Here is a 60,948-nt window from a genome sequence, read left to right as displayed (position 1 = left end):
AATCAGTTCAATAACAAAGAAACAAGATTTACGCAAGATAGGCTTGGGCCTACATTTAGATGTTCTTACCTCACCCAATTCAAGTGTCTCAGAAAGTCAGTTTGATACTGAGACAAAATTATATTAGTCTACCCATGTTAGTATATTCCTAAGGGCTACTAAATGCAGGTCAACAGAACAGAAACCAAAAGGGGAAAGAAAGGAGAAAACCGAGAACCCGGGCGAGAACTGAGCGCTGGAAAATGCGGCAGTATGCTCCCACCACCTGCTGGAACCAAAACGAACTGTAGCTACTTCACTTCATTCAATGACAGTTCTCCCTTGGAGCACATTTTATCAACTGACTTTAAACCTTATAACTTACAATTGTATCACTTCGGCTATAGGTTTAATTAGGCTATATATAAAATATTTTTAGGCCTATATGTTGCATGTTGTAAGTTATAAGGTCTATTCACATGGCATAGAAAAATAGACAAGCTGGTTCGCCGGTAGGCTATGTGAGGTATTTTACAGGTATGCGACTACGACTACGCGCATAAGTCAGGTCACCTGACAGCCGGCTGCCAACTCCTTGGTCACGTGTCATCGTTCAAGTTTCAGGAAACTTTTTTTTCTCCTTCTGAAAACCAAAATGCCCACATCCCGCCTCTGCTTCCCTCCGATTGGGTACAGCTGAGGACTGCAGCACCCTGATTGGCTATACTGAGGACATGTTTACTCGCGTCAGAATTAAACAACACCCCCTTCTTTAAACTCGTTTATGCGTAATTGATATCGTCCCAGAAGAAAAAAAGGATAACATTTCTGTATTTTGTTGCAGCGAAATGAAGGCTACGACGGAGTCAGCTATCAAGGTGAGTTTGGTTGATACGGCAGCCGAGCAGCGCGACTAGTAGGCTTGTTTTTTTGGTCAAGTTACAACTTCATAAACTTGCTGCCAAGGTGTCCACTGTCAGTCATGTTATTTATTTATACAGTAGGCCTATGCCAAATCAATTGTGTCATTTTCAAATGTCTTCTCTGCTAACCAAGAAGCCAAAGTAGCCTAGGCTATTTATCGAGGCATAGGCTATAATGTGTAGCTGTGTTTAAGCTGTCATGTAAGTGTGTTTACGTTTAACCGTTTAAGTCTGTGTGCCATTGGTGCTGCTGTAGTTTACTCAAGCACTCACAGTCACATAGACAGGCGCTCGTTTGGTTGTAGGCCTACTCTCTGTGCTATATGCTAATTAATCCTTATAAGAGACACATACATTTTTAATGGAAAGGTCTACTGACTCTTCTAGGGTAATGGCAGATGGTCTTTAAAGCACATTTAATTAGACTTTTCTCAATCCTACTAACATGTAACTTTGGAATGAGTGCAACACCTTTGCATTATACATCTTGCCAAATATGACTGTAACTAATATTTATTTTAATTATCAATTAACCTGCTGTATGTTTTATTAATTTATTGATAAATAATTGTGTCCAAAAGATGGCAGGTACTAAGTAGGGGAGAGTGGCCTAAGTTGTGCCACTTTTTACTCAAAGTGATTTTAAAGTGAGGCCTTGACAGTTATGTCTCCAACTCAAATATGTACATATATTTCAGGATGTTGTGCATCCCTGGCAGTAAAAACTTTGGATCTGGAATAAACTGTTTAAGAAATAGGGGAGAACGGGGTAATTTGTCACACGGGTTGGTTGTCACAATCTTTATATCTCGGAACCAGAAGGCGCTGTCTGTGAAATTTTGGTATGTAAATATCCAGAATTGGGATCAGAGGTCACCTACATAGTCTTCCTTGGAGTTAGACTGCTGAATTTGAGGTGAGACTACTGTTTGTGTTTTTCATGTCAAATTGAAAATATTTAGCTCCTCAGTATTTTTCTTCTAGGCTTTTACACAATGGGTTTATAACAAAACACTTGTTACCCATACAAAGTGTGAAGGGTAAACTATAGTTTAGATTGTGGTTAGCAAGCTAATTAGTTGTCAGATGGTTGTTGGCCTTGATGCTAGCAAGAAATTCAAGTTGGGGTTGGTTGTCACATTTTTTGGGGGGTTGGTTGTCACATGTTATCTCAAGGCTGCAGCCAGAAAAGAACCCAATAACGAAATAAATTGTCAAGCTGTATCCTCACTGACACCCCAGAGAAGGAAAGAATAGAGCAGGAAAAGGCAGCCAGCATGCAAAAGAAAAAAGGGCAACAAAATCAAAACAACCCAGTGCATCCCAAACTAGACCAGCTGCCAAGGCTACAGTAAGTTATGTAGGCCTATTTGTCAACTTGACAATGCAATTAAACTTTCAAATTTAGTTCTACTTTCTTGCCTTCTTTTTAAGATTATTCCCATTAAGATAACATTGTGACAAACAACCCCATAGTGTTTGACAACCGACCCCTTGATGGGGTTGGTTGTCACAATGTGTAAGGGTGTCTTTGATGATTAATTTCTTCTTTATTACAATAAGATAGAAAAAGTGAGGGATGCACATTTCAAGCCAACACCTTAAGCTTCAATTTAATGTAGGAATGACTATTGAAAGATGTTTAGGTGATGAGCAATTCTCACTAGAGTAAAAAGTGTGCCTACTTACCCCGTTCTCCCCTATAGCTTTTGGAAAAAAAGTTGTCTTGTGGCACAACTTGCCCCCGGTGTGGTGTAAGTTGTGCCACAAGAGAGAATACCATGGGGTAAATTGTGCCATTGATATATATCTCATAAACTGTAATGCAAGACAAATCCATAAGACAATTACTTATTTAAGGTTTATTTAAAGTAAATATTTTACAAAGATTGAAGGACAATTTTCTTAAACAAGGCCTAGCAGATCTAATGGTTTTACCTGCAAAGCTCACAATGACAAAGTCACCATCATCATCTTTCTGGCCATCTGAACTCTCATCAGTGGTGTCGTTAAGTGGAATGGAGATGTCAGTCTCTTCTGAGCTACTGTAGACAGTCACTTTCTTTTGGTGACCAGCGTATACAGCCATGCCAATGGCACAACTCTCAGAAATTTACTTTGCACTAGCTGCTCCGCCCTTGTAGAACCAACTGCCACCTGGCATGTGCGATTCCCTCTCAAAACCCATCTGTACACCCTGGTTTTTTCTCCCCATTAACCATTTTACCTCTGCACTACTATCTTTGTTTATATATGGATGTCTGGGCTTTATGTCTTTTATTTTTGTTATTGTTATTTTACCTTAATTTTTTACCTACTGAATGCACTATGTTCAGCACTTTGGACAGTGCAAACTGTTATAAATGTGCTTTTATAAATACATTTTACTTACTTACTTACTTATAACTCACCCCAGGCCCTCTGGCACACATCTCCCCAACCCCAGAATTTTGGATAATAAGCATGATGCAGCAGTTTAGGGCTGACATCGTGCTAACTAAAGTGTAGCATACTAAAGCACTAAAACATGTGTCAAATGTTTTCAAACGTGTCTATAATTTTTCAGACACAATAATCAAAAAACCTTGATCATGGAAATTTTACTTTGAAAGGCAAAAAACTGTTTTTTTTTTTGCTTAAAGAGGACCTATGATGCTTTTTGACTTTTATGACCTATAAACGTTGTTATGATGATTCATAGTCATGCTTAACCATACTAAATTATCAAATAATGACTTACATGCATTTCGACGTATTCCCTGCTGACCGTCTGGGGTGTCTGTGCAGAGCACTAAACACTATTCTAGCCAGTCGAGAAGTCACGTGTTCAGAGCGGTTCAGAGCGGTCTAACCCTTCCGTAACTTCGTGACGTCGCATGTAACTTCGTGACGTCACCACGCGGATGTTTCCATGTATGGTAATGCTGTCACTTCCCTGTTCGCGTCTGCCTCGCGCCCTTATAGGTTCATGCTCGCGCTTCCCGCCACTGAAAGAGTTCCGGAAGGAAGGTAACCAATCACAACGGAGTGGGGTTTGCAGGAGGGGGGGAGGGGAGCGGAGATCCCCGAAGCACAGGCGGAGTGAGCGGAGATTGCCGAAGCACACACACTCAAGTGTTGACAGGACGTGCTGGATCGCCAAAATAAGAGAAAGAGCTTCCCGAAAATCTACATAGTTTTTTGTGATGTGATTCGTGTCAGGTTGCTCTATAGCAGTGTAAAACAAGAAATTAAGACCAGAAAAGTAGTATGATAGGATCTCTTTAAATGTGCTTATATCTTATTCCATGTTTCTCCCTTCTTTACAGGATGAGTCAAATGGATTGCTCTTCTTAAATATGTGGTCACATTTCCAATTTCTTCTATGGTTTTCTAGAAACAAGGGGTGGCACAACTTCCCCACCGGCACAACTTACTCTCCCCTGAACAAAAATCCCATCACAACTTTGTGAACTTGCAAGGAACATCTCTTGAGGTTGCTTGTTTTGGTTACAACCATAGATAGTATAAAAGGTTACAACAACCTGAAGGATTAGTCAATTGAGGGGAAATAATCTGCAACTACATTTCTAATCGATTAAACGTGAGTCACTTTCCAGACATTCCTTGGTTCCAGCTTGATGATATACTGTTATTTGGCATTACACAGACTATCTTTGAGTTTTAGACTGTTGTTGAAAAAACTAGAAATGGCAATATAGCCTATGTCACCTTGAGCTCTACATCATTTTATCAAAATTGTTTTTTGACCAAATCCCAACATCTAGCTATTCAGATTAATTGTTTATCAGAAATAGTTGGGAAATAATTCTTGTGGAGTCACAGATTGTTCAACCAATTTTTTCAGCACCTCTGTAAACACTGATTTAGTAAAGTTATGGGGGTATTCACCTTACTGAACTACAAACAACAACTTAGTTCAGCCTTTTGAAAATGGCGACAAATCCATCCAGGCATGAATGTGTGACTTAAGGCTCTTACTGTATATGCTCCAATTTAGTGCGTAAATAGAGATGTACGTTTTCAACGTTGTACAGTCCCCTCCAATAGTATTGGAACGGTGAGGCCAATTCCTTTATTTTTGCTTTAGACTGGAAACATTTGGGTTTGACACCAAAAGATGAATATGAGACAATAGATCAACATTTCAGCTTTCATTTCCAGGTATTAACATCTGGATCCGATACACAACTTAGAAGATAGCATTTTTTGTAAAGGAACACCACATTTTTTGGCAAGCAGAAGTATTGGAACAGATAGACTTTAAATAAATTAAAGTGAATAAAACGTAATATTTTGTTGCAAATCCTTTGCTTGCAATAACCGCATCAAGCCTGTGACCCATTGACATCACCAAACTTTTGCATTCTTCTTTTGTGATGCTTTTCCAGGCTTTCAACGCAGCCTCATTCAGTTGCTGTTTGTGTTAGGGGGTTACTCTCTTAAGCCTCCTCTTTGGCAGGTAACATGCATGCTCTATAGGGTTTAAATCTGGAGATTGACTTGGCCAGTCTATAACCTTCCACTTCTTGCCCCTGATTAACAGCTTTGTTGTGTTTTGGCTCATTATCTTGCTGCACGATGGAGGATCTTCCAATCAGTTTGGTTTCATCTTTCCTTAAATTGGCAGACAAAATGTTCCTGTAGACTTAGAGTTCATTTTGCTGTTGCCATCATGTGTTATATCATCAATGAAGATTAATGAGCCCGTCACAGAAGAAGCCATGCAAGCCCAAGCCATGACATTGCCTCCACCGTGTTTCACAGATGAGCTTGTATGTTTGGGATCATGAGCAGATTCTTTCTTTCTCTAAACTTTAGCCTTTCCATCACTTTGGTAAAGGTGCATCTTGACAACAACACAGGAACATTTTGTCTGCCAAAGATGCAACCAAACTGATTGGGAGATCCTTCATCATGCAGCAAGATAATGACCCTTAAAAACTGCAAAAACAACAAAGGAGTTCATCAGGGGCAAGAAGTGGAAGGTTTTAGACTGGCCAAGTCAATCTCCAGACTTAAACCCTATAGAGCATGCATGTTACCTGCTAAAAAGGAGACCGAAGGGAGTAACCCCCCAAAACAAACAGCAACTGAATGAGGCTGCGGTGAAAGCTTGGAAAAGCATCACAAAAGAAGAATGCAAAAGTTTGGTGATGTCAATGGGTCACAGGCTTGATGCGGTTATTGCAAGCAAAGGATGTGCGACAAAATATTACGGTTTATTCACTTTAATTTATTTAAAGTCTATCTGTTCCAATACTTTTGCTTGCCTAAAAATTTGGCGTTCCTTTTCAAAAAATGCTATCTTCTAAGTTGTGTATCGGATCCAGATGTTAATACCTGGAAATGAAAGCTGAAATGTTGAGCTATTGTCTCATATTCATCGTTTGGTGTCAAACCCAAATGTTTCCAGTCTACAGCAAAAATAAAGGAATTGGCCTCACCGTTCCAATACTATTGGAGGGGACTGTATGTCCGTTTGGATCGCATACAAGAATGTACGTATGTGGAAACGAGGTGTTAGTATGATGATCTAAACTGTTTGTCTACACTTGTCTGGTAGCCTGAACACTAAGTTACTGATCTTTATTAAATTACATTTCTTTCGTATAAAGCCTGACCAAACCACCCATTAGAATTGATTTCATCCTTACTGAGGAGATGCGATGTGTCTTTTGCCGTTAAACAGACCAAGTCAGTGACTGATTATATTAGCAGAAACCACATGACTTTGGTCAACCAATTAATTACAAGCTTATGGTACATGTCTGCCCTTGGATATTGCACAAAATAGTAGCCTCTTCTATTGCTATTAAACTTTGCCCCAGTGAAAAAATATTTACTATTAAATATTATTATTATTTTATTTTATTTCTTCCTTTTCTTTCCCAGGATGGACTCTAACCACCCCTCCCCTCCCCTGACATCCGATCAACTTCACAGGATGCTGCCTGTGTCAAGAATAAATGGATCCTTAAGTTGTAAAGGATGGGTGGTGCTGGTGTCATCAGAAATGAAAGAAAGCTTGATAAACTAGTTATATAAGTTGGTGAGGTAGTCTAGTCAAAAGAGCATATTCGTTTCTGCTAGAGAATTGGCCTAAATAGTTGTAAAATAAATGAACTATTGCTATTGAGTTGAGGAGGAAACTTTGGAAGATACAAAATAACTGTCTGATGGAGTGCAGTGAGAGAGTGCTGTGTGGGACGGGGGAGTTGGAGCTGGACCCCGACATTGTGAGTGAAGAGGCCGGAAAACTGTATTCAGAACTACAGGTAAAGCAGCTTCTCAAGTTATTTTTACCGTTCTATACCGTTATTGTTTTAAGTAGAGTGGTTTAGTAGACTGTACCTGGTTTTCTCACTGTACTGCTTTGCCTTATCACAGACAGTTATCGAGACCCATGGCGAAGGTGTGGTGGAGTCGCTGGTACCCATATTTGTGTGGGTCCTGGAGGGGCTGGCCAGCTCCAAAGCCCAGTTAAGAGACAGAGAGGAGGAGGCGGAGAGGGAGAAAGCTGAGAGAGAAGAGCTGCTGGAGAGATACAAAGCGGAGAGGGCCCTCAGGAAAGAAAGTCAAGAGGTGAGGGGCGATAGAGTTTTGAAAATAGTTGTTGATGTAGTTTGGTATACCATGATTTAGGTTCTTTTTAAAAGCTGTTAAAGAAGGTGCTGATCTGGGCTGTTAACACAAATTGTTTTCTTCAGAGGTATCTGGAGCTGGATGACCAAATTGAACAAGAGAGGAGAGCCTTGAAGGGTAGAGAAAAGGAGAGAGAACGACGAGAGAGAGAGCTAGAGAAGAAAGCGAGAGAGCAAGCCGATCAGAGTGAGTATTTGAATACTGTATATTAACTGTGACCAATATAGCCCTTATTAGCCATGATTTATTTCATAATTTTTATTTTTCTCGTTTCCTACATCTTTCTTGTATAAGTCACGACAACATACATCAGTGATTCTTGAGAAGTGGGACAAAACAGGGTGCAATGTTGAAAAAATACAAACCCTATGTTTACGCAAATTAAATTACATGTATGTATCAAACATATACTAAGCTATGCTTTGACACAAACTCCCAGCTTTTGTCCTTTTTATCAAAATGGGCTTTTTACCTTGCCATTCCTTATTTTGTGTCAACACCGTCAGACACCAAAAACACAAATTAATTTTCCCTCAATTTATGCTAGACCCATGAGATGTACTTAGTGATCACAAATATTCACAAAGACTGACAGAGGCCACAAAACATATTTTCGAAATGTATATGAATATAAATTTTTTATATCAATTTTCCTCTGTTCTTTAGTCAAACTGTGTAATAGAATTTTTACTTTAAAATTAACAAAAATCATGATATGTTTGAAATTTCAAAACACATTCTCATGTTAGGTGACTGGTTAGATTTTCACATATAACCAACCATTCCTCAACAACTATGAAATATCATTATGCAATATTATCAAAATAATATAAATCTGACGGAGTTGACACATATCTGACGGAGTTGACAAGTATATCTGATTGGACATATCTGACGGTGGTGACAAAAACCCAGATACCCAGATTGCTCTAAGAGACTCACACCAAATCGCATAATTTTATATATCATCCTGTACTTTTTTAAGAATCATCCATGACAAGAGAAGATTGTGAGAGTTTCCATAAATAGGGGAGAACGGGGTAATTTGTCACACGGGTTGGTTGTCACAATCGTTATATCTCGGAACCAGAAGGCGCTGTCTGTGAAATTTTGGTAAGTAAATATCCAGAATTGGGATCAGAGGTCACCTACATAGTCTTCCTTGGAGTTAGACTGCTGAATTTGAGGTGAGACTACTGTTTGTGTTTTTCATGTCAAATTGAAAATATTTAGCTCCTCAGTATTTTTCTTCTAGGCTTTTATACAATGGGTTTATAACAAAACACTTGTTACCCATACAAAGTGTGAAGGGTAAACTATAGTTTAGATTGTGGTTAGCAAGCTAATTAGTTGTCAGATGGTTGTTGGCCTTGATGCTAGCAAGAAATTCAAGTTGGGGTTGGTCGTCACATTTTTTGGGGGGTTGGTTGTCACATGTTATCTCAAGGCTGCAGCCAGAAAAGGAACCCAATAACAAAATAAATTGTCAAGCTGTATCCTCACTGACACCCCAGAGAAGGAAAGAATAGAGCAGGAAAAGGCAGCTAGCATGCAAAAGAAAAAAGGACAACAAAATCAAAACAACCCAGTGCATCCCAAGCTAGACCAGCTGCCAAGGCTACAGTAAGTTATGTAGGCCTATTTGTCAACTTGACAATGCAATTAAACTTTCAAATTTAGTTCTACTTTCTTGCCTTCTTTTTAAGATTATTCCCATTAAGATAACATTGTGACAAACAACCCCATAGTGTTTGACAACCGACCCCTTGATGGGGTTGGTTGTCACAATGTGTAAGGGTGTATTTGATGATTAATTTCTTCTTTATTACAATAAGATAGAAAAAGTGAGGGGTACACATTTCAAGCCAACACCTTTAGCTTCAATTTAATGTAGGAATGACTATTGAAAGATGTTTAGGTGATGAGCAATTCTCACTAGAGTAAAAAGTGTGCCTACTTACCCCGTTCTCCCCTACAGTATTAGAAAAACTAAACTCTATTTCTATATTTAATATAAAAATAGTAACCACCCAAATATGATGCATTCACATTGAATGTCAACTCCGTCATTGGCCTGTCACCACCGTCAGACAGGAAATCTGACGGAGTTGACATCTGACGGTGTTGACATATTTAACGTTTCTTAAACAAAACAAATGGAAGTTTATCCAGTAGCCATTTGGTTTTTCTGTTGATATTAGGTGCTAGTATGCTACTGCTTCAGGAAAATAAAATTATCGAAACATTTCAAATAACTTGTAATAAATTGCAAGTCGGTGTTGACATATCATGGTCGTGACGCAGGACTTTCACGATTTGGAATGCAAAATATTCTAAAACTACAACATTTATCAGAGCCTGTCTGACTCTATTGTACTCTGCAGAGGTAGAATGTGACAAGATGTCCTACATAGTGACAGCTGCCCCTTATTTTACTGGTTTACAGGTTTTACTGCATATGAATGATTGAACCCTTCTCTGTGGACACACTGTTTTGGACGTTGTAAGAAGATAACAAGTGTCATATATTTGACATAATAATGATCCAATTAAATTTAAGGCGATAATTGTGCTCCAGACATTCTATTCTTAATCCTTAATAACATCTACAATTTTAAATATTTTTACTTTTAAACATAACAGCAGTTAATATTGGAAGACGGTCTTTTGTCCCGCTTCTCAAGAATCACTGACATACAGATACATTGTTTTACTTTTAAACCCAAAGCTACATGTAATGTTTTCTTACAGTGGGGGCCTTGGATGAGCAGAAGGCAAATCTGAGCAGAGAACTGAGCACACTGAGGAATACTCACAACAAGGTCAAATACTGCTGTTACTCTTGAAAACGTGTATGCTATGGTATCGTAACAGTCACTTCGTAAAGATCCTGTCATATAATATGTAGCTGTTTGTTTTGTCATTATTCTACTTCTTACTCATCACTCATATTCTCTCCTTTTTAGTTGGCTCAAACACAACGTGAACTTTTGGAAAAGATAAAGGATTATGAAAGAGCCTCTCCTTTAAGGTTGTTTTAACTCACCACTCTTATATCTTTTATATTATTTCTTATACTGTTGATAGTGTCTCAAACAGGGAAGCTCTTTCATAACAGCAGCTTTATTGTGTCACAGTGTTTGTGCCATAGCCGACAACATAAACGAGAAATCCTACCGTAAGCCTGTCTCAATATGAGCCCCATCCTAACGTGCCACCAAACACTTCTGAACTTAACAATAACAATTTCCTATGTATAACAAAGCAGTAGTTTAGCTATACCTCAGTTGACCTTATTACGAGGTTACTAAGTACAGTGCTATTTGTACTTGGAAAAGGGCAGTTATAGACCGTTTCTCAAATGCAAGTTAAGTTTAGTTTTTTCTTTACAATTGGCAGCAAAAAAGCACATTGTACATGGCATATTTGTGTAATATGAGACATGGAAAGAGTTTACTAGAAAGCTATGATTTCACTTTTGAGATATTTTCTGAAAAAATGTTTTGTACAGGTGTTTTTTACTTTGTTGACTTTTATTTGACACTGCAATGTTGTGTTCAGGAATCACATGCGTCCCAAGAATGCTGAATTTCCATCCAATCAAGTCTTGTCAGAATCCAATCATAATGAAAAGGTAAACAGAAACATACTTGAAACATCTATATTTTTGACAATTTCAAAACAATGTTTAAGCAATTAGGTAGCTGTTATATTCTGCTCTTCTTCTTTTCTTTCTTATTTTTGCAGACGTTTCAAAGGCCACATTCAAAATCTGGCCCCCCCTGTTTGGAAGATCTAGTAGCCAAAAAAGAGAAGGCGGTTGACATCGCAGTGAAGCCCAACACAGATCAGTTTATCAGCGACATCATAAGCTCCACTCCTGAGCTGAGGCAATTTCACAGCCGTTTGGATGCAAGGTAATTGGGAGATTTTCGTGAAAAGTATGTGTAAACGTTATAAGCTCATCCACTTGTTCACTTGTAGTGCCCATCCGAGATTTACATTTCTCATTCTTTCATTTGCATCACCATCCTCATCCTCATCATAATTTGTATCATCAGCACCCCAGTAGACAAACCTAACACGAAAGAGCCACCGAGCGATGACTTGGGGACCAGCTTGGAGGATGAGATTGATTCGGTGGAGAAGAAGGAGGGAGAAAAGGAACACAAAGTAGAAGAGAAGCAGGGAGGAGAGAGGCAGGAAAAAGAGGAAGAGGAGGAGGAGGAGGAAGATGATAGTTTGGAGTGGGAGATGCGCAACACTGACTCTGTGTTCTCTGAACTGTCAGAACTGAGTCGGGATTATGTGGAGAGTGTAGACCGAGGGGCCAGTGTCAGAGGTAAACTCACACACACATAGACTACCTTTCTCACAAACATGGTTGATGTACATTCTCTTCATCTAACCAGAGATTTAATTACGGTTCCGAATTCCAGCTTCCCAATAATAAGATAGTTTTTTTTATTTAATTATCCTTAATCGGATAGTTTTGCATTAATCTGACAGCATACAAAAAACTAAATATCCCAAGTACAATGTCTGTTGTGTTATATTTTCAGCATAATAAGTGTTCACAGACATTAGAGGTGGCAGAACTTTGGTTTCTAAAAATAATCTGGCGATGTAGAAACTATTTATACCCTGCTAACATGAAGTGCAAGTACAGCAGGGGAAATGTCTGTTGATGTAGGTTTTTATAAGGCTTTACTTTCCTTTTTGCCATTTGGCTACATTCAATGTTGTCATGCTTTGTTGGATGTGAATGAAGAGTAAATAGTAATACCAGTTGGACCAGAGCTGGCCCCGGACTTTTGGAAGCCCTAAGCAGAATTTGGTTTGGGGGCCCCTCCCCTTTATAGCATGTTGCCAATTCACATGGTACTGAACCAATTGTTTATTTATTTATATATATATATATATATATATATATATATATATATATATATATATAGAGTATACTAGTGATGCACAGATCCACGATTTTTCAGAACAATCCCATTCCGATATCTGGGTTTTAGATATGGGCCCATACAGATACTATGATACTGCGTTAGACCTATAATACTCCTTTCTGTGTTCTCTGTTTGTTTTTAATACTTTCTTTCTGTTCAGGCAGTGCAGACCAGTTTGAGGAGATTCTTTCTAAGTATGAGGAACTGAAAGTCACACAGTAAGTCCTATATTTAATTTCTCTGAACCTGTTATGACTTCTCTAGTGTAATTATTTGAGCGTACAGGGGAATATTCCAAATACTTCAGTTCCTGCTCCTGTGCAAACAAATCAACAAGTGGAGAAAACATTTTATGCACCAATTTGTTCACACCTATTTATTCTATTTACCAAAGTCATTGGGAATTTCTTCATCATTTCTTAAATGATTACTCGTTTGCCGTTTCGTTTAGCATGTCGGTAGAAGCTGCCCGTAAAGCTGTGATATCTCGGGTAGTAGAGCTGACCGATGACCGTTCAGCTCTGGAATTGGAGGTGTCCACTCTTAAGGAAACAGTCTCACGATTAGATGGACGGGCCAAGGAGAAGGAAGAGGAAACTAAGAGGTGTGGAAAATTGTTTTTTTTTAATATTTTCCTATTTTAATATTGTTTGCTAATTCTTTGACTATCTGGAAAATGTATGCATTTGTTTTGATTATGATAACACTGTATGTACTACTAATTTTACAATAACTATTTGCTTTAAATCCCCTTTTTTCTTTTTTAGACTAAGGAAAGAACTGGAAGTGTGCCAATCTGAGGACCCGGATGTAAGGAAACCATTTTTATTTTCAAACTTTTATCTACTGTATTACAGAGATGTTTTTTTGTAGAGTAAAGCTACACAGGCAAAGCCATTTTAAATCCCAGTTGCTGCTCATGAGTGTAGGAAACATAAAATAAATGGCATACAACTCTCCATATAGGCCTCTCTGCCCACATCCATGCGCAACTTCTCTCGTTCTGAAATGGCTCGTGTGGTCATGGAGAAGAACCAATACAAGCAGCGTCTGTTTGAGCTTCAGGAGGCGGTCAGACGCAGTCAGAGACTCAGGTAACTTTTATACTCAACCAACGTACTTGTATATATGGTTTTTAACCATTTCAAATTGATCTCTGTACCCATAGAGAATTTTTATTCTCAATCTTTCTTTTTCTTTTAAACTCCAACGTCATTTAATGTTTTTTCTTTTTTTTCCTAGAGCAACAAAAGAGGAGAGGTTAACAGAGGACAGAAGGTCAAGTGTTTGGAGAAAGTGAGTGTTCGTCTTCTCTGTCAACTCATCTTTGACAGTATAATGCATAATTGTCCTCTTTCCTGTTCCTTTTGCCTGTTACTGTGGGCCGAATATGTTATATAAAACTTACAGTGTTGTATTTTCTGTTGATACAGCGCCCATGATAGAAAAACAAGTTAAAACATCAATAACAAAACCAGTGGGAATGCTGCTTTGGAGCACCTGTTTTATAAAAGAATCACCAAAGTAAAACTTCCATTTCAGTGTCCATTTGTTTAGAAGTTCTTGAGGGGCTGAATCGTGCACAAGTAGGATCCTCAGGGAGTTCCATGAAGTTAAACAGACTTAAGATTACAGTGAGGCAACCTGAGCATTGTGAGTGTTTGAATAAGTAAACAATGTCAGCTGAGCGATGCATGCCTGAGAGCGAAGCATCTTTGCTGCTTTTGAATTCACGCTGTCACTAGATCTTCTTGGCAATACTGTACACAACATTTTTAATACACGTTTATTTTATTTTATTTTTTAAAGGTTCAACCGTTTGCTTGGCCTGTCCAAGGAACCCTTAATTCCACCTCCAACGTCTGCATTTGCCCTGCCAACTTCTCCATCACTCGCTCGCTCTGCTATGGGGTCTCCACAACTACCGGCTGTCAGTCACACTCACGCTGAGTAAGCTTATTTTTCTGGCCATGTCAAACTTGCGTGTGTCTAATCACCTCATTATTTGCAACAAAACATTTTTTAAATCATTAAAGGCTCAGTCAAGCTGATTAACTCCAGGAGCATTTTCTGTAGATCTGCATCTATTGCTGATCTCTCCCCTCGTGGCAGGAGGAGAGAACTATACAGAGAAATTCGCTCACACATTTGGGTATCACTTGGAAAACGGCAGCTCCACGGCTGGAGCACCCCACTGGCAAACACACAGGTACGAGACATGCACACATACAGTAGGTACACAGAAATGCATCAATGGAAGAGACAATGTAGAGTGCATAATTTAAAAAAATGGGCTTAAAGCTCTTCTGCCTGTTATATAGTATATATGATGATATATGATCCCACTACATTGGATGGATAAGATGTGTACATTTCCACAATCCTAACAATATCCTGGTAATTTCCTGTCATTATTGTAGGAATCCCATGAACCTGTCCCAGAGCCCAAAGATGTGCCTGTTCTAATGCAGCTCAGACTGTTGGATCAAAGAGACTCCACAGCTAAGGTAACTCTTACCACTGCAATACTTTTGAACACAAGAACCCAGCAGCCTTAACAGCATACCTCTGGTGAATGTCAAATAACTAAAATTTTCTATCTTCAGCTCAACTTTGCAGTTGCAGTCACAGCAGAGCTCTCGGGAGAGGCCACAGTAAGTCAGTCATTATCCTGGTCAGATAGCAGCTGTAGTCGTAGTATGGTATTCTAATCACCATGTACGGTGACTAACACTGCTCAGGGACAAGTTGTTTCAGGACACTCATCTTCTCCAAACCCCGATCCGTCTTTCTCTGCCAGTGTTCTGTGTGGGTGCTTTCTGGCCCCGCCTCCTGCAGTGATATTACAGTGATCGATCCAGCCCGGTCCAACACAGTACTGGATCAGTTCAGCCTCCCTCCCACAGCTCCCGCCCTCTGCATCTGTGCTGTGCCTCCCATAGGTCAGTGCCAGTCTCCATGGGATCCTACACACAGCTTTGTATAATGTATTCTGTACTCGTATATTAACCCCCTCAAACCATACTGATAATTTACTGGAAACTTTTTTTTTTAACACAATCTTTCTGGTTCTTGTTATGTCAGGAGACACTGCAGGAACTGTGTGGATTGGAACTCAGGAAGGAAGGTACTGTCTGCTGAATTAGCAGCTCACTTCAATGAATAGCACACTCTATTTCTTGGCAAAGCACTAACTGATTGACTCTCTCTCTCTTTCTCCTACTGTCCTTGTCTCACAGTATACTGGTACACTCGGCCTCTGCTGGCAGGAGGCACTGTCTGCAGTCTGTTTCCCTCTCAGAGAGCGTTCATTCGCTCACGTGAGTTACTTACGCTCTGTGTTGGAAGCACACTTGTTTAAGTTTTTTAAGTACTAGCATTTGATTATTGTCTCTAATTAATATGATGTAATGTCTTCATTCAGATCTTTTGAAAACAAACTTCTTTATGTTGACTCAATCTGACAGGTATTCTCAGGGTCAAGTCATCGCTGGTTTAGCTGATGGGACTATAGCATTTTTCTCACACAGTTCAGGTAACAGCTTCTGTTTACTTTTAACTCCTGACTGTCTCTGTTAATCTGTCTCTCGACTTAATGTTTAGTGATGTCAATATTGAAGCAATGAGAACTGTGATTGACAGGTGGCTGGAATCTACAGTCACACTCGGTGATGCCTCTCGGATCAAACCCTTTGCAGCCCATTCGCTGCTGCCTTGCAAAAGGTGGTCGTCTGTGGGTGGGATACTGGAACAGAGTCCACGTTGTTGCCGTTGACAGCAAGAAGGTGGAGGTAAGAAATGGAGGACGACATACTAACATTGTTTGTGTCTCATGTTCACTCTTGTTTGAACTCACGGTCATTATTCCTTCTCTGACCTTACAGCAAACGTTCTCAGTGTCTGAACGCAGTGAGCAGCAGGTTCGCTTCCTCTGTGCTGGTGGAAGTGGTGTGTGGACATCCTGCCGACTGGACCCGGTCCTCAGACTGTTTGACTGGACCACAGGACGGCCGCTACAGGAAGTCGATTTCACTGCTTTGGTCACTAAAACTTTAGGTACTTAAATTGTATTTTTTCCTTTTTATTACAATTATTTTATTTTATGACTTGCAATTTTATTTTTTTCATATAGACAATCATACAAGACAACATACAGAAACGAGTCTGTAGCAAAATACACACAGCCCCTCCCGTCCCCCACCCCATAACCAAAAGGGTTCAGCCTACATACAGGGTGTTTTACTTCTTTAGGTGACACACAAAAGGAAAAATAAACACACTGTAGAATAGATAGAAAAACAAAACTCACACACAAAAAAAAGGCCAAAGTTGAACTTGCACATCTTCAGTATTACAAAATATTTCTTTATATATGCGTGCGCACGTGTGTGTGTGTGTGTATGTCCGCATTTCATAACCAAACTAACCTTTTGTTAGGTCCAGGGGGAAGAAATATCAATAGGTAGTGGACTACATAGTCTGGATTCATTACATTTATGAAATATCTGAATTCAATAATGTATTCAAATTATACTGTATTTTGTGTGTTTTACTTTGTGACATTGAGTTTAAACTCTTTCCTGCTACCCAGCTCACATGTTTCTGTTGTCTCCCTCTTTAGGCCAAGCCTTTCTGACACTGTCACCCCTCCAGATCTCGTCTCTTGCCGTCATCTCAGGTCGTCTGTGGGTGGGAACAGGAGGCGGTGCAATTTTCTCCATCCCATTATCCATAAGTATGTATTATTTAGACTCTATCGTTATGCATAAAGTATTGTATATATGTATAATTAATAATGTGCCCTATCTAATATCAACTAATATCAATGGCTGTCTACAGCATCAGAGGCCGTCTCCATCCCATATTGCTCCGTTGCGTCAGCCCAGCTGTGTTACCATGGACACAGACAAGCTGTCAGGTTCATTGTTGCTGCGCCTGGTAAGAATCCTGAGAGGCTTAACCCTAAAATACAAATGTTAGTTCAGGGAGATCCTTAAGAGGAAACTTCATGTGGCCATCTTTGTCCGACAGGTTGTTTGATCACGTCTCCTGGCAGCAGCACCGTCACTACCTCTCAGCTCATCCTCAGTGGAGGAGAGGGCTACATCAACTTACGAATTGGTGAATACCATTGTAGTACAAAACTGTTTAAAACTTTGCATTGTTTTGAGACAGAGTTGCATACATTAGACGTCCAGTCAGTGATTAGTTCATTAAAGAGGACCTATTATACTACTTTTCTGGTCTTAATTTCTTGTTTTACACTGCTATAGAGCAACCTGACACGAATCACATCACAAAAAACTATGTAGATTTTCGGGAAGCTCTTTCTCTTATTTTGGCGATCCAGCACGTCCTGTCAACACTTGAGTGTGTGTGCTTCGGCAATCTCCGCTCCCTCCGCCTGTGCATCGGCCATCTCCGCTACCCTCCCCCCCCCTCCTGCAAACCCCACTCCGTTGTGATTGGTTACCTTCCTTCCGGAACACTTTCAGTGGCGGGAAGCGCGAGCATGGACCTATAAGGGCGCGAGGCAGACGCGAGGCAGACGCGAACAGGGAAGTGACAGCATTACCATACATGGAAACATCCGCGTGGTGACTTCACAAAGTTACATGCGACGTCACAAAGTTACAAAGGGTAGACCGCTTTGAACACGTGACTTCTCGACTGGCTAGAATAGTGTTTAGTGCTCGGCACAGACACCCCAGGCGGTCAGCAGGGAATACGTCGAAATGCATGTAAGTCATTATTTGATAATTTAGTATGGTTAAGCATGACTATGAATCATCATAACAACGTTTATAGGTCATAAAAGTCAAAAAGCATCATAGGTCCTCTTTAAATAATAATATAATTATAACTAAAGGCCATTTTTTACAGGGGACGATGAAAGTGACGAATCGGTTGAGGTGCCCCAAGCTACACCTCGGCGGTCTGAACGCAGTCACATGATCATCTGGCAGAATCCCGCCTCCTCAGTGCCCAGTCCTGCCCTCTGACACTGCTCATCTACTCCGGCCACCATGGCATGAGATGAAGATGGGGCAGACATATTCTCTATACTACAGCTGAAAAGCCTCAGAAAACTTTGGAAATTGTGCTGTCAAATATGTGATACATACAGTTACATCCTTGTTTATCTCGTTCATTTTGTACATCTATCTTTTGACTAGATTGTCCTCATGGATGATGATGATGCCTTACTGTGTGCCTTCTTCTGTAGAATCTGAATCTGTAGAAGCTGCCTGATAGCTCATTTTAACCTTTGCAATAACAATGCATCCAGTTCCTCTGTCATACAGCTCTCTGGTACATTTTTATACCAGACTCCTGTAATAAATGTTTTGATCAGACAGTGTCACTTAATAATGTGGCTGCTCTTGAAGCCGCTGTGTACATGTTTTGTGGTTAACTGTGAACTGGAAACAGTTGTCAGTCTTATCTCAGCGTGAAGACAATCTTTTTCCTCTTTTTCTCCTGATTCTGGGGAACATATTTTTATTGCGTTGTGTTAACATAACGTGGTGTAATTACAAATAACTGCACATTTTGAATGTGTCTGTTTATACAGTATAAACATTTGTGATATCCCAGCTCTTTTTAAATGCTTGTCCTTAAAAGGTATTTATTTTTGTGATAAATGTCTGTGGATGTCTTCATTTGTCTGATGTATGCAACGGAATTCTGTAATTTTTACGAAATAAGGGAATGAAATTCTTTCAAGTGTCCTATACAGCATTTATGTGCATTACAAGTTTTTGAACACATGTTGAGGTCAAAATCATCCTCTTACTTTTTCAAAAAGGACAATTAAGACTTGAGTATTCAATCTGACTCAACAATGTGCAAATTATTGAAAATAAAAATGTCTTCAATGGTTATTGTAGTAACTCTCATTCTTGGTTATATCTTTTTAATTGTCATGTCAACAAATGAATAATTACAGAGCAAATCCACAGAATAATACACATTGATACATCTTAAATAAAGTTTAATATACTTGAATATAAAGTAATACCAATTACATAACAATCCTGACTAGTCCACATACAACTTCTTCAGCAGAGAGAATAGAAATTATTCCAGGTTTCTTTATGAAAACACAGGGAATGATAAATAGGATTCTGAATCTTTGAGTCAGGTGTAAGTTACACCACAGGAAAAGTGTGTTTGATGAAAACGCAGCATGAACACTCCTTTGCCTCAGGCATATTGGCGTGCCACCTGGTTAAGTACAGCCCTCCATCTGTAACAACAGCAAGTCAGTCCGTCAGTTGTAGGTATTTTGGGCTCCGCGCCTATGTTGGGCTGCTGTGTGTCCTGGGGATCCGTATCCTGCGGCTCAGGGAGCGGGCAAGGCGATCCACAGCTCCACCAACAGTTCCTCCCAACTCCATTTTGGAGGAGAGACCTTCAATGTTGCCACTGTACCACATGACCCAGCCTGCCAGAGACATAAGTACCAGCAGGGCTCCTGAGTACACCAGCAGATCCCCAAAGTCTCGCCCTTGGATCTCTAGTGGAGCAAAGACTCCCAGCAAGAGGGATATCACACCCAACAGATCCATCAGCACGGCGAACACCAGGGCCAGCTTACAGTGGGACAAGCCGTCGTATTTGACTGCCATTGCTGCACTGAAAAAGAGAGGGGGAGGGTTTCATATGCAAATGTGGGCTTGCCAGTTCTTCATAGGAAAATCTTCAGAATTAAAAAACAATAAGGCCTATAAACTTATTAATTACATGTAGGCTACCAAGAAACAATCTTTACAAGACAGTGATGTTTTCTCAGTACCTAGAACACGATTCATGTGAAAACAAGTCTAACAACCACAATATTTTACCCTGGCCCAGCATTGACAGTCAGGGCAGGTGACACACCTGTCTCATAGTAGAAAACGTACGTTACAATAGTCCTGGTTTCGATTCAAACCAATTACACAGCAGTAAAGTTAACATTCCTATAAAAACAAAATCATAAGAACACTTACCTTCACCAGTTTGCAGAATAGTTCAAACTGAAACGTGCTGACTAGATCCTCTCGGGATCCACTTCATTCAGCCACCACTCGACGCTGACACCTGAAACCGCCCCACCTGCTCTACCTGTCTTGCTGTTTTCCTGCTTACAATAACGGTGTCAACGCTTTTTGAAGAGTGAACAAAAAAATATTTGGCTCAAGATTAATACGAATTTATAAAGTAAATCAAAGAATTGCTTCTGAATATATCACTTGAATACACAAACAATCATCATTTAAAATACATGATTGTTTAAATATATGTATTTTAAAATACCACTACTTTAATATTATTACAAGTTCAAATAAACTCTACAAACAAAGCCTCTGCAGCTAGATTATGTAGGCTATAAATAATATATATATTTCTATCCGGAAATGACGTAAAAGAAAATGGAGGAGGAAAAATCGGTAATTGTTATTGTTAGCTTGTTAGCTAGCAGACCAACCCGTGAATGGAGATATGACAGAGTAATAACGTCTTATTACATGTTCACGATTAAGTTATTACAAACGTAAAGTGGTATGTACCAATTTCTGCACAATAAACTGGTAGCTTAGAGCTTCTAGTAACATCCGAGTGACGGAAATAAACTCTGAAGTGTACAGATATGGGGGAATTGCAATTTTATATTCGTAGCTAAATTCCTGCTATCGTTTATGTCAAGCTAACGGGAGTGCGGAGCTAATGTTAACTCACTTCCACATTGTGAACACATCACCAGGCTGCAACAGACTTATTTTAGACGAACACATCCAGTTTTACTGTTTGTGTTTGAAACGAGAGAGAGAGGTATAAAATAAAATGTCTATTTTATTGGTTTTGTGACCTTGCATTGAAATTGCACTGCATTTATGTAACGAGGTCATTTATGCAGTCATTGGTGTGCAAAGCCCCAGTGAATATGTCTGTTAAACCTCACACTAATCCTTCTTCAGGTTGTCTGTTGTGTGATATGGAGGACGGAAACAGGACCGATGCTGCCTCCAACACCAAGAGCCATGCAGGCTCACTCCACTTGCAGAGTAAGGGCTTATAAAGCTGAATAATAAATGAAAAATGATTTTCTGCCTGTGGGTCAGACGTTATTAACTAATAGTGTGCATATTGTTTTCTCCTGTTTAGCTCCAAAAAACGAGGACACCTATGAAATTGCCATCCCTTATGAGGAGAGCAATTTTGAGCAGCAAGGGTTTTTCAACCAGAGTGATCAGAACTTTGATGGTGAATATTAGAAGCCATGCTATTCAGTTCACTTCTCTTTGTGCAGTAACTTAATTTTTACAAGTTCTTTGTTTATGAATTTGCAAACTATCTTGTCCGTGATCCGCAGAGTCACCCCCTTCTGCTGGCCCGTCTTCTGTAAACAACTCATACATGGTGGTCACCAACCTGCGGACCCAGCTACAGATCTCTCTGGAGAAAAACTCTTGGCTGCAGAAAAGAATTGAGGACTTGGAGGAGGAGAGGGACTTCCTCCGCTGCCAGCTGGACCGCTTCATCTTTTCCACAAAGAGCCAGGGACAGGAGCAGAGTCAAAGCCAGTACAGTAACGGTGAGCACATGGGACAGGTGTTACATAGCAACCCTTGGTACAATAATTTGTTGTATGGAAATAGAACTCTTGCAAAGCAAGTCGCTGAGGACCTCTGCATCTTTCTCTTTAGGTTATGAATCTAGACGATTTAACTGGAGGGCAAGAAGAGAGGATGATCGTCCCACTGGTAATAACAAAGATAAACTGCCAAATTTAAAAACAGTCATGTTTAGGAATAGTCCTGTGTTGTATTTTATCTCAGATCTCAATTATTTTGACTTTCTTCATAGAGCAACAGAAGACGGACTCACAGCATTACCCCTCACGTACGTTTATCCAGCGAAGGCCTTGTCCTCCAACCATGGTGTCTTCCAAAAACCACACCTCCAATCCACTGACCAATCAGCTCGCCTCTATTAATGCTTTGTACAACTCTACACAATCCCAGGCCCTCATGCAAGGACATAGCCATAGCCATAGTACTCCCAGTACCACAGCCAGCGGCAGCACCAACAGTGCGACAAGGTCATCCGTGAATGACTCCTTACATAGCAACGTAGGTCCAGGTAATACATCTTTCAACACTTTGCATTTTATTAATTAATTTATTACTTTGGAGGGAAAAGAAACGGGAAAAGATTTTTCCCCCCTGTATCTGCTGAGCTTTGCTGATTTTGTTTGTTTGTTATGCTTTCATCAGATTCACTTCACCTCATGGGAGAATCAGATGAGTACTTGGAGCATGACAGTTACCTCGAGGAGGAGGAAATGATTCCAGGGGAAGATGGGATGTCAGATACCATTAACAGCAACAGACACGCATTAAAGAGGAGGCGGGTCTTCCGACCACCTAGAGAGCGGCAGAGAGGTAAGAAAAGGAGAAAGACCCTGCAAAACTCCACATTTCAGTTTCGTCTCTCATCCTTGCACTGTAATGAAACTGCTGTAGCTAATTGTCTTTAACGTTCTCGTTCTTCAGTGAAAGATGCTGCCGGCGTTCTGTTTCGCTACAAGAAGATCCTGCTTACATACCAGCGCCTGAAGAATATGACGAAAGCTTTCCAAATCCATGGTGTGGATCGCAACACGGTGGCTTCCACCACACCCATTGCTGAGATGCTACTTGTGGCCCCAGAGAAGGTGGCAGAGGTGGGCGAGTTTGACCCATCCAAGGAGAAGCTGCTGGACTATGCCCGGCGCTGCTACACTGCCCTGGATGAGGAGACACGAAGCCGGGTGCAGGCCCTCAAGAAGAATAACCTGCTCCTGCCCATCTCCTACAGGTTCAGACACTGACAGGAGAAAGACAGAGGAATAAGAAGTGTCTCTAGACAATAGTGGAGTTGGTAGTTAAGAGAGGAGAGGAGGCAAGAGGCCAGCTTCCTTTCGAGGCATGGAGATGCCCAGGGGCATGAGGATTCATTTTAGTATCTCTGCGCCCTGGATATGGCCATACAAACTGTGGCTGACATCCTATGCTTTTCAGACAAATTAACTTTTCACTTTTATTATTCATTTGTTGTTCAAAAAATATCAGTAACTTCCCTTAAAAAACCCTTACTTTCGCTCCAGTTATATTGATGATGTGGGCGTTCTTGTCGGAGCCAGACAATGGGGAAAAAAATCATGGTTCCTGTTGTTCAAAGAACAAAACTGCGTAATGTATCTGTGTGAGAATTTGTGAACAAGAAGTGTCTTTACTATTGGGATAATAGATGGATTGCTTTCTTTAATACTTAACTGAGTGTAAAATACTTAGCTCGTTATGAAACAGAACTTTTCTTACCTAACATCTGAATCTGTTTAAGGTAACTACTGTATATATAGTTTCCCTGCATAATTTCAGTCTCAATGTTTTTCAATTCTGTTATTGGTGTGTACATTTGACACATCCATGGTAGTTTTCAATCATAAAGTCTGTGTATGTCAAACTGTTGCTAAACTCCATAGATATTATATACCTATATTGTGCTTTTAAGAAATAATAATGTTCCCTTATTTATATTAATCTATTTGACTTTCTTGTCATTTTTAGCACTGTCATTTCCTAAACATTTTCACTTACCTAATGCAATGTTTTGTAATTTTCCCATTGGGATACATATATTTATTCATCTTTCATTCCCTGAACACTCACTTCCATTTCTACTGGATTAAAAGGAGGGGAAAGCATGTAAAGGCCAACATTATGTGACGCAAATGCATTTTTTTCAGAAACCTACTTTTGGCAAAAAGATCGACGTGTTGGTAAAAAATAAGTTTGACACAAATATTTTGGTGATATTGTACCTGTTTGACATACAGTGTAATATAAATCACCTGTTAATCTTGGGCCCAGTTTTAAAATAATGTTGCATTACTCTGTGGTTCCACTACCACTACATTTTTTTTTATAAAATAATGAGCTGCAATTAAATAATGTCAGCGTAGTATACTAACCAGAATTAGAAAACTCAGGAAAAGTTGCAGTGTTTCAATCGGTTTGTCTCATTTTTCTCTGTAATATTTCTATGTGAAACGTGTCTCAATGAAACAATGTCTATAATTAACCAGAACGTAAAGTTGGACTCAGATGTCATTAAGCTAATTGGATTTCCTGAAAAAAAAAGTTTGTATTGGGTTTATTATCTGTAAAATCAAGCATCAGCATTCAATGAAAATATGCTTATGATTGAGGACTTAGAATAACATTTTACAGATTGTTGTAGTATGTTTAGCCTGTTAAACCTGCAGTGTGTAGAATTTTGGGTTTTATTTCCTAGCAGATTTTGTAGAAAGTAATTATAATATCCATAAGTACATTTAATTTAGTGCATAATAGCTGAAATTTTTTTTTAGAATTATTATTTTTTCCCTTAGAAAGGGTCTCATATATGTCCATATTTCTGCATATTTTGGACCAAGGCCTAGTGCCGCCATCTTGAAAGTGTCATAGTTGGAATGTCATCAGGAGCATTGTTTAAAATTTAGAATTGTTCTTGTCCTTGAAGGCCACTGTAGCTTCTGTTATTTTTCGAAAGGGTTGGGGTTACCCAGGGAGTGTTGCATTCTAGAACTTTGTAGAACTTTCTTGATGATGTCATATTACACACTGCACCTTTAATGGGGAAGTTTGAATATAGACAAATATGAGAAAACAAGTACATTTTTTATTTATCTATTTAGTAAACTGGGTTAAAGTTCCGAGAAGAGAATAAAGAATGGACGAAAATAATAACCTTTATTTCTGGAAATCCTTCCTCCTTCGAAGCTTTTCTTTACTCACCGGACATATGTCATACATCAACTTCCGGTGTCACGGGGTACCTGGGAGACGGAGCAGAAAAAGCGGGCATACCGAAATCTTTATTGTTTTCCTTTGGCTTTCAACATTTGAAAGCGTGTACATTTGACTTATCAAGTGAAACATCGGCGCCTTGTGTGCCAGTGCCCTCCGGGGAATTGCATTTGGCTTGGAAAAGAGTCTCATTCATTCGGCTTTCGTACGAGCTAACTGGCTAAAAGCTAACGAGCAGCAGGCCCATTCTTCTGGACTTTGCTACAAGCTAGTTAGCAATAGCAGGCTATCCCATGCGAACACGTTTTCACTCTCAATGATTTTGTCTGTTACATTGCAAATTAACCCCACACCGCTTATGTGTGTGTTTGGTTAGCGGTTTTCGTTAGTTCTGTCATTAAATAAGCTACTGAGTGAAGCTAACTTACTGCAGCTACATTCTCGAGGCATTTGTTTTTTTAAGTGTTGTTCACTTTGTTGCTAGCTTACGCTAGCCACCGCCAACCGAGCAACGCAGTCGCCGAAGGAGCAGTAGCCTTTAAATCACAGAGATGTCGGACTTCGACGAATTTGAAAGACAGCTATCCGAAAACAAACAAGGTAAACGAACCATATGTGCATCAGTGACTTGAAATGTTGGTGGTACTTTTGATTATTATTACTTCTAGCATTTTAGCCAACCATGGATACGTCTATTTACTGGAACAGTGTAAGCTAACTTATTAGCCAAAAGTATAAAATCCATTAAAGATGTATGTAATTGTGTTGTTACTCTTAAAATAAATCCCTCGAACTGATTATGACCCACGTCTGATAACTTCAGGCCCATAGTATCCCGATCTTGATAGCCGACTGACGTACGTGAAAATAATGTGACATTTTCATTAAGGCTGGGTCTACATCATGGTAGCCATCCTGCTTATAACAGCTGCCTGAATTAGGGGGCAGCTAGCGTTCATTCGCTGCAACTGCTGCATCCAGTGGACATGTTAGTTGTTATTTATCTGTTATTACCTCCATCTTATTCCACATCAAGCTCTCTAACCTATATTTACGTTTAAACGGGATGCACATTCAACACTGCACCCAGTGAGAAATGCATATTCTCTGTGAAGTTTTCTATTATAAACTGACGGAACAAAGTGTAGTGTTTGGTAGCTATTAAGCATACTACTACAATTACAATTGCTACCATAGACTTGTTTTAGTTTTTACATGTTAACTAAGGTATGTTGACTTAATGGTTGTACTTAATTTTTTTACCCAAGGTCAGTTGTTAAACCAGAGATCCTTGAGATGCACAACTGTTAAATATCCATGGACTGCAATGGTTTCCTTATTCCACTGCTGCTAACTGTGTATTTCATCTATATACAGCTTTGAAAGCTAACGCACACGCTATTCCTGCAGCTGAAAGAGACAAAGAGAACCGCCACCACCGCCGGTCCTCCTCCCGCAGCCGCAGCAGAGAGAGGAAAAGGAGGAGCAGAGACAGGGACAGACGCAGCAGGGACCGCCGTGGGGACAGTAAGGAGCGCAGACACAGACGCAGGTGAGTACTTTTTGGACAAACACACCTGGACCAAGAAGCTGGGAACACTAATATGTCACATCATCATCTATTCATCCCTGCTGCTCTTTGAGTTCTTGTAAGGCTAAGTGTTTCAGTTTAGTATATGCTCCTGCTCAGAATGGTTTTGACCAGAAGCATATTTTTTTTTAAGTCCCAGGACTTTTTACAAGTTAGTTTTGAGTATACCTCTGAGCACATGCAGGTCAGATAGCTGTACACAAGCATGCACACACTTTCTGGAGCTCTGAATCACAAATGTATATGCATTTTGTCTTGTCTACACCCTTTACTTGGGCTTGATATCCAACCCAGCCGCCTACTTTAGTTAAAAAAATAAACCAAAAAATAAACCTGAAACAAATAAAAAATACAATTAATTTAGCATTGGTTAGAAAAATAAACATAAACCATATCCTGCCTGCTCCAACTGTCCATTCAAAATATAAGCGGTTGATCTTGTCTCTGTAACAATGGCTGATGCCATTCTAGCGAACTGTGCAAAGTGCTTGTAAGATGAGGCTGTGGTTTGCAGTGTTTTTGATTTACACCTAATTGACATTAAGTATTTGGCCTCTGTGAATTAAGCTACCTAAAATACATTTAAATACCTTAGAAAATAATTGCTTTGTCATTTTAGATCCATTGCATATTCACTCTGAAGTCGCACATCAGTTGTCTTTGACACATGCCGTCAGGCAGGATGTGTGTTATTGACTCACAATGAGCCTAAACTGCACTCTTTGATATTATCTATTTAGGCCTGTGGATGTGGGAACATTTTATACAGGTACCATTTCTTCCCAGAACACTGCCAAGTGGCAACAGCATTGATAACCTGCAAATGTGATCAGTCTGTCTGTTGTCTAGGAAACATGCTCACTTTTGACATGCAACACATCTTTCTGGACACGTTTAGTGTTGAAGATATCCTTTTAAGAAAACATTCTTTTTGATAAATCTGGTTATTTGGTAGTCAAATCTATGGATCACGTTTGTATAAGATTTTTTTTTATAAATCACATAAGCCACACTACCTTAGTGACAGCTTGAATAAATTATTTCTAACATGGACTTACATAGTGTCAACTACAGATTCAACTCTCTGCTCCACGTTTGACCTCTGGCTCTGTTGCTCCTTTAGACTATTGTCTAAATGTGCTCATTTAAAACACTGGTTGTCATTCAGTGAGAGCACTTGGACAGAAGATGTCAGCTGGTGTGGGATATTCTTTCTGCTCTAGGTGCAGCATTAGTTGGTAAATGGCCACCCTAAGGCTTCCTGAATGGACTGGTTTACTAGCTGAAATTGAAAGGATTTCACTCTTTCCGAAATACACATATTGCCAAGGAGTGTCATAGGAATTCAGGTTCTAATTTTTTGTGAAGACGAAATGTTGGTGAATGTCATGGTTAATTTGAGAGAAATGTGAAACACTTCCAATGTCATTTCAGCTCACCAGCAACCACCTTCCCTGTGGACAATGCTGGAAGGTAATACAGCAAACTAACACAAAGCCAGTTGTGCATTATTGCAACAACTGCAATTAAATGACGTGCCTCTAATTCCATGCACTATTGACTCGTGTAAATATCTGCGTGGATGGGGCTTTGTCTCTTATTTTCCCTTTACCACCATGTTTAGAAGTTTCCATTGAGGCAAATCCTCCAATTTTCTTGATTTAGTTGTGTATTTTTGAAGACCTATCATCAGATCTCGTAGTCTACTGCTGAGCTAATCGGCGATAACAGTTTTGTGTTGATAGTTTTACTTTCAATTCACCAGTTTTTCCTCCAACAGCCGTTCTCCACACCGTGAGAAGAAGAAGAATAAGGTGAAGAAGTACTGGGATGTCCCTCCACCGGGTTTTGAACACATCACTCCCATGCAGTACAAAGCCATGCAAGGTAACCATCTCAATTTTCCTTCCTTATTTACCGTAATTAATTTCAAAGAGGATCCCTAGTTTCAAAGCCGGAAATTTGTTTTGTTGTTGCCTAGATGTTGTACTACACTAGTTGGTACAACCTGACCTTACTGCAGCACACGGTAATATGCACATCATGCAAGGTATTATTGGTGGAAAAAAAAAAAAAAAAAAAAACGTAGTTAGATTGTTGACTGTTTCCTGTCTTTGGCTTTGCTTTCCAGCTGCAGGCCAGATCCCAGCCACAGCCCTCCTGCCAACCATGACTCCAGATGGCCTGGCTGTTACTCCCACCCCTGTTCCTGTAGTGGGCAGCCAGATGACCCGGCAGGCCCGCCGGCTCTACGTGGGCAACATCCCCTTTGGTATCACAGAGGTGAGTAACCATACAGTCTAAAGCTTTAAACCTGTGTCATCCATGTGTTTAAATAGTTTCACCATTAATTCAAATAACTTTGTTTCCTCATTTCATCGCTCGTTTAGGAGTCCATGATGGACTTTTTCAATGCCCAGATGCGTTTGGGTGGTCTAACTCAGGCCCCTGGAAACCCTGTTCTTGCAGTACAAATCAACCAGGATAAGAATTTTGCCTTCCTTGAGGTGAGATAACTCTAGTCTAGTGAACATGTCATCCTGGGTGTATCTATAAAGCCATGTCTGAAGAGTTGTTTTGAATTTATTCACCTGTGATGTTGTGTCCGTGTAGTTTCGTTCAGTGGATGAAACGACACAGGCAATGGCCTTTGACGGCATCATTTTTCAAGGCCAGAGTCTCAAGATTCGTCGTCCCCACGATTACCAGCCACTGCCTGGCATGAGCGAGAACCCCAGTGTCTATGTGCCTGGTACACAGACAATTAATGGTTTTTAACTCTAAGTACTTGTGGCATTATTCATAAGTAATAAATAATTAATTCTCTACATGAGCTAGGCTCTGTGCTTGTCTGGTTATGTTTCTTGCTGTTATTACCTGCAGGTGTGGTGTCCACGGTGGTGCCTGACTCGGCCCACAAGCTCTTCATCGGTGGCTTGCCCAACTACCTGAATGACGACCAGGTCTGTATTTCTCCATTAAACAGTCTTTTCTCCAAACTGTGCTACAGCTTATGTAACACACTGGTACTGTACAACACAAAGATCTTCCAATTTAAAACCGTATTGCTAAATTAACCAGCCTGGAGTCAGCGAAAATGTTTCTTTCTGAACACTCAGTGACTCTTGTCTTTTGTGTTTCAGGTAAAGGAGCTGCTGACGTCATTTGGCCCCCTGAAGGCCTTCAACCTGGTGAAGGACAGTGCTACAGGCTTATCTAAAGGATATGCTTTCTGTGAATATGTTGATGTCAACCTTAACGATCAGGTAACCAATGCAACAGACAAAAAGATGTTTACATGACATTTACGACATTTATTATTAAATTTTTAGGCAAGGATCAGACATGTTTAAAGATTTAGATTTCCACAATTGTAAATGTTTTTAAAAGTAGAGTTTAAAACCTTGACATTCTTATAGGCTATTGCTGGGCTGAACGGCATGCAGCTGGGAGACAAGAAGCTCCTGGTGCAGAGAGCCAGCGTGGGATCCAAGAACGCCACTCTGGTGAGTGTCCAAACGCTGGACAAATGACAGCAGGGTGGGAGGCGGGATTCTCTTTTAGAACGACAAAAGTGAATGAAGAAATGTGGCTGATTAAATCTTCTGTAGCAAATTATCTGCTGCCCCCCGCTCAAATTGTTAACATTTAAACTTTCGACTTTTCATGCTCAGTAAACTTATTTTTGACGAACCAACATGAAAAATTGGATGCAAATACATATTCAAGAAATGTTCCTGTCCTGTGTCCAAGAAAAATAAGTTACTCACTCATTTTGAAAAAGTGAGATCTTTATGTTTTATTCACAGAAATCAAACAACACATATTTTCTTTCTTTTAATGGTACTTAGTGGCAATTACAACCCAAACTTTCTGGAGATAAGTGAGAAATAGTTTAGAAAGTTTTTTTCAACAAACACTTAAAGATGTTTTTGAATGTGGCATCAGCGGAGAAGGGCCTTCCCTCGCATTAAATAAGATTAATATATATTTTTTTGGCCACTGAAGTCTACATTTTATGACATTGTAGATATATTGCTTGTCATAACACTTAAAGCAGGTTCTGTAAAGTATGCCATTAACCCTGTTGTAACCTTTTGTCTGTCCTTCCAGACAAGTATAAACCAGACCCCAGTGACGCTGCAGGTGCCAGGTATGAACAGCTCAGTGACCCAGATGGGCGGCCTGCCCACTGAGGTGCTGTGTCTGATGAACATGGTGGCCCCAGAGGAGCTGGTGGATGATGAGGAATACGAAGAGATAGTGGAGGACGTAAGGGATGAGTGCAGCAAGTACGGCGCTGTGAAAAGCATTGAGATCCCTCGACCGGTGGACGGCCTGGAGGTTCCTGGGACTGGCAAGGTAGGAGCCACACCTAGTAGTCCTAATCGTCCCCCATTGGTCTCGAGTTAGTTGTCATGGAAAGAGATGTTGTTGATATGGTCATTTGTCGTTGTAATGCGTGTTTTATTTTTCTTCTGTAGATCTTTGTCGAGTTCATGTCAGTTTTTGACTCCCAGAAGGCCATGCAGGGGCTGACAGGAAGGAAGTTTGCCAACAGGGTGGTGGTGACCAAGTACTGCGATCCAGACGCATATCACCGCCGGGACTTCTGGTAGAGGAGGCTTGAAGAGAAGAGGGGACGTGGGGAGGGAGGGAGGGAGGGAAGGAATGTGTCCTGCCTGTTTCCAAATCAGCCCCCTGATTTATTTGGTAGACCAACATTTCAGATAGATTTGCATAGAGTATGAATCATCTGACAAATGGCTTTGCTGACATCCAGTTTCTAATTTTCAGATCTATGTGAAATGTACCCATTATAATAGTAAAATAATCTGGAGGGGGTTTACATTCAGTCCATAACACATGGGGCTAGGTTTGGCGGGCAAGGGTATCGCTAGGTGGGTGGGGAAATCTAAAGATTTTGAGAAATGTGTGTAATAATGGGTCAAGGGAGGGGTCAACAATTTTTATACTTTGTGAGACGGGCATCATTTTGGGTGGGAGGGGGGTGCCACACTTTAATGTTTGTATTTAAATGGATGTAGCCTGTTTTTAAGTCCATGAAAGGAGTTGCAGAGGGGAACTAACTGGACTATTCTGATATGAGAATGGATGGAGAAAACAGGAGTGCTTATTTGTGATAGGGAGTTGAGAGGAAGTTAAAGGCATATTGGTTTGACCATCTAATATAGATACACAGTAGCTGCAACATCCACTTCAGTTTAGCCCCCAACAATGGAGAAACGAGAGGGGGGTTCTCAACTGGTGATTTTTTTTTTTCTTTTTCTATGCTTGGACTCCCATTTATTTTTTTTCATGTTCCTTCATTTTCATCAGACTACTGCCCCCCTCTGGACAGTGGTTAGAGAACCTGTTGTGTAATTGGACTCGATCTGAATGTTAACTGTAATTGTTCTGATACTGTGTGTAGCTTCACTGATTTGAGCTGTAATATCATCTTGTATTCAGGCTGCAGAATAACATGAACTGCTGAAAATCACATAACCAGTTTGATTTACTTTACTTTCTTTTTGTTTGTTTTCTTTTCTGTAACTATTTTCACGCCCATCCTTTGTGTATAGCTTTTTAACAGGTGAGATTGAGTAGTCACAGCAGTTTGGTCCTAGTTTAATAAAAAGGAGAGTCAAATATATAACACAGGGTTTTTCTCTTCCTTACCAAAAAGCCTTAATGTTAATACATGTCAATTCGCTGAGGAAATAAATTTGGCTTGCCCCCATTCGATCAATGATGTCTACATGTCCATAGATGTCACTGTCTTGTACTTTAGTCTTGTATTTTCAGTTTTACTTGTTTCTCTGCAGATTAAGGGATGTAAGATGTGTTGGACCCGGTTTGTTTTTGTTTGTGCAACCTCTCACCTCTTTGACAAGACCAAATAAACACGTGACTAATACCCAAGACTCATGTTGTACTGCAGAGTGAAACCAAAACCATACCACTTCTCTCTGTTCTGATAACATTGACTATTAAAAAAAAGAGTTGATCAATCAAACTGCAATGGTTTGAGCACCGTAAATAATTAAAACTAAACTTAAAAGTGCAATGGCTTGTTTTGGGCACTCGTGTTTAAAGCCGGCAGACAAAGGACTTACTGAATAGAAAATTCTAAATTGATTTCAACACAAACAAAATGTCACTAAAACAAAGCTTTCAGAATCTTACTATTTGGGATTTTAATGATGTGGTAGGTGTTGCACTGTTAGCTGTCCATATGTACTGAGGAAAAATGTGCTTTTCTCATCTCCCTCATGGTCTGGCCCTGATTCTCTGACGACCACATGTTCACACTCTACTGGCTTGAGACTTGCTTTTCATTTGATATCCTGCGTTAAGGCAGCGCCGGGGAGCAATTATGTCAGTGATAACACTTACGGGATGTTACTCCTTACTTTCTAAAAAATCTTTTTCTCTGGAAAAATGTGATTTCTTAAATGATTTAAACCCTCATCTAGTTTATAAAAAGCAAAAAGTCTTTCATTTGTCCAATTTGTTTTCAAATGTTGATTAAAAACTGAATTTACATGATTTCTTCTTCATGCCTCCTCTCTTCTGCACATCTTCCCACCCCACCGTAGCTACGCTTTGTTATTCAACAGGCTAGTGACAACATGTACAGTCAATTGTGGCAACGGAGTAGACTGGACCAATGGCCGGTCTGGTTCATTCAGTTGATCGCATAATTGATCAAACCCTGTAGTAAATGCTTGTGCGATGGAGTTATTTCACAGGCCCAAAAGAATACTCAAATCTGTTTGTGATATGACGTCTATATGTTACATATTACTTAGTTCTCATACATGATGTCTGTTCAAGGAAGAATACATGTTTTTTTTTTTTTTTTTTTTTTACAACTTTCCATACATTATTTACTTTAACATAGTAACTGAATCAACGTATAAGCTCTGGTTTTCCAAATATGTAGTTAAACATATTTTATATCATTTTGGCAATACATTTAAGGTTTTCAAGTCATACATAAAATTCTCTGTTTTATGTATGCCTTTTTCGTGTCTGTGAAATTTAGTTTAAGTTTCACCTATTTCATTTAACCTCATAGCTGCTCTGGTTACTCTCCCTGCACATTAATTTGAATTTCAGTGTCAAATGATAATTTTAACCTGTGCAAAAATAAAATTAAATTAAATTTAAACTCATTGTTACAGGCTTAGCATATTGATAGTAATATGAGTATCTTTAAGTTGGAGCAGCATTCATGCTTGCTGTGTCCATCCAGATATCAAGTGAACCTGTTTCATCTCGTCTATCCCTTTATATTAAAGGTGGAGTCAGCGATTCTGGAGAAGGCTTGTTGTCAAAATCAGTGAATATCTCCTCACGAGCCGCCCCCTGTCCGTACTGTGTTTATACACAGAAAAAAATGGGTAGCACTTTATAATAATGTTCATTTATAAGTGATTCATAAGTGATTTAAGAAGTAATATAAAAGTCATTAGATAATGATGAACTAATGATTTACTAACAGTAATATATATTTGTAGATGATTGTTAAGTGCTATGTTAACATATCAAAACCGGTTGTGAGTCATCTATAAAGCTTTTAGTAAATCATGAAATTCTCATTAACACATCATTGGTAAATTATTAATAATAGCCCAAAATGCGGTCCCAAGTCTTTTGGCGGGAATTCAAAAAAGTGTCTTTACAATGGAGAGGCTGACAATTTGATTTTGCTCATAACTCCCCAACCAAACATCGCACATTCATCCACTTGTTTGGTACATTGAGCTGCATCTTTCTATCGAACGTAGTTTTGAGAATGTCATCCATAGGGGGCGCCAAAACCACAAAAAGCAAAGAAAACGCGTTTGGGGCTATAACTTCCACACCGAACATCCCACAGTCAAACACTTTATATCCACAGATGCCCACAAGTCAGCTGCATCTTTTGAGATAGGCCACGCCCATCTGCGTATGGGAATTTTTTTCGCTACATTGCAAAAACTGTGTCAGTCACCAAAACACACTCCTACAATTTTTGCCCGATTTGTCCGAAACCAAAAGCATTATGCTCTACCGACTCCCACGAGCAAAAGTTGTATAAAGAATTTTTCTATGACCATCGGAATACCAAACGGTAGCGCTTTAAAGATTTGCATATTAGCTACCTTTTACCAAACTGCTCCTAAATCCAAAACGATTCATCCTATTAACACCAAACTTCACACTTCTACTTTTTCCTTAAATTGCTCCAAAAGGGGGCGCCAAAAACACACGTGTGTTTTTGGCGCCCCAGAGAAAGATGCTCAAGTACTTGAGCATCTTTCTCTGCGATTTTTTTGCCTTTTGGTCTATAACTCCCAAACCAAACATCCCACATTCAAAAACTTTACATCCCCGGATTCCGTGAAGCGAGGGGCCGGCGCCGCGGACGACGACGCCCAATCCTGAGTCGCGTGGGAGGCTTGGCCCCCGTTCTTTATACTTTTATATTTACTTTTTAGCATATTTCAACATTAGGGTTGACCTTAGTCAACTTTTCACACTTCGATCGAATGGGCCTGATTTGATTGCCCAATCTCACAGTCGAATGTGAAACAAAGATTATTCTATTCCGGCTATATGGAGGTGCTGAATGTCTGATATTACATGGAATTGCTTATATTCTCCCAATTAATAATCATACATCACCTATTGTGGTATAAATAAAAGCCTATTATACTGTTAATAAAAACATGAAACCAACTCAATCTTTTAATCAATCTCCTTAGTGTGAGTCAACGACTATGGTAGACATACATTCTTATGCCAACTCAAGAAGAGTTGGTTCTTTGTATGGTTTGGGGAAAAATGTGAAAATATTGCAAATGAGAATATGGATCAATAAGCAGGAAAAAAACAACATGATTTGACGATTAGTCGACTACAGGCAAGATTCGACCAACACAATTCGACTTTGTACATTTTTAGTTGAGGTCACCCCTACTACACATTTGTACCTTATGAATGGTTTGCACTTTAGATTAGGGGGATGCAAAAAGGTTCGTAATGAGATTCGTTAATGAGAATTTCATGATTTACTAAAAGTTTTATAGATGACTTACAACACATTTGTGATATGTTAACATAGCACTTAACAATCATCTAAAAATATATATTACTGTTTTGTAAATCATTAGCTCATCATTATGTAATGCCTTATATACTACTAATGAATCACTTATAGATGAACATTATTATGAAGTGTTACCAAAAAAGTTTAGAAAAAGTGTTAATACTCGGCCTATAGGCTCTGTAAATGGGCATATTGCAAGCTACGGTCCCCTTTGTTTACATACCAGTTTACATAGCCTAGGAAGAATATTAACTTTTAAGATATTTTTTTTCATAACCACACAGTTCGGACAGGTAGTGGATTGTGAGGAGCTATTTACTGATATTGCCAAAACTTGATTTTGACAACAAGCGTTCTCCAGAATCGCTAACTCCACCGTTAAAGCAGTTCGGATGGATGTGAGTTTGAGCATTTCAGCACAATCATAATATCCCGCCTTCCTCCAATGCAGCCCCACCCCCTCATTCCTATCCCCGTTTTTTTTGTTTTGTTTTTGAAGAAACTTAATTTAGGCTACACAAGCAGACTTACTTGCTTAATACTGTCTCCGTGCACAAAGTGAGTTATATTGTGGCTGAAGAAACTGGTGGCTGTAGTAGGCTACCGGTACCGCGCTGATCTGCTTGTATCACTGGTTTCACTTCAGATATGTCGGCCAGAACACCACTTATGCTTATAATGAGACTAGGAGAGGAGGAGTAGGGTTTTATCCGCTCTTTATTTTCCTTCTTTCACAGGCACAGCCGCATATAGATCGCGGAAAAAGAACAAAGGCTTAAACTCCGCTCGTGAGGAGACGTTTGAACAGCTGTTGCGACTCGCGAATCGCAGCCGCTAATAACATGCACAAACTATAACTTATAACAGCGATCGGGACTACATGTACATACTCACACACGGGTGATTCACATTTACACTCAGATAAACACGAATGATGGCTTACTGTGGCAACTTGCTCACACACATCTCACCGAGGGAGAAGCGAAAGGAACCTTACTGAACTGGCTCTCTGGCCGACTGACGTCACGGCCCAACACTAAAACACAGCTTAACACACTGTAAAAAATAACAAGAAATAACACATGTAACCTTTTCTACAATGGTCGCTACTCGCTAGGCTACTGTCTGCCGTGGAATCAAAACAAACCCTTTCGTTGAGGACGCGCGTGCACGAATGCGCGGTACACAAGCAGACGGCAAACAGACAGGTCTGTCGGCCAATTAAATCGTTCGGTCCGAACGATTTGATTGGTTGTAGTTTTCACCTAATATTATGAGACTGAAATAATTGTTTCTTTTTATTCCTGGTGGGTCTACCATGCATTTTAGAGTGTAAAAACCTTATTTATACCATTTTAAAGTCATTTAAAATAAGTGTAAAAACTGTACAAAGGTAAGAATAGCTTTAAGTCAACCCACATGAGCACGCAGTCTTGCTCATGAGAAATAAACGCCATAAACTGTGTCCACCAGGGACTTATTCAACAGGGAATGCCTGTGGAAGAACGGTGACAGAAAAGCAACAAATCTCTGACATGAAATAATGGCCAGTGTCAGCTCAATGCCTCCCATCTCCATCTGCATCGCTGCACCCCATTGCACAGAACCCAGCAGCAGCAGCAGAGTAGCAGGAGGGCCACTGATGCAACGCTCCCTGTTCCCCTCGAGGGCACACAGCAAAACAGCAGCTGTCCCGGGCTGCAGTCAGATGCCACATCCACCAGAGGAAGCATATGAAAGTGACGTACATCTCTCTCTTTTTAGATAGATCAGGACATTAGAGGCAGGGCCCGGACATGGGACCCATTAACTGGGATTAGCAGCAGGCCTCCCCGGGCCCCATGCTGCAGTAAAGGTTGTAAAAAGGCATTATCTCCCTCTAGTGGTGAATGTAAAACTCCAAGTGATGGTCATTGTCATTCTGGGCAGTGCTTTCCAATTGATCCTCATTTAGAAGGATAGAACACTGCAGCAGTGGGAGAGTGCAACACCGGAGCAAGATGAATGCAGTATGGGCTACTGCAGCATATAGAAGTCAAATAATGTAAGACAAAAACAATTAAAAAAGGACTTTGACACACAAATGACAGTCACACAGCACCAGGCAACAGAATATAGTTTGACATGTGACGGTAGGAAAAAGCACAGAGGTAGATAATAAAATGAGTCAGGGCTGAATTCTATGTAGCTCCTTTAGTTTCAGGGTCCTGGTGTTCTGAATGCTGCCTCACTGTCATGACTTTTGGGACTGTGGTTGATATGGGATGTTACATTTCCTGTACATTTCTGGAAACTGGAAATATACCACGTGAAGTAAAGCCCTGCAATTTTAAGTACTACCTATTTTTTGTAAAACAGTTTTCATATAGATTAAAATGGACATGTGGACAGCATTGATACAGGAAAGGGTTTCAAAGAAAATTCGGAGAATGCTTTAGAAGCTTGACTAAATTGCTCTCCTTTTATTTTACATTCTTAATAGGACACTCTTTTTTTGATGGGCGTTAGAGATTCCATGCATTTTATTCAGTGTATCATGTTTTTTGTTGTTCAAATAAATAATACATCTTTTTGTGGGTTGGACTCACAGTGAAAAGAAAAAAATCAGTTAATTTCTGATATTTCCCATGAGTTCCAATATATTCCTGTAAATTCCTAACTTGGTCCTACCAGACCATCGTACTTCATTTCATTTGTAGAGAAGGTTTGGAATTGCTCAATTGACAAAAGTTAACTCACTTGAATGCGGGTGTCTGTTGAAGTTTAAAACTATTGGATCTGCCCAGTGCACTCTGGATCTGCCAACCACTTGCATAACGTTGTATTGTGACGTATGTCATGCGCTGGCTTCTGAGCCACTCCTCTGTTCGGTGATTGGACCGTCAAAAATCTGGCTGGAGAAAACCTAAGAATATACCGCAGGCCCAGACTGACCCCAGGCTAGTAAATTCCCATGGGAAATTAAAAAATTTGAATATTTCCTGAATTTTTCAACCCTAATTGGTACACTTTAATAAGCCGAAATTGAAAAAACTACAATTCCCTTGCTGTAGGCCTTACATAATTGTTGGACATTAAGAGACCACCGAAGCAGAACAATGATCTGTTATTCACTTCAAACCATTGGGGTTGTCATATGTTAATTTCATCGAATTTGTTGACGATAAGACTTGTGCTTTTATCTCTGCAATATTCTCAGTCAATGTGACTTTGCAGCATCAAATAAAGACTTGGCTGCTGCAGCTGCGATGTGCACTATAGTATGGCTCAGTGTGCGCATGACTGCCTGGATGAGCATACTGTACATGTGTGATGTTCAGTGTGTTCAAGCATAAATCAGTTCTGCTGACAGGGCTACTTGAGTGACGCGGAGACAAGATTGTTCACATCAGCACACAGTAGATTATTGATGGGCCCTGGACTGTCTGTGGACATTTCCCATCCATCTCGCCTGATGGAGGAGCAAAGATAGGCCCACATAATTAGAAGCAAAGTCATTTTTAAAGAATAGACACACATATGCATAATCAGATTAAAACAGATAGCTCTCCTATAGATGGTTCAATTCATTATGGCTGCCATGTGTCCAACATGTTGGATAAAGTCAGTCTGCAAACTGCAATGGGGCTTCACAACAATTTCTTATAAAAATAAATAAATGGAGGGACCTTGGCTTGACCGTTTTGGACATTGCAGGTGTTTATTTGCCTGTCACAGCCTACAGCCTGTTTCGTCCCCTCCTTCTCCCTTGCTCACTCTCAGATTGCACCCCTTTCTCCACTTCCCCCTCTCCTCTGCCCTCGCTGAGGCCGCTGGGGTTTGGCCTCCCCCCTCTCTCTTTCTCTCTCTCTTTCGCTCTCTCTCTCTCACACACACACACACCACACACACACACTCACACACACACACACACACACACACACACACACACACACACACACACACACACACACACACACACACACACACACACACACACACACACACACACACACACACACACTGTGCCACGTAGGCCTATGTAACCTAAACTGTGGAATAGCCAAAGCAGGGCTGGGCTGGGACACGTGTAAAGCTTTCCATAAGGCCAGGACTGAGTCTCTGAAATCTCTCTGGGCCTTGTTCAGGGAGGAATGAAATAGGGGCTGGAAATTCTCATTTTTCCCTCCTCAGACATTAGTGTTATATCTGTCCATCTTTTCTCTCTCTCCATCTCTGACAGATTTTTCACTTTCCTCACAGTATAGTGTGTTGCTGACTGCTATAACGCTGGCCTAGCCCCTCTCATATAGGGGCTCCTCCTTCAGCCGTACTTAATGTCATTAACAGGTGGCTATGTCCAAAATAGACACACACATACACACACACACACACACACACACACACAGAAAAGGCCGCCGCAGATGCAGACATGTTTTTAATCATGCTGGCAGGGATGTCGTCATGTGAGCAGACCACCCTGCAGCGCCTTTGCTCATTGATTTAATATGATTCAAACATGTGTGCAGTATGAACAGGGTGCTCTGATGAGACCAAGCACTGCTTGAAGGTGCAGTCTATGGGGCCAGCAGCAGCAGCAGCAGCACAAACACACACATTTAATCATCAACAGTGTTAACCAACCAGCCCCCTCCCTTGTTACACTCACTTTCCATAACCCATATGTACTTCCCTCCCTCCCTCCCACCCTCTCTCTCTCTCCTTCTCTCTCTCACTCACTGACTCTCCCATCACCACTCTCCCCCTCTATTAAGTTTCAAGCGTCTCTTACTCCTGAACTGAACAACACACCAAACAGGTCAGACTTATAACTTCTTTTCACTTCAAGCGCTCTAGCCAGTTGTTGCTTTCTTATTGCCACACGTCACACAAGGTGGCTGTGTTCTGTCTTTGGTGGAGAAAGTTCCAAAACATCGTCACAATGTAAAATATCCACCCCTGTTTACAAGTCTACCATGTGCTCAGCTGTAACAGAACTCAGGCCAGTGCACCACAGCCTTTTGTTGTATTGCAAACCTCAATAAACGTACATGTTTTTCACTGCTTTGGCTACACTCGTGGTACAAAGTGCCATTTGTCTGTGTGTTATCCCTCGAGTAGAGTAGCCGGGCTTGTGTTAACCCCTCTTATCATCCTGAGGTTATTATGGATGTAATGTGATCAAGGTATGTAATTCTATGATGACTAACATGGCTGTCAGCAGCTGCTGTCTTGTAATTCTTTATTACAGCTAATGTTGGAGTTGCCTAATCCAATGCATGTGTGCTAATTGCTAAAACTCTTGATCTTTATAGACAGGGATAGTTTTTCATTTAGCTATAGCTCTTAATTTGAGAAGATTTGAGCCCTGCGCAATGCCACCTTTTAATAAGGAGAGGGTGATACATTTCTATTTTATTATTTATCTGCTTTTGGCAAAGTAATATCATGATGATAAATCTCCAGTTCCATTTGTTCTTGTTCTGGAGCCATCAATCGTATAACCTGATCTTCTTCAACAAGTGGAGTTCATTCGTTGAGATAGAGTTGGCCCTTCTATGCTCATCTGACATTGTTACTGTAGTTATTATATTTTTGTTTCCTTTAATGTTTTTATTTTCAGGCAGCCATCATCTTCCACTTATTCACTACTGCAAGAAATTAAACGTGAACGATTGTGAACTTGAGTCCTATGATGAACATTCTGTTATATCTGCAAGGTTTTGTTGTTACAGGGTTTATGTGGCTCTAGGTGCGGGCTAAAGGAATGTAATACATGAGACTAAAGCAGCTTTGAAACTTAGCTTCATTATTTCATGTATGATTTTTTGTGCACATTGGCTACAGCGCAATGTATTATCGAGAAATGTTAATTAGAAATAATAATGTCTTGTGGGTTGAGAGTTTCCCCATTATTGAATAATTTGCAGAAATGTATGGAAGACTATTAGGGTCATGGAAAAGAATACAAATGAGAGTGAAACGTTTTTCAATGAAGCACTTCAAGAATAAAGTCAAAATGTCGAGACTAAAGTCAAATACAATTGTGTGAATGAGGACAAAATTCTAACAATTTGTTAACCCCGGAAGTCGAATCTGTGAACCTCTTTCAAACTTTACATCAACCTTACCTGTCTAGTTTATTCTCAGTATCTTGCCATTATTCTCGGCATTTTATTTTGCCTTTATTTGGGACATTGTTTTCCGGGTTTATTCACAAAATTGTATATCTATTTTATTCTCAACATTTTCGTCTATGCATAATAAAAGTGCCTAATAAAGAATAAACTTTTTCTATTCCCTGGCCCTTATACTCTTCCATAGCAATATTAACTATGAAATGTGAAAAAAAGTGAAAAAGCTTGTTTTGGTTTGAGCAGACCCACAGTCCAAAAAAAACCAAATTTATATTCAAATACAAAACAGATAAACAACAAAAACAACTTCAAAGTGGATGAGCTGAATAACAGTTTTTGATTCATGTATTTTTCAGCCATTTTGATTATATGTAGTACTCTGAATATATGCACTGAAAACCTATGCATTTAAATTGACATAGTGAATACTGCTCAATATATGACCATACACTGCAAAATATTATACAAAAAGTTCCTGCACTTTGTGGGTTCATGTGGTGCGTCGCCTATATAAAACCCCCTGATACTGTCAGCACAAAGCTCCGAATTAAGTGATCCACCAACTGCTGTTGCCAACTTCCTAACCGGCCAAGGCCTTGCGCCTTCACTATGTGACCTGTTGGACTGCACAGCAGAGTTAATTACTGCAGCCCCCGCTCTGTCAGAGGGCTCAGGCATGAATTATCACCTCTGTTGCACCCGTTGCGAGAGCAGCGACACTGTAGTACCCCGTCACTCACGTAGTTGAGACTGATCCGAAGGGGGCCCCAGCTCACATTTTGGAGTAACAGGAACAACTCTGTAAGCCTGCATCTGCCTATGTTCCAATGTCACACACACACACACACACACACACACACACACACACACACACACACACACACACACACACACACACACACACACACACACACACACACACACACACACACACACGCTGCAAAAGACACTCATGGCTGTAGATTCCAAGTTTTTGCCAGTATACGTTATGCATGATGGCAGGTATTTGTGGCTACCCGTTATCCCCTCAGATCAAAGGGGAATCTCTGTCTGAGCCAGAGATATTGTTCCTGCTGGAGTGAAGAGCTCTGTTGTCAACTCCTCTGGGAAAATAGAAGATGAGTGGTCCAGTCAGGCGCTGTGGCGGTATCTCTCACCTTGACCCCCTGCACCAAGCCACTCCACCAGCTCCTCCAGCCCAGATTGTTTCTCCGTCTGAAGCAAAATCTGCCTTTCAGGGAAACACCATATGGCTAATCTATGGTTGTCCGAGAGCATGTTGTATGGCTTTTAGGGGATAACTGTAGATGCTGATAAAACCCGTTGGAAATTAAATGTTCTGCTGGTGGTGAGAAAAGGATTTTTTGCACTCATGTAGCGTATACTGGCTGCTCTTTCATCTCTCTGTTTCATCTCTTGTGTTTCACAGGACTGGATGGAAAACAGACACCAGCTCTCCTGCTCCTCGCCTCCGTCTCCCCCCATTTTATAATTTCCTTACTCCATCTGCCCCCTACTTCATTGCAGCTCTATTCCTATATCCTTCTAATTTCATTGTTCAGCCCACTTCTTTTATACTTGTTCTTTTTTCCATTCTGTCTGCTTTTTCTCAATTTATCTATCCATCAAAGGATAGCTGATAGTTGCCACGTTTCCCCTTTTTTTTGTATATATATATACTGTTTTTTAAACTTCCAAACCTGCACCCTAGTCGACCTTAACTTCTCAACCCATTTTCTTAAAAGTAAACCTACCATCCTCGTCTTCTTTTTTCTCCAATAGCCTATTCTTTACCTTAGACGTGCCCCTATATTATTTCCTCGCTGGCCGTCCTCGGGCCTGGCCACTTGAGATCAGTATGTGGTCAAACCTCTTTGTTCAACCGGATGAGGATGGTCGTATCGGAGTGGTGGGGGCTGCACAACCCGGGGGTCTGGGTGGAATGAAAGGTGGACGGATACAGAGGAGGACCCCTAAGATGAGCGACAGCCAGGAGGGCAAGATCAAGCTGGCCTTCTTCGTGGCCATCGTTGGTGTGACCCTGACGGTGTTGGGTATGGGTACAGAGTTTTGGGTGGAGCTGGCCCAACCAAAGGACTTCAGCGGCAATCAGACATGCCAGATGGCCCACTACGGTCTGTGGAAGGGCTGCATCCGCACCCTATGGGTGGCTGATATAGACCCAGAGAGGACAAGCTGCGGCCCTGCTGAACTACCTGGAGGTGAGACCTCTGGCCGGCGTGTGTGTGTGTGTGTGTGTGTGTGTGTGTGTGTGTGTGTGTGTGTGTGTGTGTGTGTGTGTGTGTGTAGGTGTGTGTGTGTATAGGTGTGTAGGTGTGTGTGTGTGTATGTGAGTGAGTGAGTTTGTGTTCATCTGTCCGTCTGTTCTGTGGGCCGTCTATGAGGTGAGTAGGTTAGGATTCTGGAGGCTGTGTGTCTGTTCTGTTTCTCCGACTGTCTGCTTGTGTCTGCCTCTCTGTAAACTGAATTGCCCGGCCATGCAAGTTTACCCAGAGGCTGCCCTCCCGCGCTACAGTAGGCTATTTGCATCACTATTACAGTTAAAGCATGGTGCTGAGAGGTTGCCTGTTGTTGATATCATTTAGGGAAAAACATGAACAATTAATCTCCTTCATTTTTCTTTTCATCACCACTGATGTGAAAAGAGAGAGTAGACACATTACTAATATGATGTAGCCTATGCCCTCTGGGAATATGCATATCAGTAGGTCTTTTATTGTTGAGCTCATAACGGCTATGGCGTTAGTTCATTTATGTAGAAAAAAAAATGTGAATCAGATTTCTGAGCAACGTATTTATGAGTCATTTTCCACCTTGCACATATTTCGATATATCCACTGTAATCTTGCAAAGGATAGAGAAAGGATAGTTGTGCATGTGAAGCTGCCTGTATACACACTGTTTGTATCTAGGTCACCCTACAGATAATGTGCAAATTGAATCATTAAAGAAATACGATGCAGGACAGCATTAAGGCTCTTTTCAAATCTTATACTATTGTAACAGCACGAAGCAGCATGCAGGTACTGTACGTGAAGCATCGTACAATGCAATATTTGTGAATCACAGTATTGTCAGGGTAATGAAGCATTCATTTCCAATTTTTTCCTTGACTGGGTACCTAATCATCTCCAGTTGTAGGAACAGTACGGACGGGCGATAAGGGGCAGATCACAGGTTTGCCGTGTGGACGGACATCCATGTTGGGAGTTGCTCCTTTCCAAAAGCACTTCATTCAACCTGACCGTGGTTAAGTTCTGTTGATTATCTGCACATTAACCTATTTCTGTCTGAAAAGCGAGTCTTGAGGATGGAGAGACGCAGGTATTGGAAGGAGTGAGACAAAAGATAGGCAAGACAAGCTTAGGAGGGAGCTGCTTCTGGAATCACTGCTTCTCTCTGTGCCTCCGCTGAGCCCCTCATCCTGCAGAGATACACATGGATCACATATACACGCAACTACTATTCACATACATCACCTGGGATGATGTGTCACAACATTGTTGTTTCCATCCGGTTGTCGAGGGTTAATTCATCTTCCCTGTCAAAAAGCCCTGTCTCTCTCTGGCTGCTCCTAGCCGGCAAATATATATCTTTGCCTCCGAGATGGTGTGTGTGTGTGTGTGTGTGTGAGAGAGAGAGAGACAGTGAAAGAGAGAGAGAGCAGCCAGTATGCTTCTGACAATCTTCTCTCACACATTCTCAAACAGTTGGCCCACTCTGCCTGTCACAGATGGCTGTGGGCTTGTCATGTTTGGAGTAAAAACAACTGTTTTTGCCATCCCTGCCTCTCTGTGTCACATCCCTGTTTACATGCCTCTGGCACCCGTCCCGAGCAAAGTGCAGCACGCTGATGCCGGGCCTTTCATTTCAAGACCAGCCATCCATCTTCTCTGCCTGCTGGAGAGGAACATGACAGCTCAATAATTATGGCCTCAGCATGGGTATAGCAAGTGCAGAACCAGTTGACTATGATAGCGTAAGGTGTTAGGAAAATTAGCAGGCTGATTAATGGCGTGTCCAATTCAATTTTAAATTTTTTCGAATGTGCCTGGCCACAGACATATTTGTATGTCAATGAAAAGGTGTGAGAATGTGTTTTGTGTGAGTGTGTGAGCATGTGTTTCATCTTGGACCACACAATATTCAGTGGCTGAAAGTCATCACTATGCGCTCATGAAGCCAAGTGGAATCTGACTACTTCACAGTTTTTGTCTAAATATAGAGGGGGGGAAAGGAGAGGATGAGGGCCGGACAGGGACGGAGGGGAGAGTGTATGTCTTATGCAGTATTAACCAACCCCTCTGTGTTTCCTCCCCCTCTTGATATCTCCTGCTCAGCTCACCTCCTCCATCTGTGGCTCCCCTCTCTCTCTCCACCCCTCCATCTGCCCCAGACTCACTCCTTCCCTGCTAACTCATCCTCTCAGCCTCCGTCCATAGTTCCTGCCTCCCCCTCCCTCATTGGCTCACCAAACAGATCCCCTTCCTCCTCTGCAGCTATGCCTCTCTCTGTCCACCTCTGTTACTCCCCATCTTTCATCCACCCTCAGTTTTTTGTAGTCATTCACCCTTTTCTTGGCAGCACCATATGTGCTGGGCAGTGTGTGTGTGTGCGTGTTTGTGTGGTGGTGGTGGTGGGGGGGGGGGGGGGGGGGTATTCCAGCTAATACTTGACACTTGGATATAAATAGGAATGATGCCTGCAGGACAGGGTGCCTGGATGCATAGCAGGCACATAACAGAAGACCAGCAGCCATCCATAGGTCTTTGTGTGTGTGTGTGTGTGTGTGTGTGTGTGTGTGTGTGTGTGTGTGTGTGTGGGCGTGCGTGCATGTGTGTTTGTGTTTGGTTGCACAAATATGTCTGATCTCTTCTTCTTTTCCTTTACCCACAGAATCCAACTGCACCTACTTCAAATTCTTCACCTCTGGGGAGAATGCAGTCATATTCAAGAAGACTACAAACAGGAGTGAGGCCCTATACTTTCCCTTGCAACTGTTGTTATATACAGTACATTAACACACACTAACGGTTACATTGCAGCTACTATCCATAAAGATGTTTACTGGGGTACTCAGAGAACCACGATGGTAGATGTTGCATGTCTCAGCCCATTAACTCCTGCTGCCACCCATTTTCCAAAGCAAATCATAAGCTATCAGACTGATAAATGTGTTTACCTTAGCGCACAGGCAGCCGTTGGTTTCAGCCTGCAATGACTTGATACATCACAGGAAGCATAAAGTCTGGTCAAATTTTCAGCTGGGAATATTTTGAAACAACTTCGGTGATGCATTCAAGGAATCTATCTCAGTCATTTGATAGATAGGAGTTATGAGACAGAATTGCAATAAGAAGACATACGCTTAGCAAAAAGTGTTGTGATCACATGGCTAATAGGATGCTATATTTAGAGAGGCTAGCTGCATAGCTGTTTGCACAGCGTGAGCCTGTTGGTCGATCCACCACTTTAATGTAGTAAGAAATGTGAATATTTTGACAACTATTGGATGGATTACCTTGAAATCTTGCAAGGATACAAATCCGCCCTACTTGTTGTACCCAGGGGTGTAGCACCAAATTCTGGGCCCCTATAGAAGAAGTCCTGATGGGCCCCTAGAGAGGCGGTCTTACAATACAAATGTGTAAAAGCTATGTTTGTCTAGAGTCCAAAACATATTAGTGACTGGTCCCCCTCTGAGCCAGATAACCCCACAATATTTCTATTGATGAATGACCTAATTGTTTCTTATACATAAACACAACCCCTGGTCTAATGACATCTAATAACCATACACACATACAGTGTTTCTGACCGTTTTAAACTTCAACAGACACCCGTCTTCAAGTGAGGGAACGTTTGTCAATTGAGTGATTCCAGACCTACTGTACAAATGAAATGAAGTACAATGGTCTGGTGGGAACAGGCTATCATGGGCCTATATTTTGCCAGTAGATATTTTTTTTTTAAATATATATATATATATTTTTTTATGGGCCCCCATCTGCCTTGGGCCCCCCCAAGCCTGTCTAACTTATACCCGCAGTCCGACGGCCCTGGTTGTACCCTTATGACTTTGGTGATCCTCTGACTTTTCTTCTTGCACCAGAGGTTGACATTTGTGGTTTTGGGTTAAATATCCTTGGATTTGTTTTCGACAGTTTGTTGTATGACCAAATATGTGAAGAATGAATTACATTACCATAAGCACTAATAAGTCCTCTTGACATTATCAACAAATTGGAAGGTGTATCTGGGCAGAAACAAATATGTTGCAAGACTAGTATTTTTATGTTGGGTTGTAATTTATTTTACCTCCTCCTTTCTGGCTTATTCTCGCTTCCATTAACAAAAGCCATTTCTTAGAATTGTATCTGTTGTGATTTAATTAATAAAATAAAAATATTTGCGTGAGGGATTGTCAAAAAGACACAAGACTGGCACCGGCTGTTTTCAAATGTTGAACAGCTCTCTTTGGGTTGCACCTGTTCAGGTGAAAAATGCCAATCAAATCTCTTTTAAGTAGAGCCAATATGGAAAGTGGCACAATTCACAGCATGTTTGTATTTTTTTTCTCCCATTACGTTAATCACATCAACTATAAGCCCAATAGAATCAAACTTTTTGAGGTGGTGCAACATCCAATTCCACTGAATGAATTATTGACACAGATCTTTTCACAATACCTTTTTTATCTTCTCTGTAGACTTCCCACTGCAAAACATGTTTGCTCTTTATTCTGGTCTCCTCCACAGGTCTGTCTCTAGCAGCAGCAGTCTTGGCCCTTTTGAGTCTGACCATGATGGCAATGGGCTCCATCTGTATCTTCATGTCCCTCAACAAAGGAGTACAATTCTTTCTCAAGCCGGCCTCCTTCTGTTTCATCATATCAGGTGGGACCTCACAATGCTATTTTTCCTATTTACATTAAAGCAAGGAAATTAACCTAACAGACTTGTTTGGTCTTAATGATCAGTTTAGTCATCATCTAATGTGATTTCATTTGAACGTCTCTCCTCTCCCTGGATGCAGGTGTACTGGTCCTGCTCTCTGTCCTGATATTCCAGCAGTCCGTGCTGGCCTTGCTGTCCAGTGACCACACCATACCTTTACACCATGAGCTATCCTGGTCCGTGGCCTGCGTGGGCACAGCGGGAGCATTTCTTATTGTCGGAGGTGTCCTTTTCATCATCCTCTCACTTCCTGTCAGCCCCTGGCAGAAATGCTTTCCACAGAAGAATAGCGCCACTTAGCACTCAAATGCTAAAATATGCACACGCTGTTCTCGATGTTCTTGTTCTTGTAAGAGCAAGTGAAAAAGTCCATTTCCCGAGGGCTGTGACTTTGCTTGTTCCTGGCATTTAATGGCGGCCTTAGCTATGTTTCCTTTGGGGGGCCCCCACCCAAAAAAAATAAATAATAATAAATAATTCTTGTGCATGCTACTGGGCCCCGGCTCAGGGGCCTAAGGGCTCAGGGGGTCCTCCAGAGATACTCATAGTTACTTTTCATGTTGCATTGTCAACGAGCTCAGTCACTGTCAATAACAGGGTCCAAAAAGGAATTGCCTAAATATAAGGAAAGAAATCATCATGGGTCCCTCAACTAGTAGGGGAGAAATACAAAAGCATAAGAAAACAGCATTAGTAGCTCTGTCTAAGGTGCTTCATGATGAGCCTTTAGGGCCCCAACACATACGGGAATAAGATTCATAATGTGTCAATTCTATACTGTTCATAAAAAGTAGCTATCCACCTGTCCATCTGTTGAAATGGGTCTCTCCATCATATAACATGGGTCTGCAGACCAATCTACTGTTTTTGCAGTTGCAGAGTAAAGAGTGCTTCCTGCTTAGGAAAAATCTGAAAAATAATTCCTTCTGCATCTCAGGATTTGATATAGCCTCTAAATGTTCTTCTCAAAGTGCACCAGATTGATGCATTTTAATTTTAAAGGCACAAATTTTCTTCCGGGGGGGAAGCGCCCGGACCCCCCAACAAGGACCAGTATCCCAAAATCCTGTGGGAAACACTGACTTCCTTAATATGTTTTTACCATTCATTGTATGTACAGTATCTGTGCGGAAAAGTCAGTGTACCTGACTGGATAGGTAGAGGTGGGGGGGGGGGGGGGGGGGGACCTTTAAGAGTCTGCACCCAGTGGCCCACCATCTCATAAAGCGTCTATGAACCAACTGGATTCTACAATCTGTTTTCTTTTTGTGGGGAGTATGCACAAGCATGCACAAGAATAATTTATGTAAAAAAAAATAGAGGAAAATAAAAAAAATTGTGGTGGGCCCCACACTAGGTCTTGAAACGGGCCCCCAGATTGTTAAGGCCACCCCTGAATCTGTCAGACAAGTCCAACTAAGGTCTTAATTCATACTACGAAGAGTTAGCCAGAAACACACTAGTAAGGCCTCTAGAATTTGGTATGTTTCAGTGTTTTTTTTTGTTGTTGTAGAAAATAGATGGAAGAATCAACAGGACTACCGCCACAAGTGCCACAAATAAGCTTGTTGGACTGCCTAAAGTTATACAGCCACAGATACATGTCATCTTTTTGCTAGCACAAATAGTAAATAAAACCTTTAATATTCTCTGACACTTTTCTATTTTAAAACATTGTGTAGACAGTTTAATATGGAAGCCCATTTCTACAGTAAAAAAAGAAAACGTGAAATATTTGCATCAAGTCCTTCAAAATAAACAGCACTTTGTCCATTGTTCGTCAAAACTACAATGGCTGCTAGAGGGCTCTGTTTGTTTTTTGTGGCACTTGCTGAAATGACTGATGCTATTGTTCTAATTGGGTGGCTTAAAGTTACGCAAAAAACAAACATCTGTTGACTCCAAATGGTTGTGGTTAATGGTGATAATAAGTCAGAAAGTGTTGTATTAATAAAAAAAAATTATTTCACATCGGCTTAACTTTTCCCTTTACTTTTGTGGACAGAAATGGGCTTCCATATTCCCAATTCCCAAAACAGGATCAGACTGCGTAGCATCGAATGCTATATTTTTGACTATGCTAACAATGGAGCTTGTCCTGGTTATGGTACTCTTCACATCTGCTACATGTTCCCTTATGAAAAGGGTCAGTGAGTATCCTTTATATTCTAGCCTATTTAGAACAATTAGTTGTCATTATTATTTTTTTATGTGTTTAACAGCGATTGGGTGCATGCTGCTTCAGTGTACCAGATGAATGTGTGTTGAATGAAATCAACTGTGAATAGAAGCGCTAAAAATACAAATTTTGTATATCAGAGAATTGTATGGACTCACTTTATAAGCTCCACTTTGTACATAAACTGAAAGAATGTGTTTATATTTGATGAACGGTCACTGTTTGTAGCATTATCTCCTGTCACTTTATTTGCAATGCAAACACATCCATACATCTAATCTCTCTGCCAGGAAGTGCTATTTTACTAAATACAGTATATGATGTACTCATTTGTTCACATATGTATGTACAGTGTACGGCACCAGTTTTGCTTAGCATTAAAATGATTTGACATAAAATAGCTGCCTCCCGTTTTGTTCGCCGGCATGACACCCTGTCTTCTCTCAAAGTTAACATTTGCCAACTCCCCCCCCCCCCCCTCCACAGTGTGACTCCTAATCTCTCTGCCAAACAACCCTCTCCCCCCAAAAAAAACATCTACTCTATAATTAGGCCCGAGCTCATCGTCGTAATGCATTTCCCTGCAGAGGTTGGGAAACCTTATCCTTGAATTTCAACTATGTACAAAATCCTATCCTCATGCCTCGTGCCCTCTGCTGCTCCTCCTCCACCCCTGACCTCAGTGCGTCACTTTCCCTGCTGTCTCCAGGGAAGCCTGGAGGTCGCTACTCCTCCACCTAACCTCCATCTACTCATTCCCTTCACACGCAGACAACAGAGCCATCAGGCCAGAGGTGTACAAGTAGCTACTCCTGGGCCCGCTGGGGAGTGACTGGCACCCAGACCGTCTCATACACTCATATTGCTCACTGCAAGCGCACACACACACACACACACACACACACACACACACACACACACACACACACACACACACACACACACACACACACACACACACACACACACACACACACAAACACACATGCTTTTAACTCTCAGTGGGCAGAAACTGAATCCGTGTGACACACTATCCCGGTTGTATATATAGCTGTTAATAGTCAGTGAGACTGTTTGGGAAGTAGTGCACCACACCACTAGCTGCATGTTTGCAAATGGAAATAGTTTTATAAGAAATGTTCATAGACGGCCTGTATCTTAAAGGTGGAAGCTACCAAGTTAGAGAAAACCTCCACTGTTAATATTAATATTTCAACAACATATAAATGCACATGTACTTCAAGCTTTATGACACTAAGCTGTGATAAGGGATGGTGCCTGTACAGTAGTAGATGACATGAGTTTGCTTTGGCAGCGTTTCATCCTCGACTCTCTCATCACTGCAACACTCTGACTGTAACTGGACTGCAGACGGTATGATAATAGCAGGAGAAGGCACTTCATATAACTAATCCTCAGGGGCCAGGAGCACTGCAAGGAATCTCAGGCCCCTTGTCAAGGATGTGACACTGCTTCCCTGTGCCCCAATGCATCAGAAGTATCTTCTCTTGCCTCTCAAGAAACCACTATAGCTTGGCTTTAACTGGAAGTCATTTTTGCCCTCTTCCCTTCTAGTTATCATCCCTCTTATGTCAAGAAAATCCTGCCAGGCAGGGTCCAAGGGGACCGAAGCAGACGTCGGCAGTATTTTATCATTGTGCATGCAAAAACATGCATGAGGTACCAGATGGGCCCATCAGGGGAAAATAAATAAATGATGAGCTCAGGTAGGGCAGTGGTCACAGAAAAGTATACTGAATTAACTTCCAGTCTCTTTACTCATTATCCTCTTTGGTGAATACCACCCATCTGGCGCTCCCAATGTATTTGCAAATATTATGAGCCTCAGGTCCAGTAGGGAAGGTCAAAGTCTTTTCAGGTTCACAGCATGCTTAAAATAAGCTAAGACACAATGAGTTTGAGGAACAACTTAGAGCAATGTTTACCAGCTAATGACAAAGAGTTATAACCCAGTGATGGAAAGTAACTTAAATTTGCTTTGACTTAAGTTATTTACTTAAGTTGTGGTGTATTGCAATTAACTGTTTCCGTTTTAATGATGCTTTGCACACCAACACACCAATATATTTTAAGAAAATATTAGTACTTTTTCTCAACAACAACTGACTGTGATAGTTACTAGTGTTTAAGATGTTAAAAAACAAGAGATATACGTATGATCCCTTTAAAACATATGATGTCTTTTTATAGATTTAATTACTCAACAGTGTATAAACAAGTTCCACCTGGCTCAGCTGCATTTCGATGTGGGGATATGTTAGTTATATCAGTTAATAATAAGTTCTAAATAATAATGATGATCAAATCATTTATTATGACACTGACAGGTGCCATTAATCACACTGATTATACATTTTCTCTACTTATGACATTTATTGCAGTATGTCCGTCCTGGGAGAGGGATCCCTTACTTTGTCGACTCTCCCTGAGATTTCTCAATTTTTTTTTAATCCCGGTAAAGGGTTTTTTACTGGGAGTTTTTTCTCAGCCGAGCTAAGGGTGTAAGGGCAGGGTGTCATATTGTATGGAATGTAAAGCCCACTGAGGCAAATGTCTATTTGTGATATTGGGCTATACAAAAAAACTGATTTGATTTGATACTTTAAGATTATTTTGTTGCTAATACTTCTGCACTTTCATTCAAAGATCCCCTGCAGACATGTTTAGAGCCAAAACAAAAATGTTCTGCTTTGTATAATACTTTGGTATATTTCTCCTTTTCCCTTAGTAAAAATCAGAGCAAAAATGCTGTTAATTTCAAGTGTTGAACTACATCACACAATATGTTTTCATATTCAGGGTTAAGTCTGTTCTAAGTGCATGTGCACTGCCGGTTTCAAGTTACCACATCACGCTTGTTTACGTAGAAAACTGGACCCTGACCAACGAGATCATTTGGTTACATCTTCGTCTTTAACCTTAGATTTAAGGTGAGCACAGAGATGCTTTTGAGCAGATGAATGTGATAAACAGCCTCATGGTGTCAAACTCTGCACACAGTGAAGGTCAAACAGGTAGAAACATTAGCATACGTTTAGAGTTGTGTTTCTGGTTCCCTGATTGATGTGAAAAATTGTTGCTCCATTTTTTGTCTCTACCAACTCTTGAAGGGAAAATCTGCAGGTCTGAACTGAACAGTGGGGGTTTTCTTTAGAAAAAGCTGACTGCTGCGAATTAAAAATGAAAGCGCTATGAGAGTGATGAGAGTAAAGTAGGGCTGAACAGCTACACTCTAAAAAATAAATCTATACAATAATAGAAAAAAGTACTGGCAGCTCAATGCGCAGACTTTGTCATGTAATTTAAAGATTTTTTCTTTTTTTTAATTCATGCAAAAAAGTTAAGTATATATTTTTTCTGATATATATAGCCTGTATATTTTTCTTCTTAATTAACTTTGAGATTTTTTACAGTTACGTAAAAATACTGCAATGTATTATACGTTGGATTAAATGTTCCTCTTATTCTTTCAAGACAGCCAAAATTTGTCAAACCTTCATGAAAAAAATCATCTGAACCTCACTATAAAGCTTGGTCACTCATGATACTATTGACATTAGATTAATTATTTTAAAGATATTGATTATATCTGGTTTAACTAAAGGATCAGAATACTAAATCAGATACTCAAACAGAGGAAAATGCTAACTCTGCATGTCTGAAGAAACCCCACTTCTTTCTTTACAAAAAAAAGAAACATAAGACAGCAGTCAAATATGTCTGTTATTGTTTTTTTTTATAAACTTCGTGCAATACAGTGTTTAAGTTTATCACACATTTAGATAAACCATAATCATTTGTCTAGATATAACTATTCTCAACTACATACTATTCATATTGCCCACATAAATGCTCTCTGTGTGCAGTTTTATCACATTATTCTTTTTCTCAAATGAAATCAAAGAATGAAAACGTAAAGAATCTGGAAGCGTCTAGTTGTTTTTGTTTTGCCTCTTCATTTTATCATGAAGTGATGTGTCCATGGTTTTCAACCCGGCTCCGCGGTCGCTCTGGACGGTTGAGAAGAGAGAGTTGAGGTGAGTGGGTAGGGGGGGATGTTTACATTCTCATCAACATAAACAGATCAGGTCAAAGTTCAGACTCAGGAATCAGCGGTCACAGGGGAAGCACAGTGAAAATAATCTTTGGGGAGTGTTAAAATGTCGTCTCTGTTGTGGATCTGTTACTAGAGAGATAGAGTAAGGGAAACGCTGATCACGTGACCAAATATGGGCAAGGGGGAAGGGGGGGGGGGGGCGCGCAAGTATGGTGGCGCAGGTTTTGACAGGGGTGAAACCACCCAACAAGAGTCCAAGGAGGGCACTGGGGAACAAAACACTTCATCCAGACCTGCCCAAAATGCACACCCAGTTTGAACAGTGGTCCCGAAAAAACATATCTATAGACTTTACAAATATATGTATGCGTAAATTACAAGGTACATGTATCTTTTTCGAAAGTTCTTCTTCATATTGTTTTTTTAAAACCCTCTCTACCCCACATATACATATTGTATTTTGTTGCCACTGAAAATGATGAGTTGCATGTCTCACTTTGGGACTCTTCATAGAAAAAAATTATTAGGTATTCTTTTGTTTTTCTGCTCAGGCAGTCACTTTTACCTGAATCTGTACAAATGTACTATTCTATTGTCTCTTTTTTTCTGCTTCCTCCAGTCAAGAGGTTTCTGTTAATGCCCAAGAACAAACATCTTCAACACGACTATAGCTACAAGTACTACTGTTAACACTGATTAGAATGGAAATAAGACTAACAGAGGCCCATATCGAAAAACTCAGACTCATAATAACAATGAAATTCGACAGTTTTTCTCAGTCACTCGCATTATTGTTGCATTTCGTTCAGTGTCAATATTGGAAGACAATTTACAGTATTCAAATCTGAATTCATGTTTTAAATTAAAATTATATAATATGGGGGTTAAAAAATAAAAAACATACCACAGGCCCTCATTCTCCCACATATTGTGCACACTCATGCTTGACACGTTGACACACAGCTCACTGACGGTCCCAGTGGCTCTGCATGGAAGAAATTCACAGTAAAAGTCGTCGAGATCCAAACCAGAGTAAATAAAAATAACAAACAAAGCTGAAAATATAAATCTTAATTCCAAACCATGGTGTTTTGCCAAAGCGGCTAGTCTGTAATAACGCTAAGAATAATCACAACAACAATTTTGACATTAATGATGACCTGGTTAAATTAGCAGTAATATTACACAGAAGAAATATGAGAAACATTTTCATAATAGCCCAAGGTTAATTGCGTTTGATCATTAACAAAATAAATAATTTCTAGCACACTAAAATATCAAAATAGTTTTATTGTGAAAGTTTATTGTTGTTGTTATTATCACTCTGTTATTACTCTTCTTCTTTTTGTTCTCAGTGAGATTGAGTCGACCAAATAACAGTGAACTTGGAGGGAAAGATTTAGAATTTCACCTCTCTGTCTGTCTGTTTGTCATTCTTATCTATTTCCTGTTGAGCCTCACAAACACAGAGCTCCTCTCTATCTTCCCTTCCTTGTTACTACCCATCCTGCTCCTCTCTCTTTCCCGCCTTGTACACCCTCTCCCTACACAGGTGTGGTCTTCCTATTGAGGGTGTTAGAGTTGCTCTCCCTGTCTCCCTTCAGCCTGTCCAGAGTCCCCATCCCCCGCTCCCTGTCCACTGTGGATGAGGTGAAGGGCGGAGGGCCGGAGCTCACCGAGTTGGGCATGGGCGCGTTGGAGTTGGAAGAGTTGGAAGGGTTGTGGGACTTGAGCGAGGGCAGTGTGCCACTCATCATCACCCCTCCGCCTCCACCTCCGTCCTTTGGAAAGCAGTTGTGGAGCTGGTAGAGCGTGGCCCTGTCCACCGTGCCGTACATGGGCGGCAACCCCCCGAGTTTGGGGTCGCGGGACAACGTGTAGAGGGAGATGTCGCCTCCGGCCAGGGCCGTGTGGGAGCGAGAGTGCGGGTTGGGCAACGTGGACACCGAGATGGGCCCCTGGGAGAGTAGCGCGGAGGGGGGCAGTCCGAAGTTCTTGCCCACGCCGCCCCCTACTGGCGAGGGGTCCCGGGAGCGCGAGGGGTCGGTGGAGCGGGACGAGGAGCGGGAGCGGCGGCGGAAGCGGTAGCTGGGCAGGCGCAGCATGGCGTGTGTGGTGCTCTTGAAAATGTCGGTGCGCGAGCGGCAGCGCAACTCCTTGTTCTTCTCGATGTAGATGTTGACCGCCAGCACCCCCACCATCTCAGCCATGATGAAGGACAGGCCTCCGAAGTAGAAGGACCAGCCGTAGGAGTACTGCCACTTCTTGTCCTCGTCCTTCTTAGGAGAGATGTCCCCTAGTGCCGCTGAGATGTACACGATCACGCCAATTATGTTACTCAGACCTGAGAGAGAGCACCGGAAAAAACCTCTGTTTACAAAAGAGCTAAATAAACTTCGACAAGACTGACTTGCACTACTAATAAACACATTTTGTTTGACACGATGATTTGTGGCAATCTCAAGACAACAGGCCAGATGAGGGATGAATGTAAAAACTCCATTAAAGTGACACAATAGTCTAAACAGAGATACACGCTCCCAAACAAGGTGTTAAAACAGTCATGGCAAGTAATATTCTCCAGACCACCTCTCCACATTTAAAGCAAACACACACACATATCCAAACACGGACGTGAATACAGTTTTCTTAAGTTACCTGCAGCCACAAAGAGAATTCCTGCCCCCAGGATGATGTTCCTTTTGCTCTTATAGAAACGACTAGCAGCGATGCAAAGCCCTCCCATCAGCAGCAGGATGGCACTGAGGATCGGAAAGATGTTGGAAGCCCTGACTACCCCTAAACAGAGAGAGAGAGAGAGAAATGGTCAACAGCAAAAAAATAGAAAGGAGAAGGAATATAAATAAGTAAAAATATGTGTGAAATGACACCGGATTTTTGTGAAAATAGTATCTGAAATGTCAAATTATAATCCCGAAGATCTTAATGAAATCAACCCCAGTTTTTGATACTAGGCTTATCTATGGTTATGATTTTTTCATCTTTAGACATTCAATGATTTTGCATTCTGTAACTTACTCTCTGGATAGCAGTTTTTATTTTTATGGCAAAGTCTGACATTCCCATACTTGCTTCACATATGCCTTTCTTTGCATGAAGGATTCATAGGAAGCAATGCACGTTATCCAGTGTCACAATTTTTTTATTTTATTTATCTGACTGATATCAGCCTTACTTTTCACATCAGAGTGAGTAAAAGTTCCTATGAGGGACTTTCAGTTTTTCTAGATTCTAGCGGCCCCTATGGACAAAAGCGGTAGTGTTTTAATGACACCATCACCCCAGCATGTTCCCCCGGCATGTGAATTTGTTTATTAAGTGAGTGTAAGAGAAAGAGATAGAGAGAGAGTAACCACAGTATGCATTACGATATGGTAATGTATTTATATGTGACTATGTAAGATTAATAATGGTAATATGATGATGATGAAACAAAGTCTATCATGATTTATTACTGATTGATTGATCACAGAATGATCCGGTTCGCCTGCCAGAAATCAATTTGTCTAAGTTCCCGGGAGATTGGACCAGAGCAATTAATAATAAATAAATAAAGATAGCGTTGCTTTTAGCTGATTACCTCGTTTACTGTAACAGGTCATTTATGATTATCAGAGGATAAATGTGGCTGTTTCATAAACATTTAAAAGTTCCTGATTCCTGGTTTAATGCTCATGACTGCATACAGTCTTCCTCCTGCTCTGCCTTTGTGTCAAAACTATACCATGGCAGCACAGCATGAAATCAAACTGCGGTATTTCTGAGAGAGTAGCTGCTCGACAAGTGTTAACTGTTGTACTAAGCCAGGGCTATTCAATTAGTTTTGAATGGGGGCCGGTTGGTGGAAATGATCCAAAATGAGGGGCCAGAAAAAAATGCCTAAAATTGATGAGCATCACATCAATAGCTACATATACTGTAAAACACTACAACGACATAGGAGTGCATATATTGTCTTTATTTTATCAAATAGAGTTCACCAGCTTATCAAAAAAAACCCTATTTGATTAACATAGGCTGCCTGTTGTTTAAGTGTTTAACAATCTTATCAGTTCAGGAAAACACAATAGGTTAACTCTTCAACAGCTTATCAAAATACATATAAATAAATGTACTCTAAGTGCAACAGTTTATCAATATACATAGAAATAACTGTACTCTAAGTGCAACAGCTTATCAAAATACAGGTAGGCCTAGGTTTACTAAGAGTGCAACAGCTTATCAAAAAACATAGAAATAAATGTAGGCTACTCTAAGTAGTAGTACCTTACAGTGTTTCCCCCCCAAAATGTGTTTATCAAGGGGTCACTGTCCAGGGTCATAGGAGGTGCGGCGCATCGTGCCGCGGCAACATTTTTGGCTGTATTTTGCTCAAAGATGCCAATGCACAGTACAGAAATAAACAACTGCTTATTTGAATACAAAAAAACTACAGACACTGACTTTACAGTTGTGCAATTTTGTTTGCTATGTGAAGGTACAAATTTTGTGCAAACATGCAGACAGTACAAAGCAAGTCAAGGTAGTCAAGGCGGGGGCCAGTAAATATTCCTTCGCGGGCCGGACCTGGCCGCCTATTGAATAGCCCTGTACTAAGCTGTGCTTGTGGTTACAGTGGTAAGGTCTACAGTAGGGGAGAACGGGGTAAGTAGGCACACTTTTTACTCTACTGAGAATTGCTCATCACCTAAACATCTTTCGATAGTCATTCCTGCATTACATTGAAGCTTAAAGTGTTAGCTTGAAATGTGTACCCCTCACTTTTTCTATCTTATTGTAATAAAGAAGAAATTAATCATCAAAGACACCCTTACACATTGTGACAATCAACCCCATCAAGGGGTCGGTTGTCATACACTATGGGGTTGTTTGTCACAATGTTATCTTAATGGGAATAATCTTGAAAAGAAGGAAAGAAAGTAGAACTAAATTTGAAAATGCAATTGCATTGTCAAGTTGACAAATAGGCCTACATAACTTACTGTAGCCTTGGCAGCTTGTCTAGTTTGGGATGCACTGGGTTGTTTTGATTTTGTTGCCCTTTTTTCCTTTGCATGCTAGCTGCCTTTTCCTGCTCTATTCTTTCCTTGTCTGGAGTGTCAGTGAGGATACAGCTTGACAATTTATTTCGTTATTGGGTTCCTTTTCTGGCTGTAGCCTTTGGATAACTTGTGACAACCAACCCCCCCAAAAATGTGACGACCAACCCCAACTTGAATTTTTTGCTAGCATCAAGGCCAACAACCATCTGACAACTAATTAGCTTGCTAACCACAATCTAAACTATAGTTTACCCTTCGCACTTTTTATGGGTAACAAGTGTTTTGTTATAAACCCATTCTGTAAAAGCCTAGAAGAAAAATACTGAGGAGCTAAATATTTTCAATTTGACATGAAAAACACAAACAGTCCTCTCACCTCAAATTCAGCAGTCTAACTCCAAGGAAGACTATGTAGGTGACCTCTTATCCAAATTCTGGATATTTACATACCAACATTTCACAGACAGCGCCTTCTGGTTCCGAGATATAACGATTGTGACAAC

The 60,948-nt window shown here is 40.6% G+C and overlaps 6 protein-coding genes across 13 annotated transcripts in view; 4 read left to right on the top strand and 2 right to left on the bottom strand.

The window, feature by feature from the left end:
* The first annotated feature begins 734 nt into the window (after window positions 1-734).
* LOC307260034 (C-Jun-amino-terminal kinase-interacting protein 4) lies at window positions 735-19,406 on the top strand. Its single transcript, XM_080040154.1, has 28 exons — window positions 735-857; window positions 6,798-7,180; window positions 7,293-7,487; window positions 7,613-7,733; window positions 10,299-10,369; window positions 10,514-10,578; window positions 11,109-11,181; window positions 11,295-11,464; window positions 11,609-11,889; window positions 12,663-12,720; window positions 12,954-13,106; window positions 13,270-13,312; window positions 13,469-13,596; window positions 13,745-13,798; window positions 14,312-14,452; window positions 14,579-14,711; window positions 14,923-15,009; window positions 15,109-15,156; window positions 15,303-15,444; window positions 15,587-15,629; window positions 15,742-15,822; window positions 15,970-16,037; window positions 16,145-16,293; window positions 16,387-16,558; window positions 17,124-17,237; window positions 17,342-17,440; window positions 17,534-17,623; window positions 18,386-19,406. Exons 2-28 carry the CDS (start codon window positions 7,082-7,084, stop codon window positions 18,502-18,504), a joined length of 2,997 nt encoding a protein of 998 aa, XP_079896280.1. The 5' UTR covers window positions 735-857; window positions 6,798-7,081; the 3' UTR covers window positions 18,505-19,406.
* A 73-nt stretch (window positions 19,407-19,479) lies between these two features.
* On the bottom strand, window positions 19,480-20,625 carry LOC307260035 (transmembrane protein 238-like). Its single transcript, XM_080040155.1, has 2 exons — window positions 20,497-20,625; window positions 19,480-20,140 (listed from the first exon to the last, which is right to left on the bottom strand). Exon 2 carries the CDS (start codon window positions 20,131-20,133, stop codon window positions 19,804-19,806), a length of 330 nt encoding a protein of 109 aa, XP_079896281.1. The 5' UTR covers window positions 20,134-20,140; window positions 20,497-20,625; the 3' UTR covers window positions 19,480-19,803.
* Window positions 20,626-20,943: 318 nt separating this feature from the next.
* On the top strand, window positions 20,944-24,870 carry ccdc106a (coiled-coil domain containing 106a). Its single transcript, XM_080039819.1, has 8 exons — window positions 20,944-21,049; window positions 21,466-21,552; window positions 21,653-21,751; window positions 21,861-22,082; window positions 22,195-22,251; window positions 22,355-22,630; window positions 22,765-22,932; window positions 23,044-24,870. Exons 2-8 carry the CDS (start codon window positions 21,483-21,485, stop codon window positions 23,358-23,360), a joined length of 1,209 nt encoding a protein of 402 aa, XP_079895945.1. The 5' UTR covers window positions 20,944-21,049; window positions 21,466-21,482; the 3' UTR covers window positions 23,361-24,870.
* Window positions 24,871-25,360: 490 nt separating this feature from the next.
* u2af2a (U2 small nuclear RNA auxiliary factor 2a) lies at window positions 25,361-31,577 on the top strand. Of its 8 annotated transcripts, none has more exons than XM_080039439.1 (12): window positions 25,361-25,941; window positions 26,752-26,893; window positions 28,367-28,405; window positions 28,713-28,819; window positions 29,064-29,215; window positions 29,323-29,439; window positions 29,546-29,684; window positions 29,816-29,895; window positions 30,076-30,198; window positions 30,352-30,438; window positions 31,046-31,294; window positions 31,417-31,577. In XM_080039439.1, the coding sequence occupies exons 1-12, from the start codon at window positions 25,893-25,895 to the stop codon at window positions 31,549-31,551; spliced, it is 1,419 nt and encodes a 472-aa protein (XP_079895565.1). In that variant the 5' UTR covers window positions 25,361-25,892; the 3' UTR covers window positions 31,552-31,577. The 8 variants fall into 8 exon arrangements, with proteins under 8 accessions (XP_079895565.1, XP_079895563.1, XP_079895562.1 ...); XM_080039437.1 differs by having other exon boundaries at window positions 29,546-29,702; XM_080039436.1 differs by having other exon boundaries at window positions 26,719-26,893.
* A 12,345-nt stretch (window positions 31,578-43,922) lies between these two features.
* cacng6b (calcium channel, voltage-dependent, gamma subunit 6b) lies at window positions 43,923-49,651 on the top strand. Its single transcript, XM_080039811.1, has 4 exons — window positions 43,923-44,370; window positions 47,066-47,140; window positions 48,928-49,065; window positions 49,205-49,651. The coding sequence occupies exons 1-4, from the start codon at window positions 44,007-44,009 to the stop codon at window positions 49,423-49,425; spliced, it is 798 nt and encodes a 265-aa protein (XP_079895937.1). The 5' UTR covers window positions 43,923-44,006; the 3' UTR covers window positions 49,426-49,651.
* A 7,275-nt stretch (window positions 49,652-56,926) lies between these two features.
* cacng8b (calcium channel, voltage-dependent, gamma subunit 8b) overlaps window positions 56,927-60,948 on the bottom strand; it is a gene marked incomplete at both ends in the record, with an annotated part of 8,821 nt that continues 4,799 nt past the window's right edge. The window contains 2 exons of the mRNA XM_080038871.1: window positions 56,927-57,726; window positions 58,041-58,181. Coding sequence (XP_079894997.1) covers window positions 56,927-57,726; window positions 58,041-58,181 — 941 coding nt within the window. The remainder of the gene's footprint in view (window positions 57,727-58,040; window positions 58,182-60,948) is intronic.

Source organism: Ammodytes marinus, assembly GCF_949987685.1.
Source record: "Ammodytes marinus genome assembly, chromosome: 13".
NCBI lineage: Eukaryota > Metazoa > Chordata > Actinopteri > Uranoscopiformes > Ammodytidae > Ammodytes > Ammodytes marinus.
Note: the sequence above shows the minus strand (reverse complement) of the source record. Positions and strands in the feature narration are given on the sequence as shown.

Excerpts from the sequence above, each read along its gene's own strand:
- LOC307260034 (XM_080040154.1), top strand. The coding sequence starts at position 7,082 with ATGGAGTGCAGTGAGAGAGTGCTGTGTGGGACGGGGGAGTTGGAGCTG. Across the intron at positions 14,712-14,922 it reads CCCCACTGGCAAACACACAG|GAATCCCATGAACCTGTCCC; the intron begins GTACGAGACATG and ends TCATTATTGTAG. Across the intron at positions 17,441-17,533 it reads GTTCATTGTTGCTGCGCCTG|GTTGTTTGATCACGTCTCCT; the intron begins GTAAGAATCCTG and ends TTTGTCCGACAG.
- LOC307260035 (XM_080040155.1), bottom strand. The coding sequence starts at position 20,133 with ATGGCAGTCAAATACGACGGCTTGTCCCACTGTAAGCTGGCCCTGGTG.
- ccdc106a (XM_080039819.1), top strand. The coding sequence starts at position 21,483 with ATGGAGGACGGAAACAGGACCGATGCTGCCTCCAACACCAAGAGCCAT. Across the intron at positions 22,631-22,764 it reads ACATAGCAACGTAGGTCCAG|ATTCACTTCACCTCATGGGA; the intron begins GTAATACATCTT and ends TGCTTTCATCAG. Across the intron at positions 22,933-23,043 it reads ACCTAGAGAGCGGCAGAGAG|TGAAAGATGCTGCCGGCGTT; the intron begins GTAAGAAAAGGA and ends CTCGTTCTTCAG.
- u2af2a (XM_080039435.1), top strand. The coding sequence starts at position 25,893 with ATGTCGGACTTCGACGAATTTGAAAGACAGCTATCCGAAAACAAACAA. Across the intron at positions 28,820-29,063 it reads GCAGTACAAAGCCATGCAAG|CTGCAGGCCAGATCCCAGCC; the intron begins GTAACCATCTCA and ends TTTGCTTTCCAG. Across the intron at positions 29,703-29,815 it reads TGGTACACAGACAATTAATG|GTGTGGTGTCCACGGTGGTG; the intron begins GTTTTTAACTCT and ends TATTACCTGCAG.
- cacng6b (XM_080039811.1), top strand. The coding sequence starts at position 44,007 with ATGTGGTCAAACCTCTTTGTTCAACCGGATGAGGATGGTCGTATCGGA. Across the intron at positions 44,371-47,065 it reads CCCTGCTGAACTACCTGGAG|AATCCAACTGCACCTACTTC; the intron begins GTGAGACCTCTG and ends CTTTACCCACAG. Across the intron at positions 49,066-49,204 it reads CTTCTGTTTCATCATATCAG|GTGTACTGGTCCTGCTCTCT; the intron begins GTGGGACCTCAC and ends CCCTGGATGCAG.